The 71,557-nt window shown below is 47.7% G+C and overlaps 1 protein-coding gene across 1 annotated transcript; it reads right to left on the bottom strand.

Annotated features, from left to right (window-relative positions):
* Positions 1-32,398: 32,398 nt before the first annotated feature.
* Htr1d (5-hydroxytryptamine receptor 1D) lies at positions 32,399-35,099 on the bottom strand. The gene has a single exon (XM_090333867.1). It carries the CDS (start codon positions 34,302-34,304, stop codon positions 33,132-33,134), a length of 1,173 nt encoding a protein of 390 aa, XP_090189993.1. The 5' UTR covers positions 34,305-35,099; the 3' UTR covers positions 32,399-33,131.
* Positions 35,100-71,557: the final 36,458 nt, after the last annotated feature.

The following is a 71,557-nucleotide window of genomic DNA, read 5'->3' as shown; positions in this document are numbered from 1 at the left end:
AAACAAAATACAGAAGTACACAGTGTGGTGATACACTGATACACACCAGTAATCCTAGGATTTGTAACTTACAAGGCTGAAGCTGGAGGACCACAAGTTTTGAATCCAGCCTAACCTGCACAGTGAGATTAAGACTAGCATGGGATACATAGCAATCCCCTATCTATAAAGGAAAATAAAATGCACAGAGATATAAAATAATACCATGTTTTGTCCTTCCTTCTCTGACTTGTTACCTAATACAAGTTATTCTCAATTCTATCAAGCTCATAATCATAGTTACCTTTCCTTTCTACTTTCTCTGTCATCATCATATCCTATCTCTTCCTTTCTCAGATCTTCTCTAATATATCTTATCTCACTCCATGAATTAGCAATTCAGCAAGCACAAAGACCCAAGTTTGATTCCTCACTACCACATACATAGAAAAAAAGCCAGAAGTGGTGCTGTGCCTCAAATGGTAGAGCTCTAGCCTTGAGAAAACCTAAGAACAGTGCTCAAGCCGTGCTCAGTCTTCAAGCCCCAGGATTGGCAAAAACAAAATCTAAAATGAAAAAGTTTTTTGTGCCAGTCCTAGGGCTTGAAATCACCCTGGCACTGTCCCAATGCCCACCTAAAATGAAATTTTTAGCTTCCTTTCCAATAATGTACCAATTCTTGGCTGATGAATCAGTTTAAGCGTCCAAGCATATCAAGTCACTGTCAAATTTATAAACTTTCATGGCTTCCCTAAAATTGACAAGATCAAGTCTCAATTCTTGGGTGTGATTATTGACACTGTTCACAACCTGACTGAACATTACTCATTAGTCTTAACTCCTCCTAGTCCATAACCTAAGCTATATTTTGGATCAGACAAATATACTCATGTCCAATCAATCATAATAAAGTTTACTTCAATCAAAGCATCCTTGGCCTTGCTTTGCCCTAACCTGGAAACTCATCCTCTTACTTTCTATCTATTCAAATCCTACTGACGCATCACTGAAAACTCCAGTCCAGCCAAAAGCCAGTGGCTCATACCTATATCCGTGCTACTCAGGAAGCTGAGATTTGAGGACTGCAGTTCAAGTTAGCCTGGGCAGGAAACTTGCATCTCTAATTAATCACAGAAAAAAGCTGGAAGTGGTGTTATGGCTCAAATAATAGAGTGCCACCTTGAGCAAAAAGGAGCCCAGAGCCAGTGTCTACTTCAACCCAGACTAATCTCAGTAAACTACATAGACAGAGTTCTTAGTCACTCTACACTTGATGGTATTTTAACCAAAAAATAATAGCTTGTTTTTTCGGGGGGGAGGGGGGGGTAGTTGTGTGGCTTGAACTCAGGGCTTGGGTGCTATCCCTGCTATTTTAGTTAGAATACGTTAGTATTCTCTACTACTTGGAGCCACTTCTGGTTTTCTGGTACTTAACTGGAGATAAAAGTCTCATAGAGGCTGGGAGTTTGGCCTAGTGGTTAAAGTGCTTGCCTAGCATGCATGAAGACCTGGGTTCGATTCCTCGGTACCACATACATAGAAAAAAGCTGGAAGTGGTCTCATAGACTTTTCCTCCTGGACTGGCTTCAAACCAAAAATCCTCAAATCTCAGCTTTTTTTTTTTTTTTTTTTGCTGGTCCTGGGGCTAGAACTCAGGGCCTAAAGCACTGCCCTTGGGCTTTCTCAAGGATAGAGCTCTACCACTTGAGCCACAGCACCACTTCTGGCCTTTTCTGTGTATATGGTACCAAGGAATCGAACCCAGGACATCATGCACACTAGAAAAGCACTCTACCACTAGGCCAGACTCCCAGCCAAATCTCAGTCTTTTTCGTAGCTAGGATTACACGTATAAAGCCAATGGTACCCAGCATACATTTTTTTAATAAGGCTAAATTATTCAATATTTAAAACTTCTTTAAGACTGGATTCTAATGGCTCATACTTGTAATCCTAGCTACTTATGAAGCAGCAATTTGAGGAGCAAGTTTGAAGCCAGATCCAGGCAGGAAAATCCATGAGACTTTTACCTCCAATTAACCACCAAAAAGCCAAAAGTAGAGTAGTGGCTCAAGTGGCAAAGCATTAGCCTTGAGCAAAAAAAAAGCTCAAGAACAGTACATAGGATAAGTGCACTTTTACACACTCCATACACACCTTTTTTTTCCATATTATTTTTTATTGTGATTAATAGAAGAGTTAAATTATATTCACCAGATAGAAGGTACATTACTTCATACACACCTTTTTTTAAAGCCATAGTAATTTTTAAAGTTTTACTTAAGTTTCTAATAACGTACATTTTAAAAATGACTGTCCAGGGGCCGGGAATGTAGCCCAGAGTGCTTGCCTAGCATGCAAGAAGCCCTGGGTTCAATTCCTCAGTACTACATACACAGAAAATAGCCAGAAGTAGTGCTGCGGCTCAAGTGGTAGAGCACTAGCCTTGAGCAAAAAGTGTCCAAGGACAGTGCCCAGGCTCTGAATTCAAGCCCCAGGACTGGCAAAAAAAAAAAAAAAAAAAAAGAAAGGGACCTGGAGTTTGGCCTAGTGGTTAAAGTGCTTGCCTAACATGCATGAAGACCCGGGTTCGATTCCTTGGTACCACATACATAGAAAAAAGCCGGAAGTGGTGCTCAGGCTCAAGTGGTAGAGCTCTAGCCTTGAGAAAGTCCAAGGACAATCCTAAGCTCAAGCCCAGGACTGGCAAAAAAAAACAAAAACAAAAAACTGTCCAGAGGCCAGGAGTGTGGCTTAGGGGTAGAGTGCTTGCCTAGCACGCACAAAGCCCAGCTTTCCAATTCCTCAGTACCACATACACAGAAAATAGCCAGAAGTGGTGATGTGCCTCAAGTGGTAGAGCGCTAGCCTTGAGGTATGGTTCACATCTATAATCCTAGCTACTAAGGAGGAAGCTGAGATATGAGGATCAAGGTTCAAAGCCAGCCTGGGCATAAAAGGACCAGAGACATTCTTATCTCCAATTAACCTCTAGAAAATGAGAAGTGGGGCTTGGTTCAAGGGTAGGGTGGTAGCCTTGAGATGAAGAGCTAAGGTACAATGCCCAGGCCCAGGGGTAAGTTGGTAGTCTTGAGCTGAAGACCTCAGGGACAATGCCCAAACCGAGTTAAAGCCACATGACCCACAAAAAAAAAAAAGAGGACAGTGTCAGGCCCTGAGTTCAAGCCCCAGAATTTACCTCCCCCACCGCCCAAAAAAAAAAACTGTCCAGCCGAAATGGGAATATAGGGTCAGATGCAAATAAGAGAGCTGTGAGGAACAAACTAGCCAGAGGGAAGCTTTTAGATATAATATAGATCTGGAGGACTATGGTTCAAAGCCAGTCTGAGCAGAAAAAAGTCTGTAAGACTATCTTCATCAACCAGCAAAAAGCCAGACTGGGATTGATACAGTTCCAGCCATGGCATGAGACCCTGAGTTCAAATCAATCACACATGCACATGCACACACATACATACACACACACAAACACACACACGAAATAGATATAAACTGCAAACTTTATAAAGGTTAGCAATGCTTGTTACATTGTAGCTCAAACTTCATTATGTAAGATCCTGACCCCCACACCCCACCACAAGAAAGTAAAAAGTATAAGAAAATACAGTTTGTAATCATAACTACTCAGGAGGCTAAAATCCGAGGACCACAATTCAAAGCCAACCCCAGGAAAGAAAGGCCATGAGACTCCTATATCCAACTAACCACCAGAAAAATAGAAGTGGCACTGTGGCTCAAAGTGCCTTAAGTATAAGAGCTCAGGGACAGTGGACAATGTCCAGGCCCTGAATTCAAGCTCCACTACCAAACTCCCCACCCCACCCCCAACAAAAAAGAAAGGAAGGAAGACAATAGTTTTTTTGTTTTGTTTTTTTGGTCAGTCATGGGGCTTGAACACTGGGCCTGGGCTCTGTCCCTGAACTCTTCAGCTCAAGGCTAATACTCTACCACTTGAACCACAGGACCACTTCTGGTTTTCTGGTGGTTAACTGGAGATAGTCTCATGGACTTTGTGCCCAGGCCTGCTTTCAACTGGAATCTTCAGATCTCAGCCTCTGGAGTAGCTAAGACTACAGGCATGAGCCACCAGTGCCTGGCCAAGACCTTAAAATGTAAGCATCAACCTACATATGCTCAAATAATCTGCCCCCCTCACTAGCTCTGGCAATAACTGCTCTGAACCCAACTCCCTTGTGGATAAAGTGGGGATAACAACCACAGAATTTTTATTTTCTCCCCAGAGTATCTCAAAATGCTAAGAAGATAGTCTAGAGGATATTTAAATTTAATCTTTCCTAAATGGTATATGAAGCCAACCCTTGATAAAAACAAAACTGCCACTCTTAGATGGGAAAGGATATTGTAGAACAGTCAAGCTATACAAACAAAACAGATAGAGAAAGAAGAAAGATAAAATAAAAATGGGACTTTCTAAGAACTCAATAGCAGAAGTTTCAAGCATTTCCTGAGTCAGAACTTGAGACTTGAACTAAAGCAAATGGTTCAAGTTCGGTGACTAAAGAAACTAGGAAAAGGAAAAAAATAATCTCATGTTTTCCTAGCAAGCCATAAATTCTTCCTAATGCATTCTTCTCTCTACAGAATATTAGCTAACACACATAGAGATTAACATTAAGGATATTTCACCACAGGTGGTAGAGCAAGACTTTCAACGATTTTACAGCATCTCCACCTTTCAGTATTATTTGGACATGTTGTGTTAATCATAACACATTAAGACCTTTTTTAAGTACAGGAACTACCATTAGAAATGAAAAAAAAAAGTTTAGCTCTAATATGTTTTGTAGAATGTATGTTTCGTGAAATGTACTTCCTCACAAACTGTCCTTCCCCTGATGAGATTAAGTGTCTCTCTCCCTCTCCTATTCTTCTAATTCACCTTACCGTAAAACATCTAAGTTTTCCTTATTTGCACACTTGCTCTCCAGGATCCACTGACATTACAGAAGAGCACTGGAACCTCCTAACATTACTGGTATAACCTGCTATCCCAAAAAGTAAAGGAGAATTTAAAAGAATAAAGGTAGTGGGCCGGGAGTTTGGCCTAGCGGTAGAGTGCTTGCCTAGCAGACACGAAGACCGGGGTTCGATTCCTTGGTACCACATACATAGAAAAAAGCTGGAAGTGGTGCTATGGCTCAAGTGGTAGAGCACTGACCTGGAGGAAAAGCCAAAGGACAGTGCTTAGGCCCTGAGTTCAAGCCCCAGGACTGGCAAAAAAAAAAAATAGTGGTAGCAAGGGCAGAAAAACTCAAGATTCTATCTTCAGTCAACCAGCAAAAAAAAAAAAAAAAACAGACAAAGCATTGCTTAAGTTTTGGAAAGCAAACTGTGAACAAGAAAAAGCCAACAAGAATATAAGACTCTCAAGTTTAAGCTTCAGTACCCACAAATAAATAAATAAACAAGTGATAGGAATATATAATACATTTGTCAAAGCTCACCAAATGTTAATTATATTGAACATAAGTCCCCATAATGCATACATACTCATTCAGCATTTACTGATCATCTGATACATATATCTTAAATTTATAGCAAATCTTTCAGCCTGGACTATCTGGTGCTTCACTGTGAGTTGACACTGTCCCAAAATACAGTTACATGAAAAATGTTTCAGTTTCTGATCATGAATGATAATTTAATGATGGCCTTTACAGAAGGATCACTAGCTACCCTCTTGCTATGAAACACATGATCTTGATTCTCTCTATATATGTTTTTGTTTTTGTTTTGGGGGGGGGAGGTTGTAGGGCTTGAGCTCTGGGCCTAGTCATTGTCTCTTCTTTTTTCCTCAAAGCTAGCACTCTACCACTAGAGCCACAAGCACCACTTCTAGCTTTTTCTGTTTATGTGGTACTGAGGAACGAACCCAGGACTCATACATGCTAGGCAAGCACTCAACCACTAAGCCACATTCCTAGCCCCAGTACTCTGAATTATAAATCCTTTCAACTTAAGCAAAAAATTCAACATCTATTGGATGAGAGGATATACCTGGGCCAATCCTTGTATGTCTACTGAAAACTAAAATACCTCAAAGGCATAAAGACAACAATACTAGAAGAAGACAAAACTACCAAGAAATAACTTCAATAACTTAATCAAGGGTCCACAAAGACCAACAGAGGGACTGAATCAAAGGCCTTAGAAACTAGGTTTCCTGGTTCTCATAGCATCATACAGTGTAAATAATTGTAGACCTTCAAAACAGATTTGAATTCAGGGTCTAGGTACTATCTCTGAGTTCTTTTATGAAAGGCTAGTGCTCTGCCACTTTGAGCCACTTTCTGTTTTCTTAAAGGGTGCTTTGTTTGTTTAAAGGTTTTTTTGTTTGGGTGGGGTTTTTTTTGTCTTTTTTTTTTTAAATATATTGGGGATTGAACCCAGTACACTGCATTTGCTCAGTAAGCACTTTGCCATTAAGCTACATCTCAGCCCCTTTTTTTTTTTGAGGGAGGGGGTAGCCAGTCCTAGTGTTTGAACTCATGGCCTAAGCACTGTCCTTGGGCTTTCTCAAGATTAGAGCTCTACCACTTGAGCCACAGCACCACTTCTGGTTTTTTCTATGTATGTGGCACGGAGGAAATGAACGCAAGTCTTCGTGCATGCTAGGCAAGCACTCTACCACTAGGCCAAACTCCCAGATCCCTCTTTTTTTCTTCTAATGCCAGTTATGGGGCTTAAATTTGGGCCTAGGTGCTGTCCCTAAGCTTTTCAGCTCAAAGCTAGTCTTCTACCACTTTGAGCCACAGCTCCATTTCCAGCTTTTTGGTGGTTCACTGAAAATAGTCTCAGAGACTTTTCTGCTGGACACTGGCTTTGAACCTCAATCCTAAAATCTCAGCCTCCTTAGTAACTAGAATTACAGGTGTGTAACACTGACACCAGACAGTCCAACTCCATTTTCTATTGGTTGCATTTGTCTTTTAGCTTCTGACCTGCACTTTAAGATATCTACCAGATATCCATCATGTTTGTAACCCTAGCAATTCAGGAGGCTGAGAACTGAGGATCATGGTTCAATGTCAGCCCCAGTAAGAAAATCTATTGAGCCTCATCTCCAATTTAACCACCAAAAAGCCAGAAATGGAGTTGTGGCTAAAGTGCTAGATATTAGCCTTGAGCAAAAACAGCTCAGGGACAGTGTCCAGGCCCTGAGTTCAAGCCCTAAGGACCCCCACACAGATACACACACACACACACACACACACACACACACACACACACACACACACGACACACATAAAAAGAGAAATCTACCACCTAGCAATAGTATTGGGTAGATAGTAGGCAACTCAACAGTGGTTCTCTTGGTATCAACTAGCTAAAATAAAGAAAAGGAATACTAATGAGCAACCCAAAGTATTAACTGCTGGTCAACACTGAATCTACCTTGCTGCCTTGTTTATACTTCAATCCATTCCCTCCACATTCCACTATTTCTAGTTTCTCAATCTTTGGTTACTATGTTTAGAAAAGTGATTTAATTTTAGAAACCTGGAAAATTCTTCTGAGTAAACTGAGCAAAACCTTAATCTGTCCCACGGGGAATTCTGAGCAAAACAATTATTCCGAACAAGAGAAGAATTTTCTATGGAGTTATTCAATTTAACCACACGAATGCCACCACAGCTGCACACTAAGTGACAGAAGGCAATCTGGAACATACTGTACAGATCCTCTGACAGGAAATATCCTAAAAAATCCAAACCCCTCCCTCCCTCCCTCAATCTGGAGTGGTTAAATCTTCCTAGGTGATCTGAATTCTTCCCGGCTCTGTCACCAGTCCAGTTGCTTAGGCCAGAACCACAGCAGTAGGTAAAGGAAATATCCTGAACAAACTCCACCCCCACCCACAATAACCCCAAAAGGCAGGGCAGTCCAGAGAGTATTCTCTCCTCAATCCATAGATAAGCCACCACGAGGCGCTCCGAAACACAATCTTTTCCCCAAGGTCATTCTAGTCAGTGAAGGTGCAACTGAAAAGCTGCAAAAAAAAAAAGCACTGCAGAGGCTCGGGGGAGGGGGCGGGGAGGTCAGGAGTACCCACTCCCTCCCCTTCTCCCACCCTTCAGTGTGAGCACTGGCCTCGGCATTTCCGAAACAAGCCACGACAGGCTCCGCAGCGTTAGGAAAGGGGCTGACGTGATGCAGAAACAGATGCTCCAGAGCAACGCGGTCTTCCTCGGCTCGCAGAGCCTCCTCCGAGGTAATTAACACAAACCACAGGCCGCTCCGAGATCTGCACCGGGCTGCGAAGCCCAGCCCGACAACCCTCGGGACCCCGGCTTCCCGTACGCCGGGCCTCGGCAAGCCGAAGGCCAGCGGCCCCCGAAAGCCCGCACTTCATTCCTGCGCTTCGGGAAGCCATGGCTCCCTCACCCGCCCGGCGGCGGGGCTGCGGAAAGTTCGCGGCGGCGGCGGCGGGGGGCGGGGGGCTCGCCCGCGTGTCCCCCTCGGATTCCACCATTAATTAGTCCTAAGGACTGTCTGCGGGCAACTTAAACAAAGCGAATGCCTCGAATTCCTTCCCGGCCCGCCGGTCTGGCTGCGAAATCCGCAGCGCCCGAGACGCGGGCCGGCGATCCTCGACAGCTGCGGACCCCCAGCCGCCCTCAACCCGCCGCCGCCCCGCGCTCCGCGCCCCAACCCCGCACTGCGAGGCGGCTCCCGGCCGCCGCCAACGCCGCCGCCTCCACCTCCTCCTCCCGCTCCCGGTTCCCAGCTCCCGGCTCCGGCTCTTCCTGTATGATCACTTCCTTCCTCCCGGTGCCCGCGGGCCCCGCGCAGCCCCCTCCCCGGCCCGGCCGCCCGCGCGCCCCGCCCCCACCGGCCCGCGCCCCGAGGACCCCCGCCCCCCGGAAGCGCCGCCCGGCGCCGCGGCCCCGACCCTCCCCGCCGGACCGCGCTCCCGCCGGGGCGCCTCCACAGCGCCTTCCCTCCCCCTCCGCAGCGAGGAGTCTCCTCAGAGTGTCCCCCCAACTTTAAAACACTCCCAAGGTCTCGACCCCCCAAACACAAGGCGCCCCTTCTGAGTTCATTCCCCAAAAATCAGCCAAACTCTTCTCCGCCTCACACCACATCCCTCCCGGCTGTGCCCGCCGGTTCTGCCCGGCCGCCCCCGGCTGCCCCGACCCCTCCACGGGCTGGCCGCCCCTCTCCGGCCGCCCTCCTCGCCCCCGCCCCAGACCTCGCGCCGCGGCCCTGCCGTCCCCTCGCGGACCCTCCCTCACCTCGGCGGCTCCGGCCCGCGTTCCAGCCGCCTCAGGCTCCGGCGCTCGGCTCCCAGCGGCCGGCGCCTCCTCCGGCTCCCCCGGACTGACAATGAGGGGCGGGGCTAATGTTGCGTCAGCGTTCCGAAAGGAGGGGCTTGGGCCTGTGGGCGTGGTTGGTTGTTCGGCTCCGCCCCTCCTGTCTTTGCTCCGCCCAGCCCAGGCCCAAGGTTTGAACTCAAGTTTTTGTTGCCACCCCAGCAAGACGCCCAAGGCCTAGGCCGGACGCTACGGGAAAGCAAAGGAGAAGACAAACCTTCCTGAATTCAGCAGGAGCACTCTCAGAAGGGTTGTGAAGATTAATTGCCATCATCCATAGAAAGCACTTAGCCCAGAATGTGGTACAAGTAATCACAAATGCTCAGCAAATGTATAGAAGGGACTCTTGACTTGATTCATATAATTTATCATATAATTGTCTTAGAAAAGACCCTTCCCAACTATGTCCCCACTTTCACTTTCTTTAAAATGAAAAGTGCAATGACCAGATGATCTCAAAAAGTCCCCCCATCATTAGAGATTTTATGACATGCTTGCTATGGGCCTATTAAGGCCCAATAAGGAGGAAGAGGAAAGCTTTGAAGGGAGCCAGAGTGAAAGACCCACACCCAGCGGTACAGACCACAATCAGAGACACACTTTCCCTGCGGATGCCCTCCCACGTGCTGGCATCCAGCAGTATCCACAAGCCGGGACACAGATGGGCTAAGGGCTGCTTCCTCTCAGACTGCAGCAGCATGGTTGGTCTCTTAAGACATATCTTGTGCAAGCTCTTTATTGCCTATGGAACAGAGGCCAAAGCCCTGGCCTGGTATGATCACTTCCTACCTTCGTATACACACACTCTAGAGTTTATCCAAACTTTTCCTCAGCACACCCACTGCTTTCCCACATCTGCCCCTTTGGCTGATGCTCTTCCCTTGTTCTCTCATCTCCGTGCACAAGGCCTCCTATCTATGCATAAGCCAACCTCCCTGCTCTCAGTGCCCAGGGGCACTGAGTCAAACTCCCAAATGGGTATAGTAGACACATTATAACTTGCATCAAGATGACCAGCATGACATGGTGATGCATGTCTATAATCCCAGCACCCAGGAGGGTGGAGATAGGAGGATCTGGAATTCCAGGCTATCTAGCTGGTTACATAGTGAGTTCTAAGCCAGTCTGGCCTACATAGTAAGACCATGTGTGCTTTTTTTTTTTTTACTAAAAAACACTTAAGCAACTGTAAAACCTCTGTATATCACCTTTATAATAACAATTAAAAAATTTTTTAAGTTGGGCACCAGTGGCTTGCTCCTATAATCCTAACTTCTCAGGAAGCTGAGCCAGTCCAGTCCATGAGATTCTTAAGCACCAAGAAAGCCAGAGGTGGAACTATGGCTCAAGTGATAGAACATTGGCCTAGAGCAAAAAAAAAAAAAAAAAAGCTTCAGAGACAATGCCCAGATCCTGAGTTCAAGCCTCAGGATTGCTTCCCTTGACTCCCTGCCCCGCCTCTGCTACCCCCAAAATGAATCAGCTAGGAGATGGCTCAAGTGATAAGAGCACTAGCCTTAAGGGAAAAGCTAAACTAGAGCATAAGGGTCTGAATTCAAGTCCCAGGATTCACACACACACACACACACACACACACACACACACACACACACAAATCCTTTTAGCACTTTCTGGTGGTCAGAACACACCCATTTGTAGAGTTCAAGTTCTGATTCCAAAAGATCCATGTTCTACCTCCTACAAATCCTCCTTTAGCCTCAGTCTCCTCATCTATAAAACTTGGATAATAATATATACTACTGTATGGAAAGCACCAGGCCCAGTGTTTCACAAGCAATGTGGTTATCATTCTTATCTTCAACGTTGTACTGTCATACATATTTCCTGCTCCTAACACCACACAATAATCTTGTGATAATCCTCCCAGTTATTTCACAGTGACAAACCTTAAGGACCTTAGCAAGAGGCCCTGAAAATGGCCCTGCAAAGCATTGCCATTGAAACAGAACCAGCACTACAGTCTCCATACCCCAGGTGAATTCTGCCATCAGAATCAAGGCTAGAGGGCATCTCTGTCACTCGGCCTCTCTCCAAGCTGCGAATTCTGCCTGCAAGTTCTTTGCAGTAAAGCTGACCCCATTTCTGCCACGTGCCTTCCTCCTCTCCTTCCTTACAGAGAGATGGATCTGTGTTAAGCTGCCCTTAGCATCTCTGCTGGTCTCCGAGAGAACTGCAGCAAAGTAGCCAGCTTGTGGGAAGAAGAGAAAGGCTTTGGGGTTCTGATTAATTTCCTGTGCTGTGGACAGGCAAATCACTATCCTGAAATGCCTGGGCTAGTCCACAAGGGCCTCTAACAAATTGTGTGGTTTATTTTTAGAATAAGCCAATCAAAAATGCACATGGCCACAAGATAGCTGCAAGCACAGAAAGGCCATCTCAGCCAGGCACCAGTGGCTCACCCTGTAATCTGAGCTACTCAGGAGGCTGAGATCTGAGGATCACAGTTCAAAAACCACCACTGCTAGGAAAGTTCATGAGACTCTTACCTACAATTAACCACCAGAAACTGAAGTGGCACTGTAGCTGAAAGTGGTACAGTGCTAGCCTTGAGCAAAAGAGATCAGGGACAGTGACCAAGCCCTGAGTTCAAGCCTCACGACTGACAGAAAAAGAAAAAGAAAAAGGAAGGCCTTCTCCTGAGCCCCTTTCCTCTGCTCATCTGAACTCTTAAGTACTGTAAACCCTGGCAAGAGAGAACTTAGTGCAGGAAGAATCTGAAGGTAGAACTATCTCCCTGAGACACTTAACCCAATACCACTTGTTCAACATTGACAACAAAAGATTTGACAGGACAAATCAAGAATCGTCACTTACCAGTTATTGTACCCTTGGGCTTTTTAAGCCTCTACACCTCATTTCCCGTCTGCAAAATGGGATTCATGATAGAGCCTGTCTCACACCTGGCTGTTAAGGATTGAATGAAGTAACACGTGGAAAGGCTTAGTTCAGAGCCCAGCATTCGGCTCATGCCAGGAAACAGTGGTAGCTATCAGGTTTAACATACCTTCCCCTTCTGTTTCTCTTGCACTGGCCTCTGGTTGGGAAAAAACGCTAAATTATAGTCCCATCTTCAAGAAACTTTATCAAAATCAGTCACCAGTGGCTCACATCTGTGATCCTAGCTACTCAGGAAGCTCAGACCTGGAGGATCTCAGTTCAAAGCTAGTTCAGACAGAAAAGTTCATGGGACTCTATCTGCAATTAACTAGTAAAGGGAGAGAGGAAAAAAAAAACTTGGCTAGAGTGGTGGCTCAAATGGTAGAGTGCTAGGTATGAGCTAAAATGCCAAGCAAGGCCAGGTACCAGTGGCTCACACCACTAATTCTAGCTGTTTAGGAGGATCTAGCCCAAACAGGAAAATCTGTGAGACTCCTATCTCCAGTTAACTATCAGAAAACTTCTAGCTCAAAGTGGTAGAGCACTAACCTTAATCAAAAGAACAGTGCTCAGGGCCAAACAAAAAAACAGCTAGAAGTAGAGGTGTGGCTCAAGTGGTAGAGTGCTAGCTGTGAGAAAAAATAGCCAAGTGAGAGTGCAAGGTCCTGAATTCAAGCCCTTATACAGTGTATATGTATGTGCGTGGATGCATACACACACACACACACAGACACACACACACACACACAAAAAGAAGTTATATTTGTTTAAAAAAAAAAAGCAGATAAGCCTGGCACTGGTAACTCACACTTGTAATCGTAACTATTTAGGAGGTTGAGATCTGAGGATCACAGGTTGAGACTCTTACCTCCAATTAACCAGGAAAAGGCTGGAGCTCAAGTGATAAAGAACTAGTCTTGGGCAAAAAAGTTCAGAGACAGTGCCGAGACCCTGAATTCAAGCACCAGAATCGGCATAAATGAATGAATGAAGATATATCGAGTGGTAGATTTGCAACTGACAGGTAAGAAAAAGGATCTAGAAGGGCTGGGAGTTTGGCCTACTGGTGTGCATTGAAGACCCAGGTTCGATTTCTTGGTACCACATACATAGAAAAGAAGCCGGAAGTGGTCCTGTGACTCAAGTGGTAGAGCTCTAGCTTTGAGAAAGCCCAAGGACAGTGCTCAGACCCTGAATTCTAGTATATATTGTTAAGTAAAAGAAGTAAGCAGAAGTGACAGAATTAAGATTACAGCCCAAAACATGATCATAGAGTATATGCTTTATCTGTACATGGAAAAAAATATGAAGAAGATAAAGAATTAAATGAAAGGCTTTCACCTGTTTTCTTTCTTTTTGCCTCGCTTTCTTCATGTATATTAAGAGATTGTTCCCCCTCCGCCATTTTTTTTTTTTTGCCAGTCCTGGGCTTGAACTCAGTGTCTGAGCACTGTCCTTGGACTTTCCCAAGGCTAGAGCTCTACCACTTGAGCCTCAGCACCACTTCTGGATTTTTCTATGTATGTGGTACCAAGGAATTCAACTCAGATCTTTGTGCATGCTAGGCAAGCACTCTACCACTAGGCCAAACTCCCAGCCCCTTAAGAGACCCTTTAAAACAGCCTTCACTCAAGGATAAGAGGGAGAAGGAATAAGAACAAATCTTTAAGCTACACTGGATGAGCATACTGGTGTAGTGACATAGACAGCTCTACAGGCCCCATCTCCTCCTCGTGTGATCTAGAAAAGACAGACTTTTCTCCTCGGGACTATGACCCCATCAAATCCTTATTCACTTATCTAACACAGCAAAAACTTGAGACAAGATTAAACTCCCAGGAACTGAAGATGGAGCTCATGGTGGTTTGTTTTAGTGTTTATAGGCTAGCAAACATGAGGGGAAGAAAGGGGAGAGGAGTAGGGAAGGAAGACAAGAGAAGGGAAGGGAAAGGGAAAAGGAAAGAAAAGGAGAGAGAGAGAAAGAGAGGGGGGAGAGGGAGAGGGGAAGAGAGAGGGAGAGGGAGGAGGGAAGGGAAGGAAGGAAGGAAGGGAGGAAGAGAAAGAAAAGAGAAAGGAGTGGGGAGACTGTTTTTGTGTGTAAAAGTCTCAGTCTTTTCTGCCCAGGCTGACTTGGAACGGTGATTCTCAGATCTCAGTCTCCTGAGTAGTTAGGATTACAGGAGTGAGCCACCAACATGGGTGGAAAGAAATTTTAACCAAATCCCAGGTATATGACTTACTACTTGACAATCTTCTTCTACTCAGTCTATTTTGGTTCAAATACTATCTCTTTTGGAAACAGTCTCACAGGCACACCCAGAAAGGATCTGTGCACCCCACAGCCTTTCCAATTGACACATAAAATGAGCAAATGCACTGTGCCATGTCTACCTTCCTCTCCCAAAGACGAGCAGCACGTCAGCCTCTCGTGACTACTGTGTCTGAATACCTGGTGTGTATTGTACCTCAGCTTGCACTTTCATTTCTCCGGTGGTGTGTCTCTGCAAGTTATTTTATTTTATTTTTTACAAGCAGCAGGTATCACTTTGTCATCAGAAAAAGAGGCAATAAAGGCAGATACAAAAACAATGCTAATTAAGCTAGGGTTGGTTCACGTTTGTGGGTTGGCAAACAATAAATTAGAATGCAATATGGTTATGGCAGGTAGCAAAGTCTCCTAAGAATCACAGGAAGTGACAGTGGGAGGGATAAGCCACTCTCTCTTCTCCTACTATCCCCACATGGCATGATTTCAACTCCTGTCACATTTTAGGGCTCTCATTGCTGAGGGGTACTTTACATCTGCAATCTCAGATAGGTAATGAGAATTATTATTGCTACTGGTTAGGAAAAGAAGGCTCCGAGAGGTTGAGCAACTCACCCAAAGTCCCACATAGTTCACGAGGATCTAAACCAAGACCTGTGTAACATCAAAGGTCAAGTCCTGAACCCAGGCACCATTCATTGGCCTACCACCCTAACTACCTAGAAGGCTGACATCTGAGGATGACAGTTCAAGGCCAGTTCAGATAGGAAAGTCAGTGAAACTCTTTATCTCCAACTTATCACAAAAAAGAAAGAAAGAAAAAAAACAAAAAAGCCAAAAGTGGACTTACAGTTCAAAGTGATAGGCCTTTGAGCTCTGAGTGTTCAAACCTGAGTACTGGTGTGCATGGGCCTCACATACAGGTCAAGTCCTGGAGTAGGAAGATGGATAGCTCAGTGGTAGAACAGTGTGGGGGGCAGGGGAGGGAGGGGTTTCCAGGCTCTATAACTTAGCAGCATTTCCCCCACTGCTTTAGCATGAGGTATGCTCAAATATTTTATGCAGATGAAGTGCTCTGTGGGTGGGAACACGGGATAGAAAGGAAAGCCATTATCCCAGCTCCTCTTCTGAGTTGTTTAACTCCCCTGGCACTCAGGCCTTCCACCAACTGTATCATCCCACCGCTAGCCTGGGATTCCTTTCTGATGCCTTTCTGCCCCTCATGAAAGGTCTGGCATGCATTCTCCCATTCCTTCAGTCTTTTCATTTAGGTCCTAACAAAGGCTGAGCGCCAACGTGTGCCAGGCACTGCACAGACTCTGATGGGGCAAAGGTCCTTGTCTTCTGGACCTTGGGGCTGAAGTAGAAACCGGACATTAAACAGGATTGCTTAATAACCTTTGCAAGGATCGGGAGGCCAACGCGATGAGGCTTCCCAAAGGGCCTGGCCCGGGAGGAGCTCGCGCCCACAGGACGACGACTCTGCTTATGATCACACGGCTGCTAAGCGGAAGAGCCGAAGCTGCGGACCAGGAGTGCCGCGGTCCGGAGGTTATGCTGCCCCGGAGAGCACTGCCCCGGGGAGCACTGTCCCAGGGAGCACTGTCCCGGGAAGCTCTACTCCAGGGAGCACTGTCCCGGGGAGCAGTACCCCGGGGAGCACTGCCCCGGGGAGCACTGTCCCGGAGAGCACTGCCCCGGGGAACACTGTCCCGGGGAGCACTACTCCAGGGAGCATTGTCCCGGGGAGCAGTACCCCGGGGAGCACTGCCCCGGGGAGCACTGCCCTGGGCTTCCTCGCTGCCTGTGGTCTGGTCCCGGGGCCTGGGCACGGCCGGCGCTCCGGGCCTTCAGAGGTTAGCTGGGTGAGAGTCTCACGGACCTCCCCGCCCCGCTGGCCGGGCCCCTCCACGCTCGGGCTCGGCCCCCGGACGCGGCCAGGCGGGAGCCGCCGGCTCTCTCGGGCCTCTTCTGGCCGAGGGAGGGCCCGCGCCATCGCGGCCAGCCTCCAGCGGACCCGGCCGCCGGGGTCTGCGCGCCTCCGCCCGCGCTCCCCCCCGCCGCCTGCCCCCCGCCGCCTCTCCGCGCCCCTCCTCCGGCCGTCCGCGGCCCCGGGACCCCGGGACGCCGGCGCGGGCGCCGCGCGCGGGGCGGCCGCGGTGACAGCCTGGGAAGCCGCCGGCCCCACCCACGGGCAGGGCGTTCCCGCCGCCGGCTTCCTGCGGCCCAGGCCGGGCGGAGGGGCCCCGGCTCCGCAGGCCGGGTTCCTGGCTTTCAATCCGCGCTTCCTGAGCCGAGGGAAGCGACCCAGCGGACCTCCAGCCCCGGGAAGGGAGGGCGGAGGGGGGGAGAAGGGAAGGGAGGGGCGGGAGGCCTCGCTGCAGCCCGGGAAGTCCATCCCGGGGAGCTCCAGACTCCCCCCTCCCCCTCCCCCTCCTCCCTCTCCTCCCCCTCCCTCTCCTTCCCCTCCCTCTCCCCTCCCCCATCCTTCCTCTCCTCCTCCTCCCTTCCGCTCCCTCTCCCTCTCCCTGTCTCTTCTCCCCATCCTCCCTCTCCTCCCCTCCCTCTCCTTCCCCTCCCTCTCCCTCTCCCCCATCCTTCCTCTCCTCCTCCTCCTCCCCTTCCCCTCCCTCTCCCTCTCCCTGTCTCTTCTCCTCCCCATCCTTCCTCTCCTCCTCCTCCCCTTCCCCTCCCTCTCCCTCTCCCTGTCTCTTCTCCTCCCCATCCTTCCTCTCCTCCTCTTCCCCCTCCTCCTCCCTCTCCCTCTCCCTCTCCTCCTCCTCCCCCTCCCTCTCCCTCTCTTTCCCTGTCTCTGCTCCCCCCATCCTTCCTCTCCTCCCCCTCCCCCTCCCTCTCCCCCTCTCTCTCCTCCTCCCTCTCCCCTCCCCCTCCCTCTCCCTCTCTTTCCTTGTCTCTTCTTCTCCCCATCCTTCCTCTCCTCCTCCTTCCCCTCCCCTCCTCCTCCCCCTCCTCCTCCTCCTCCCCCTCCCCCTCCTCCTCTTCCTTCCCCCCTTCCCCTCCTCCTAACAACTTCAATCCTGACAGCTGGCCTGAGGCAACCCACTTACCCCACACCACAGATTCCATCCCCATGAGGTAAGGTGATGAACCGGGCCCTACAGATGAGACAACCGAGGTCCCACCAGACCAGGAGACAAGCGCCAAGTCATCCACACTGCCACCTCCCAGGTACCTTGCGCAAAGTGTTCTGTTCTTTTCTTTTGGGTACTGGAGATTGAACCCGGGACGTTTCATTTGCTAGGCAAGCACTTTGCCACTGAGCTACATCCCATCCCTTAAAGTGGGGTGTGAGGGGTATGGAGAGGTGCACCTGTGTGCCTGCACGCACCCCCACACCCCAATATTGGTGCTTGAACTCAGGGCCTCACACTTTAATTTGGCTGATGCTCTGTCACTTGAGCCACACCTCCACTTCCAGTAGAAATGTACCCTGTCACTGTGTCCTCATGATGTGGAGGCAACTATCCTCCCTATCGATCGATCAATAGATCTATTTTGCCAGTCCTGGAGCTTGAACTCAGGGCCTGGGCACTGTCCTTGAGCTTCATTTGCTCAAAGCTAGCACTCTGCCACTTGAGCCACCGCTGGCTTTTTCTGTGTATGTGGTGCTGAGGGACTGAACCCAGGACTCATGCCATGCTAGGCAGGCACTCTACCACTACACCACATTCCCAGCCCCAGAGGTTTGGTTTAAAATGGAAACATTCGGGGCTCGGAGTGTGGTCTAGAGGTAGCCTGCTGGTCTAGCATGCTCAAAGCCCTGTGTTAGATTCCCCTGAACTATATATACAGAAAAAGCCAGAAGTGGCCCTGTGGCTCAAGTGGCAGAGTGCTAGCCTTGAGCAAAAAGTGTCCAAGGACAGTGTCTAGGCCCTGAGTTCAAGCCCTAGGACTGGCAAATAAGTAAATAAATAAATAAATAAATAAAATGTAGATGTTCCTCTGCGCGCGCATGTGTGTGTGTGTCTGTGTGTCTGTGTGTGTGTGTGTGTGTGTGTGTGTGTGTCCTCTAGGGCTTGAATTCAGAGACTGGGCCCTGTCTTGTAGCTTTTTCACTTAAGGCTAGTACTCTAACAACTTGAGCCACTGCCACAGATCAGAGTAAATGGTTCAATAATTGTAAGTTCTGATGAGTTGGACCAATGTCAGAATAGATAGATAGATAGATAGATAGATAGATAGATAGATAGATAGGTAGATAGACAGACAGACAGACAGACAGACAGACAGACAGAAAGTTGTTTCAGAGAAAGCAGCCCAAACTACATTTTTCCAGCTCTCCTTGCAATTAGGTAAGTGAGTAGTTTCCACCATTGGGAGGAGACAGATGACGTGTGCCACAGCCCAGCTAAGTGGCTCAGTGGCTCAGAGGTATGCTTGCTGTCACATCTGCCAACACTGGAATGACCTTGGAAGCCACAAACTGAACATGGCAAAGGGTTTAGTCAACTTTGGTTTCTCTCAGTCCCTTGGCTGAGTGGGGCACACACTGATTTGGGCATTGAGATTAGTTACCATAGTAACTGAAAGGCGAGTGACTTGAGTTCCTTGTATAGACCATGTGATGGAGCATGCGTGATCAACATGGAAGACTCACTAAGACACCCATTTAGCCCTGGCTGGCTCAAGCTGGTCACAAAGTCTCTTTTACTCTTCTTTTTTTTTTTTTTTTGTGCCAGTAGTGGGGCTTGAATTCAGTGCCGGAGCACTATCCTTATGCCTTCCTCAAGGAAAGCCACAGCACCACTCCCATCTTTTCTATGTATATGTTACCGAGGAATTGAACCCTGGTCTTTGTACATGCTTGACAAGCACTCTACTACTCAGCCAAACTCCTGGCCTCACTTTCCCTAAATTTTTTCCGCTCAAGGCTAACACTGTACCACTTGAACCACTGCTCTACTAATGGCTTTTTGGTAGCTATTTGGAGATAAGGGTTTCATGGTTTTCCTCTCCAGTCTGGTTTTGAACCAACACCCTCAGATCTCAGCTTCCATACTTGCTAGGATTACACCCACGAACCATCAGTACCCAGATTGGAAAGTCCTATCTGTTCATCTTATTAATAACTTATGTCTTGTCAATTCCAAAAAAAGATTTTAAGGTGGTTTCCACTGCAGCCTAAAAATCATCTGATCAATAATTAAAGAGCAAGGAGCAAGGAGTAATGAAAGCCATGGCAGAAAGCCAGCAGGGAAGGGAGAAAGCTGAAAAACTGACTACAGTAGAAATGCAAGGGTAAGTTTTCTAAGGATGGCAACTGTGACAGAACAAAAACCATGTCTCTGAGTTTCCTGGCAGTCAAAGCAAAGAAGGAAACAGCATGTGTTTCAAATTGTATAGGAAGTAGTAAACATGTGATTAAGAGTACAGACTTTGGAGCCAGAATGTGATGTTTTATTTTATTTTTTTGCAGTGCTAGGGATGGAACCCAGGGCCTTGGGCCTGGTAGTCACCTGCTTTTCCACTGAGTTACACCCCAGCCCCCATCATGCTCTTTTGAACCCCCGCTCTGCCACTTACCAGTCACATGATCTAAAGCAGTTAGGGAACTTCTCTATAGGCAGAGACCTGGAGGATCATAACCATGTTTCGGGACCAGCCTAAGGAAAAAAGTAGTGAGATCCCATCATAAGCAGGGTAGTACGCATGTGATCCCAGGTACAGGAGAGGTGTGGTAGGAAGATTGTTGTCTAAGGCCAAGTTAAACCTCAAGACCTTATTAAAAAAATAACACGTAAAGCAAATGCAGGCTCTGAGGGATGGGGACTAGCCACTCTCCTTTGTCTGCTCAAATGTGAAGGGCCTGCCTAAGCCAGCTGTAGGCCCTGAGTTCAAAACCACCCGGAAGAGAGAGAAGGACGCAAATAGATGAAGAGCATATATATTGAGGTCACATAGTGGCCTGTGCTGTGCTGAATCACACATTAGAATGTTCAGTGGTAGAGAATGTACTTAGTATATGCATGCTTGAGACCCTGGGTTCACTCCTAGCACCAAAAATTAGAGAAAAGAGAAACTGTTGCTCCGTTATGATTGGAAGAATCGGGGCCATGATTTGGGAGAGACCAAACTTCCCCTGCCCAGACTTCTCAAAGGAAACTTGTATAATTAACCACAGTGAATGCAAGAGCTACTACCCCAATCACTTTCACCACAGCTGCTGGACTGTGAGTTGGTTGTTTCTCGTACTGGATTTTGGCCCAGACAAGCCTTGGTGTACTTATTTACCAGTGACTATGTGGGCAGGGAGCTGAGGAAACTGAGGGTCTTAAATATTCTTCTCCTGACAGGCGCAGTAAATGTGGTGATGAGGGACAAAGTAATTGGTATCAGACATACCCAGGTATAGTTGTTAACCAATTCAAAACCTCAGTTTTCTCCCCCCCCCCTCTCTCTCTTTCTCTTTTGCTGGTTATGGGACTTGAACTCAGGGCCTGGGCACTGTCCCTGAGCCTGTTTTTGTGCTCAAGGCTAGCCACAGTGCCAGTACTTATGCTTTTTTTTTTTTTTTGCCAGTCCTGGGGCTTGAATTCAGGGTCTGAGTACTGTCCTTGGGCTTTTTCAAGGCTAGCACTCTACCACTTGAGCCACAGTACCACTTCTGGCCTTTTCTGTGTATATAGTACCAAGAAATCAAACCCAGGGCTTTATGCATGCTAGGCAAGCACTCTACCTAGCCCACCCAACTGGCCCCCAAGTACAGCTTTTGAATAGTTAATTGGAGATTAGAGTCTCATAGAAGCTTTTCTGCCTGGGCTGGCTTCGAACTGGGATCCTCAGATCTCAGCCTTCTGAGTAGCTAGAATTACAGTTGTGAGTCACCTGTCCCCAGCTAAGTCTCGGTTTCTTTATCCTTTCAGTGGAGATAATAACAAATACAACCTACTTAGGCGAGGTGCCTTAACAACTTCTTGGAAGAATATATACAAAACATTCATCACAATAGCTAGAACTACATTGTGCCGTTGGTGCACAATCACAAGATGAGAAAGTAGGGAGTCTTACCCACCTGGAAGCCTTGGCAGATGGAGAATAATTTGCAGTATTTTTTTTAAAAAGTAGGACAGACATGGTCAGTTCTCCCGAATGCTGGTTCTGAGCTGACTAAAATATGGTTTCTTTGCTTCTGCCTGGAATTCCTTTGACCTGATTCAGTGTGGTGCCAGCTCAGACTGGCCTGGTTTTGGAAACACTGAACTGAAGAGGTATCATGAAGCAGTGTGATCTGCAGGACCACAGCCTCAGGGATGGAGACAGGCAGTTCCCCTTTGTCAGATGTTTTGTCTCAACACCCAGACCTGTACTAAACCTTCTTTATGCATATCACCTTGTCCAGGTACCAGTAGTGTACACAGGTAGTCCTAGTTACTCAGGAGGCTAAGATCTGAGGACTAAGGTTCAAAGCCAGCCTAGGCAGAAAAGTCCTAGCTCTAACCACCAGAAAGCCAGAACTGGAGGTATGACTCAAATGGTACCACACTAACCCTGACAATCAAAGCTCAAGGGCTTTGGCTTAGCGGTAGAATGCTTGCCCAGCATGCATGAAGCCCTGGGTTCAATTACTCAGTACCATATTAACAGAAAAAGCCAAAAGTAGTGCTGTAGTTTAAGTAGTAGAGTGCTAGCCTCGGAGGAAAAAAAGCAGCTCAAGGACATTGCTCAGACCCTGAGGTCAAGCCTCAGGTCTGGCAAAAAATTTTTAAAAAAATTTAAAAAGCTCATGTCAGCACCCGGGCCCTCAGTTCAGGCCCCAGGACTGGCACACACACACACACGCACGCACGCACGCACGCACGCACGCACACACACACACACACACACGATCCCTATTCATAATTATGATTTACAAGTGAGAAAACTAATTGCTCACACGGCAAAGTGGCCTGATTCAGTTCACACAAAACATAGTAAAGCTGGGAACTGAAAAATATCGGGTACCCTTATAAGTCTCGAATCCTTAGACTACACAGCCTGTGCCCTCCATCCTGTACAAGGCTCTTATTTCCCTCCTTTGCCATTCTCTCTCTTCCTAGGCTTTCTGTTCACATCATCTAAAACACCTGCTCTGGAGTCCCATCCTTCTCCTGCCTCCAGGAGAGCCCCTTACCCTGTGGTAACTGTCTCGTGGCCAAAACAGTTTCAGTGGGGTGCTCCAGGGCCCATAAGAAACTCTTGGTGGATGAAAAATCAGCCTGCAGCTCTTATTTTCTCAGCTTCCTGGTTGATCTCTGCCTCCAAGCCTCTCCACCTTCCTTCATTCCTCCCTTTTTGTTTTTGTTTTTGTTTTGTTTGTTTGTTTTGTTTTTGTTTTTTTTGCCAGTCATGGGCCTTGAACTCAGGGCATGAGCACTGTCCTTGGGCTTTCTCAAGGCTAGAGCTCTACCATACCACCACTTCTGGCTTTTTTCCATGTGTGAGGTACTGAGGAATCGAACCCGGGTCTTTGTGCATGCTAGGCAAACACTCTACCAGTAGGCCAAACTCCCATCCCATGAGTATGTTTAACAGTGATGGAAATGCGCCATTCTCTTTGCTGAATGATCTTTGATACCTCTTGGATGCTCCCTGGATAAAGTTCAAACCAGACAGCTTGGTGGAGTCTCAAGGCCCAGCCTACTTCTCCTCTAATCCTCAAATTATTCACAGTTTCCAGCTTCAGAGCCTCTGAACTTGCAGTTGTCTGGTTGGTGTGAGATGAACATGTGTAAGGAAGCTGAGTGTGAGGCTTCTCAATGTGGTGGCAGGGACTTCTGCCATCTGTTTGACAGAAACTTTTCTGCCAGACCTGTGGTGCACCCCATTCTATGAGCCAGCGCTACCTCACAAGCCAGGAGTCAAGAATGGCCTGGGTGAGGAAGGGAAGACAGGCTTCCTGCCAGGTCTGTTGATGCCTGATTGCCTGTGTCTCAGCCCATGCCACCTGAGCAAGACACCCACCTACTTCTGATTTCTGCCCCTTTTTCCAATGCCTCTGCGCCACCTGGTGGATATGACTGGAATGATCCAATATGTCTTCCAACATCTCTGAGGTCAGTTCTTAACATTTCTCAAGGACAGAATGATCTGCTCTGTCCTCATCCCTCAGGGAGGTTCCAAAGTCTTCCTGTGACTATGGTTCTGAGAAAGGCAGAAGTAGATTCCGTTGCACAGTGGAACCTCAGGTCTGTCATGCATTCCAGGTCTAAGCACTGTCCCTGATCTTTTGAGTTCAAGGCTAGTGCTCTACCACTTGAGCTAAAGCTCCACTTCTGGCTTTTTTGGTGGTTAATTGGAAGTAAGACTTTCTTGTCCAGGCTGGTTTCAAACTGTTAATCCTCACATCTCAGCCTCCTGAGTAGCTAGGATTACAGGTATGAACCAGCTGGAATCAGGTTTCTTATATGAAAAGAAGGGGGATTGACCCTTCCATGTCTAAAATGACTCTGTTTACTCCAGGAGGGCAGAGAAACTGCCGGCTTCTTTGTCTTCTGACCTCAAGAGCAGTGGGATTTGCACTGGTGGTGCACAGGCATGCATCACCACCCCAGGCCTCATAAAGCATTCTTAGAGTGCCTAGTTAAAAAAACAAAAACTTAATGCCAGACTAGTACCACATTACTGTAGTTATGGTTAAACAACAGAAAGGCAGTGAGCATGCTCAGATGTGTATAGAGAGGGTTAAGGTCATTTGGTGGGGAGACAGAGAGTCAAGCAACTGGTCTACCAGTGATCCAGAAAGGTGCTGCAAGCTACAGTAATTCGGCACTAGTCTGGCATTAGTTTTGGGTTTTTTTTCTAGGCACTTTAAGAATGCTTTATGAGGCCTGGTGTGGTGGTGCATGCCTGTGCACCATCATTGCAAGTCCCACTGCTCTTGGGTCATATGATAGAACTATGAATCCTAACTTTGCTATTTCAGTGTGAGCACATTGTGTGACCATTCTGAGCCTTCATTTACCCAGCTACTGAATGAGGACAACGCAGTTCACACATAGTCAAGTCCTTTAGGGTTGAGGCACTAAAGCCATATCAAAACACAATGCTCATTCCAGGCACTGGTGGCTCATGCCTATAATCCTAGCTACTAAAGAAGCTGAGATTTGCAGATTGCCACTTAAAGCCAGCTGAGCATCAAAGTCCATGAGACTCTTATCTCTAATAAACCACCAGAAAATAAGAAGTAGAGTTGTGAGTCAAAGTGGTAGAATGCTAGTCTTGAGCAAAAATCATTCAGGGATAGCACCCAGACCCCAAGTTCAAGACCCCAAATCTCCTTCCAGCTGATATCCTCTATGCCTAGAGTCCTTGCTCCTACCCTTAGAAGCAAAATGCCCAGGGTGGGGGGGCAGCCTCTGGTGAAAGAAATGAATGTCCCACCCTAAGCTCTCTCAGAGAGAGGACACTTGTCCTTGCAAGTGACAGGGCTTCCCCTCCTCTCCCTCACCACTCCACCCTCCTGTGACATGAACCGAGGGGTGGAGCACAAGACAGCCATGGTGAACGACAAGCCATCGCCTTTCTAGTTTATTCCATGCACTTTGGTCTCCAGATGGACTGTGAGCTCTGCAAGAGTCCAGCATCTGTATGGGGACAAAAATGAGCCCAGAGCAGAGGTGGCCAACTGCTGACCCAGGGACCAAACCAAGCCAATCCTGCACTCTGGGAGATTATACTGTGTCTGATTCTTAATTAATGAGTTCCTTGGTGGCAGTCCTAGTCCCCCAAGCACCTGGTGAGACTGGCATTGTTACCCATGTGGAAAGGCTCTGTCTCCCTAATTCCCAGGCTGCCTTAAGAGGCACACATAGCTGTGGCATCTGGGGTCTGGCTACATCCTCTAGGGAGTTCAGAGCGTAGATTCTAGGCACAGCTGTCTGGCTGGTTTTCCGGCCTGATCATGTACAAGCTGTATGTACAAATGATTTAATTTCTTCAGGCTTCCAGCTCCTTATCTAAAGAATGAAAATAGGAACAATTTCATGTGGGCGGTGTAAACCCTCATAAAATGCTTAGGGCGTTCTTAGGTACATAGTCAGAGCTCAATAAATGCTGCTATTATCATTAATGGAACACGGGCTCAGCACCAGGTATCAGGAGCACAAAGATGGGTAATACCATGAGAGTGGCAGTGTACTTAGCTGGGAGCAGGTCACAGGGCAGAGGGACGTATGCCAAGGAGATGGGCTGTGAAACCGATAGGGCTAATGGGTACCATGTTCACAGTGCCCAGTTCTTCAGCTATTTGCTTGAGCACCAGGATTCATATCCTGGAGGCCCAGAGCTGCTGCTTTTCAACTGCCCTGCTGGACTTTGGTGCAGCGTAGTGGTGCTTGCCTAGCATGTACAAGGGAAGCCTAGCAAAGTCGTGCACATGTGTCATTCCAGTTGCTTACAAGGCTGAGGCAGGAGGATTGCTTAAGGCCAGGAACTTGAGGCCACACTGCAAGACTGGGTCTTCCCATTCCCCCGCCCAAGTCCTGGGGCTTGAACTCAGAGCTTGGGCAGGGTCCCTGAGCTTCTTTTGCTCAAGGCTAGCACTCTACCACTAAACCACATTCCCAACTTCCTGTCCCCCCTTTTTTAAAGGCAGGTCCAGTGGGTTAAGCTTGTAACCCTAGATACTTAGGAGGCAGAATTTGGGGGGACTGCAGCTTAAGGTCAGCACAAGCATAAATTCATCGCAACCAAAGAGTGGGCTCAGTGGTACACACATGCCATCCCAAGCTAGAGAAGCACAATGGCTGAGTGTGGTGGCACACACCTGTCCTTCTGGTGACAAAGGGAGAAACAAATAGGACTGCTGTCATCCAGGCCAGCTGAGCATAAAGCAACACCCTATCTCCACAAATAACCCAAACAGGGACTGGGTAAGTGGTTCAACTGGTAGAATTCCTGCTTACCAAGTGTGAGGCCCTGAATTAAATCCCAGTACCGCCAGAAATAAAAATAAAAAAATTAACAGACCCAAGAGTGGGTGAGCAAGGAATGGGCTGCCTGTGAGCTGAGCCCCCCCTGCATTGCTTTGGTCCTTGCAGGTTCCTGATAGCATCTCTGTCTCATGGTGTATGTCTGTGACTAAATGGGAAAGAATTAGGAGTGGAGCTGGAATGAAATGGGGGATGGGGAGAAGAAGACCCAGATACAGGCTTGCTGCATCCCCATGGATTATTTTTTCCCTTGGGATTTTGAAGACGGAACCCAGAGTATCACTCAGTCATACCCACTGGGCAAGTGCTCTACCACAGAGAAACAGCTTGCTTATTTATTTATTATTTATTTGTGCATCATGGAACTTGAACTCGGCCTGGGCACTGTCCCTGAGCTCTTCAGCTCAAGGCTACCTCCCTACCCTTGAGCCAAGCCCCACTTCCCATTTTCTAGAGGTGAATTGGAGATAAGAATCTCAGGTCGTTTTGTGCTTGAGCTGGCTTTGAACCTTGATCCTCAGATCTCAGCCTCCTGAGTAGCTAGGATTACAGGCATGAGCCACTGTGCCCAGCATCTTATTTTATTTTTGTATATGTGTACCAGTTATGGGGCTTGAAGTCAGGGCCTGGATAATATCCTTGAGCTGTTTTGGGCTCAAGGCTAGTGCTCTACCACTTGAGCCATGGTCAGAGCTCTATTTTTTACTTTTTTTTGTGGTTAATTGGATTTTGCTGCTCAGGCTGGCTTTGAACTTCTTCTTTTTTTTCTTTTTTTTTTTTTTTTGCCAGTCCTGGGCTTGAGCTCAGGGCCTGAGCCCTGTCCTTGGACTTTCTCAAGGCTAGGGCTCCACCACTTGAGCCTCAGCACCATTTCCAGCTTTTGTCTATGTATGTGGTACCAAGGGATCGAACCTGGGTCTTCGTGCATGCTAGGCAAGCACTTTAACCACTAGGCCAAACTCCCGGCCCCTGGCTTTGAACTTCTATCCTCAGATATCAGATTCTTGAGTAGCTAGGATTACAGGTATGAACCACCAGCACTCAGCTTCATGAGATTCTTATCTCCAGTTTAACCACCAAAAATCTGGAAATGGAGCTGTGGCTCAAGTAGCAGTAGGACAGTTGAACAAAAAGGCTCAGGGACAGCACCTAAGCCCTGATTTCTATCATTTCAGCACTTAGGAAATAGAAGTAGGAGGATTGCAATTGCAAAATTAAGGCCAGTTTGGAAACTCAGTCTCAAAAACTCAAAATAGGAGTTGGGTGCATGGCTCAGTTGGCCCCTCAACCAACTACATTTCACTAAGTAAAACTTCCTCGGAACCCAGCCATGCCTCATCTGTTTACATGCTGTCTGGGGTTTGCTTTCATGCTTCTTGGCAGAGTTGAGCAATTGCAGAGATGGTATGACTCGTGAAGCTGAAAATATTTACTGTCTGGCCCTTTAAAAGGAAAAGTTCACCATTCAAGGAAATATCACATTCCACTTACTAGAATGGCTATAAGAAATAATAAATAAATAAGACAAGAAGGATATGCACAAATTGGGATTCTTACATGCTGCCAACGGAAATGGAAGTTAGTGTAGCCACTTCGTAAAATAGCCTGGCATTTCTTCGGGCCAAATAGAGAGAGAAAATGATCCAACAGACCCACCCACAGAGACATTTCCTGGGAGAAATGAAAATGTCTCCTTCCATGCAAACACAAATCAGAACGTTCATCATAGTATTAGTTTCTGCAAGTAGTGGAGTTTGAACTCAGAGCCTCATACTTGCTTGCTGATGAATGGCACTTTACCATTTGAGCCATGCCCCCAGCTCAGTTTTTTTATGGTTATGGGGCTTGAAATCTGGGCCTAGGTGCTGTCCCTGAGCTCTTCAGCTCAAGGCTAGCACTCTACCACTTGAGCCATAGTGCCACCTCTGGTTTTCTGGTGGTTAATTGAAAATAAGAATCTCATGGACTTCTGTGCCCACACTGGCTTTGAACCTCGATCCTCAGATCTCAGCCTCGAGTAGCTAGGATTACAGGTATGAGCCACCAGTGTTTGGCTCACACAATTATTTACAATAGCATATAATGGAAATAATCCAATCTGTCAATTGATCAATGGATAAATATAATGTACTATAGCTAGACAGTGGACAAGGAGCATGTTAGACCGTGCCGAGAGGTAGGCATATACTGGGCTTAGGGAGCAGCCTCACAGGGAGAGCTAATTTAGTAGGTCTCAAATTCTAGATACACAGATAAAAACCTAGTACAGAAAGTAGAAGGGAGGCTAGGAGTTTGGCCTACTGGTAGAGTGCTTGCCTAGCATACACCAAGACCCAGGTTCAATTCCTCGGTACCACACACATAGAAAAAAGCCAGAAGTGGTGCTGAGGCCCAAGTGGTAGAGCTCTAACCTTGAGAAAGCCCAAGGACAGTGCTCAGGCCCTGAGCCCAAGCCCAGGACTGGAAAAGAAAAAAAGAAAAGAAAGTAGAGGGATTTATTTAAAAATCAGACTGTTAGCTGGGTGCTAGTGGCTCACTCCTGTGCGACTGTGTGTGTGTGTGTATGTGTGTGTGCGCACACACACACACATACACACACACACACACACACACACACAGCACCATAGCCCATCCCTATAGTCCAGTTACTCAAGAAACTGAAGCTCGAGGATCACTGGAACCCAGGAATTCAAAACCAGCCTGATCAACATGGTGAGATAATACTCAGTGGCCTTGTTGCCAGAGGTTCTGATTCAGTAGATCTGAGGCAAATCCAGGAGTCAAGTGTCAGCCAACTCCCAGGGGCATCATGACGCAGACATCCAGAGACAGCCCTGGGACATGGCCAGTTCGTATTCCTCTGGCAATGCCTTCCTTCGGGGGTTTTCCCCTCTCTCTCTGGAACCCCATCTCCTGTTTTGTATTCTGAACTCTGTGACCAGAGGGCCCTCCCCACACACACACCAAGAATCACAGACACCCTAAGCATTTAGTCCTGCTTCTCTCAGCCCAATACGGGTGCCCCAACGTCTGTGGCTCTCCCTTTTATTCTTCCCCAAGATGCCTTACACAGTGCCCCTCCCTCGAATATTTTGAGGGAGGAAGGGGGTCTGCTGAAGGATCATCCCTGGGAAACCTTCTACGAACTAGAGATCTAGAAGCTGAGGATGGAGAGGGAATGAGATGACTGGATACAAGAAACATCACAGATACATCAAATAGCTGTTAATATCATTATCACCATCCTCTCTATTGCAGCTTGACCTTAAGTGGATTAATACTTGTGTCTAGTATGACTGGTGCTTTGATGCTATGTTCTTTACTATCAATTTTGTATGTGTATGTGAGAGTCGTGAGGCTTGAACTCTGGAACTCTGGGCCTAGACGCTGTCCCTGAGTTCTTCAGCTCAAGGCTACTGCCCTACTCCTTGAGTCACAATACCACTTCTGCTTTTCTGGTAGCTGGAGATAGAATCTCATGGACTTTTGTGCTGGCTTTGAACTGCAATCCTCAGATCTCAGCCTTCTGAGTAGCCAGGATTGCAGGCGGCCTGAGCCACCGTGCCCAGCTTTTACCATCAGTTTATACTACTGCATACCTATTACCATTTTTTTTTATAACTGAAGGAAATATGGTTTAAGAAAGATACCCTGTTTGGTGCCTGTGGCTCATGACTGTGATCCTAGCTACTCAAGAGTCTGTGATCTAGTCTGGGAATGTGGCTTAGAGGTAGAGTGCTTGTCTACCATGCTTAAAGCCCTGAGTTCCATTCCTCAGTGTCACATCAAGAGAAAAAGCCACAAGTGGCACTTTGGCTCAAGTGGTAGAGTGCTAGCTTCGAGCAAAAGCTCAAGGACAGTGCTCAGACCCTGGGTTCAAGGAGAGAAAGAGAGTCTGACATCTTAGGATCACAAATCAAAGCCAGCCCAACTTTTTTTTTTTTTTTTTCCTTGCCAGTCCTGGGCTTGAGCTCAGGGCCTGAGCACTGTCCTTGGGCTTTCTCAAGGCTAGTGCTCTACCAGTTGAGCCTCAGCACCACTTCCGGCTTTTTCTATGTATGTTGTAGCAAGGAATCGAACCCCGGTCTTTGTGCATGCTAGGCAAGCACTCTACCACTAGGCCAAACTCCCGGCCCAAGTCTGTGAAACTCTTATCTCCAATTAACTACAAAAAGAAGAAGAGTTGTGGCTCAAGTGGTAGAGTGGCTAAGCACAAAAGCTCCAGTGACAGTGCCTCCTAGGTCCAGAGTTCAAGCTCCAGGGCCAGTAGGAGAAAAAAAGGAGGAGAAGGAGAAGGTGGTGGTGGTGGCAGCGTCGGTGGCACCTAGGCCTTGGTCACTCATGCCCGTAATCCGAGCTACTCAGGATGCTGAGATACGAGATCATCCCAGGCAGGAAAGTTCCCGAGACTCTTATCTCCAATAACTTCTCAGAAAAAGCTGGAGGTGGTGCTGTGGCTCAAGTGGTAGAGTGCTAGCCTCAACTAAAAAGAAGCTCAAGGCTGGGAGATTGGCCGAGTGGTAAAAGTGCTTGCCTAGCATGCATGAAGACCTGGGTTTGATTCCTTGGTACCACATACATAGAAAAAGCCAGAAGTGGTCCTGTGGCTTAAGTGATAGAGCTCTAGCCTTGAGAAAGCCCAAAGATAGTGGGCAGGCCCTGAGTTCAAGCCCCAGGACTGGCAAAAGAAGAAGGAGAAGAAGAAGAAGGAGGAGGAGGAGGAGGAGGAAGAAAGAAGAACCTTGAGTTTAAGCCAGAGGACCAGTAGAAAGAGAGAGGGGGCGGGGGTGGAGGGAGCCCCAGTTCAATGAGCTACAAGCTAGCAGCGTTTGACTTTGAATCGAAACATTGGGCTCTGAGGGTTCCCATCCCTCTCTTCCCTCCCCTAATGCTGGAGATAAGAGGTTCAGGGCCTCATCCAAGCCAGGTAAGTCCTCTCCCACTGAACTTCATACCCAGCCCCAGGTCCTAAGTTTTTGTTTGTTTGTGCCGGTACTGAGGCTTGAATTCAGGGCCTCACATTGGAATTTGTTCTTTTCAGTCCAGGCCAGTGCTCTACCACTTGAGCTAGACCTCATTTCAGACTTGTGCTGAGGCTGGCTTCAAACTGTGATCCTCAGAGGTCAGCCTCCTAAGTAGCTAGGATTAAAAGTGTGAGCCACCAGCACCTGGCCAGCTCGAGGTATCATGGGTTGTTTTTGTTGTTTTGATTTTGCTTTTGTTTTGCCAGTCCTGGGGCTTGAACTCAGGGCCTGGGAACTGTCTTTGAGTTTTCTCAAGGTTAGTAGTCTACCACTTGAGCCATACCACCATTTCTGGATTTTTTCTGTGTATGTGGTACCAAGGAATCGAACCCAGAGCTTCATACATGATAGGAAACCACTCTACCCCTAGGCCATGTTCCCAGCATCCCTGAGTAGTCTAAGATTATGTGAAAGCCACCAGCTCTTGGCCAGCCTGTGTTTGTTTGTTTTTGGTCGGTCTTCAGGCTTGAACTCAGCGTCTGGTTGCTTTCCCTGAACTCTTCAGCTCAAGGCCAGCACTCTACCACTCTGAGTCACAGAACAATTTCCAGTTTTCTGGTGGTTAATTAGAGATAAAGAGTCTCAAGAGTCTCACAGACTTTCGTGCTCGGGCTGGCTTTGAACTGCAATCCTCAGATCTCAGCTTCCTGAGTAGGTAGGATTACAAGCGTGAGCCACCGGGCCCAGCCAGCCTGAGTTTTTGATTGTCATGCTACACTGACAGCCATGGTTGAGGTTCATTGTAATAGCTGCAAGGCTCAGGCACAAGGTGTTGGCACATGGTATGTGCCGAGAAAATGCCAGAACTGAGCTGAAAGCATCTACATTTAGGTAGAGAAGGGGAAAAAAAAAACACCCAAACACTTTGGCAGGTTGCAATGTCTCATGCATTTTATTTGATAAGACTCAGCATCTTATGAACCCTAATGAGAACAGGATGTAAAAAAACAGTTCAGAAAAAAAAAAGTTCCCCATGGTGGCCCACTCAAAGCTTGGCGAGTTCAATTTATAAGAGTGGGTAATCATGGGTTTTAACCCTATAAAAATGGTGTTGGGATGCTGGGAAGGGTAGATGGTGACCGACCTGGCTCTGATTATCACTTTGCTCCTTCCTCACCTTCTCTATTTCTCTCCAAGTCACTGTTCTAGGTAAGGAGGACCCAGTGAGAGAAATCTTTTGTTGTTATTTTCCAACCAAACTTAAATTCTCTTTCAGTTCACATCATGCCCTGTATCCACGCCCAACTATATTAACTGTGTATGTACGAATCTCCGGTAAACCTAGAAGGCCCTCCTTCTGGGTCAGAATCCATTGCACAGGGTGGAACTTTTTCTCTCCTGAATCCCATCGGTCGTGTTTCTTCTACTGAAAGGAACCATGAAAATGTCATGCTAAGGGCAGCCATCAGGCCTGCCTCTTCCACACAGCAAGTTGGTCAGTGGGCAAGAGTACCAGGGCCATCAAATACACAATTCCGTTGATTGACCCAAGACTTAAGATATAAATTTACCCAGGTCTCAAGAAATAGAGAGGGAGAGAGAGGGGGAGAAAAAAAGAGGGAGAGGGAGGGAAGGAGAGGAGAGACGGAGAGACAGACAGACAGACAGACACAGAGAGGAGACAATCCAAGTTTGGTTATAGGACCCAAGAGATAAAGTGGTCCGAATCAGAATAAGACTAAGAGGCTTTCTGGAAATGAACAACCTTCTGAAATGCTTGCCGGAAGTCTTCATTGAACACAGTATAGATGATGGGATTGATGAGGGAGTTTAAATAGCCTAGCCAAGTGAAGAAGTCAAAGAGAGCCGGGTGGATCCAGCATGAGTCCCGGCAGATGGGCAGGACCAAGGATGCCACAAAGAAGGGCAGCCAGCAGATGATAAACGCTCCCAGGATGATGCCCAGAGTCTTGGTGGCCTTCCTTTCCCGAGCAGCAGAAATCCTCTTACGTTCCAGGAGGCTATCAGCCAGCTGGATTTTCACGTGGTTGAAAAAAAGAGGAGAGCCAGCTGTGTGCGAGTGGCCTTCGTGGAGACTGGGATTGAGGGAGCAGAGGGAGGACCCGGCAGAGCCGGTGATGAGGTGGGCCGTGGTGAAGCGCTTCCCGTAGAGAGAGGGCGGATTCAGGATGCGGCTGCGGGCCACCATGTAGATGCGGCCGTAGAGGATGATGAGCAAGAGGGACGGGATGTAGAAGGCCCCACACGTGGAGTAGATGGTGTAGGAGATCTGGGAAGTGTTCACCAGGCAGTCCGAGATCTCCTCCTGAGCCTTAGCCTGCCGCCAGAAGAGTGGAGGGATGGAGATACAGATGGAGATGATCCAGACCACAGCGATCATCAGGGCTGCGTGGCCTGCTGTCCTGCGTTTGCTGTACTCCAGAGCGTCTGTGATGGCCCAGTATCTATCCAGAGCGATGACGCAGAGATGCAGGATGGAGGCCGTGCAGCAGGTCATGTCAGAAGACACCCAGATGTCACAGAGGAGTTGGCCAAAGTTCCAAGTGCGAGTGGTGGTGTAGGCAATACTGATGGGCATGACCAAGATGGAAACCAGGAGGTCGGTGGTGGCCAAGGAGCCAATGAGATAATTGGCTGGGGTGTGGAGCTTCCTGGTGAGCAAGATGGTGGTCAGAACGAAGGCATTGGAGACGACAGTGGCCAGAGTGATGATGGACAGGACGACGGCCAGGGAGATCTTGAGTGCCTGGAGGGTCCCTGGATCCCAAGCCTCTGGGGTCCCTGTTGTGTTCAGGGATGGGCTGGAGCTATCCTGGGGAAGGCTTTCTATGGACTGGTTGGGTAGGGACATGCTAGGAGGCTCTCTCGCTCTTCCTACAGACTGCTGCATTCAGGGTTTCTGCTTGCTTGGTCCCCAGAGCAAAGTCATCTTCAGCTGCTTCTTCAGCTGCCTTTTCTCCTTCTCCTTCTTCTTCTTTTCTCAGTCCTGGGGCTTGAACTCAGGGCCTGGCACTGTCCCTTGAGTTCCTTTTGCTCAAGGCTGAGTACTCTACCACTTGAGCCACAGCCTCACTTCCAGCTTTCTCTGTTTATGTGGTAGGAAGGAATCGAACCCAGGACTTCAAGCATTGCCAGGCAAGCACTCTACCACTAAGCCACATTCCCAGCCTTGATGGTGAGAGTCAAACATCAGGGCAGGCCACAGAGAAAAGACAGCAGGAACTGGCTAAAGAAAATGGAGGCAGTAAGAGCCACCTCAGCTCACTGCTCTGGAACTTTTGCCCAGCAGATGGTCCAGGCCTCAGGAACACAAGCTGAATTTTGTTAGACAATCCCTAGGATATCACAAAGGGAGATAACATGGGATTCATGCTTTTGGCATTTTGGGCTCCTGATTGAATGAACACTTCAAAAACTTTCCCCATCTCTGATCAGAGGGGATTCTGGACTATCAGGTTGCTTGCAGGGAACTTTGAAAATGAGAGATGAAAAGAAGTACCAGGGGGTTCACAGAAGCAGCTCAGGCCACAGCTCAGCTTTCCCAGGCTCATTTTGACGCATCATGAAACACTGAACTCTGGTTCCTGTCCCACTGATCGTTTTTGAGGCTGAACAGACAAAACATTCTGGTTACCAAGACTGGAAGAATGCATGACTGGAAAGAAGGCCAAACAAACGAGATCACTATCAGTTCACTGACAGGGATGCCTCTGGGACTTAAAAAGAGAAGAGAAAAGATAGTTAGGTTACAGCAAGATGAATCGGAAGGTTGAAATTATAAAAGTAAAAAGCTGTCGCTTAATGCTGACTGTGATGCTGTAAACTTGCCCTTCTCAAAAGGGAGGAAATAGGGAGAAAAGGGGATCCCCACCCCCAACAATTCCCAGAGAACAGACTCATAGCTGTTGGAACTACCATGGGCTTGAGACAACTCCATGAAATCAGCATTGTAAACTGTGCACCAGAAAGCTTCCTTCTATTTATTCAGTCAGGGAAACTCAACCAAGCCAGCTGGGTGTGGGGGTATGGGGCTAAGGCATGTGAAAAAAACACCAGATCCTTACTCGATACATTTTTCTAAGGAGTGTCAAGTCAACTTTTCTTTCCTTCTCTTTTTGTCTAGTTCATGTTTTACATTTTATTTAAAAATTTTTGCCAGTTGTGGGGCTTGAACTTGGGGCCTGAGTATTGTCGTTGGGCTTAGGGCTCTACCACTTGAGCCACACCACTACTTTTGCCTTTTTTTTAACCAAGGAATCGAACCCGGGTCTTCTAATTTTTCTAAGGAGTGCCAAGTCAACTTTTCTTTCTTTTTCTTTTTGCTTGTTCATGTTATTTATTTATTTATTTATTTATTTTTGCCAGTTGTGGGGCTTGAACTCAGGGCCTAGGCACTGTCCTTGAGCTTTTTTGCTCAAGGCTAGTGCTCTACCACTTTGAGCCACAGTTCCAGTTTTCTGGTGGGTAGCTGGAGAAAAAGTCTCATAGACTTTCCTGCCTGGGCTGGCTTTGAACTGTGATCTCAGCCTTCTGAATACCTAGGATTACGTGTATGAGCCATTGGACCTGGCTACTTTTCTTACATCTATTTATATTTTCCATGTTCCTTAGAGTGAGCATAAATGACAATATATGAATATATAAACAAATAAACAATACCCCTCTCCCCCTTGAGTTGGACACAGCAGCTACTTCTAGCCACTGACTTGACCTGGCTCCCCTGTAATCCCAGCACTGAGGAGGCTGAGACAGGAGAAGTATGAGTTGGAGGATAGCTTGGGGTACACTGGAAGACCCCATGTCAAAGCAAAATAAAACAAATCATGACTACTTCATTTAAAAAAATGTATCTGCCTGGAAGAAGAGAGAAAGCTTTAACTGAGAATGCAAAGCAAAAGCTCTCAATTCAGGAATGTATCCCCCAGTTTAAATAATTGATTGTTTACTTATTGGTGGCACTCTTGCTGTGCCAATCCTGGGACTAAAGCACCTAAGGTGTTCAGGGAACAGTATGGCCCTCAACTTACGAATGGGTCAATGGATGCTCAGAGAGGTGATGTCATCTGCCCAAAGCCACCCTGGCGGAAGTGGAAGAACCGGGCCCACGGCGCTGGAAATGTCTACCTTTCTCCACATTGCCGCAGTTCAGGAAGAAAAGCCTCAGGGTGCAAGTTTGGGCCTCAAGGTAACAGGTGACTTCAGTTCCCATCCCATTCCCCGCGCCCTCCCCCCAGCCCCCCACCACTCCCAACTTGTTCCAGGCTCCATTCTACAAGTCTCCCACTGGCTTTCCTCCCACTCTGGTTCCCAAGGAAAATGGCTGGACTATTTTGAAGTTTTTCTTCCCTGTAGACAAGCTGGGTGAGCAAGGTAAGGAGTGGTCAGGCCCTGTGCAGGCCACAGCGCTTCTCCCCAGAGATTCCTGAGCTCCCAGCATTCCAGTGACCTCAGCACAGGCAGGGGTGTGGGCTAGGGGTAGCTGAAAGCCTGGCTGGTGACTTAGCCCTGGGTGATGTCTCAGGAAGAAGGACAGACCAGGCCTTGACCAGGAAGCCTGGCAGGACTCCAGACTGTCTCCCTCCTTTTCTGCTGTTGGCAGTCCTTTCCCCACCCTGAGTGAAGTTGGGGGAGATGACATTTTGTGTGTGTGTGTGTGTGTGTGTGTGTGTGTGTGTGTGTGTGTGTGTGTGTGTGATTATTGGAGCTTGAACTAGGCCTGAGTGCTCTTCCTTGGCTTTTATTCCCCCCTGGATGTGCATGACAGGGAAATGTCTATGGGTTCATCAGAAAGCACAGGAACAAGAATGATGCTATATAATGATTCTATACCTACACATTTTACATATTTTACCTCATGCATGAGCTAAAAGCAGGAGCAAAGCTTGGCATCTCAGCCTTCATTTTGTACATATCTACTCTAAGCCAGTCTCTGCAGTCACTGTGCAATCACCTTAGAACCAGGAAGGGCACGACTCACCACTGATCAATGGCATCTTTATGAAAACCAAAACTACCCAGAAGGAATGACAGTGCTTCCTCAGGACAGACCACCTGCCAGGCAACTTTCTGCCCTCAAATGCTAAAGTGGTAACAACTTCATAAACCCTCTAGAATGTGTGGGGGTGGGTTGGGGGCTGGTGGGACAGCTCATACCTGTAATCCTAGCTAATCAGGAAGCTGGAATATGAGGATCTCAGTTAGAAGCCGGCTCAGACAGAAATGTCTGTGAAGCTCTTTTCTCCAAGTACTCAGCCAAAGTCTGGATGTAGAAGTGGGGCTCAACGGGCAGGCTTGAGGGAAAAACACCAGTGAGCGGCTCCAGAAAGTAAAATGATGGGTGAAGCTATGATTTTTTTTTCTTTTTTGATTATTGTTATTTTTTGATTGGTTGTAAGACTTCAACTCTGGGCCTGGGCATTGTCCCTGAGCTCTTCAGCTCAAGGCTACCTACCACCCTACCCCTTGAGACATAGTGCCACTTCTGGTTTTCTGGTGGTTAATTGGAGATAAGAGTCTCATGGACTTTAGTGCCTAGGCTGGCTTTGAACCATGATCCTCAGATCTCAGCCTCCTGAGTAGCTAGGATTACCGGTGTGAGCCACCACACCCAGCTTTGCTCAGTTTTTTTTTTTTTAACACAAGGGTGGTACTCTACCACTTGAGCCACATCCCCACTTCTGGCTTTTTGCTGGTTAACCAGAGATTTAAGAGTCTCATAGATTCTTTTCCTTGGTCTAGTCTTGAACTGCCAGTCATTGGATCTCGGCCTCCTGAGTAGCTAGGATTACATGTGTGAGCCAGCAACACCTGGGCCAGATGTTCTACTCTATAAAATGGTTGGGAGTTTGGCCTTGTGGTAGAGTGCTTGTCTAGCATGCAGGAAGACCCAGGTTCAATTCCTCAGTACTATACACATAGAAAAGCTGGAAGTGGTGCTGTGGCTCAAGTGATAGAGCACTAGCCTTGAGGAAAGCCCAAGGACAATGCTCAGGCCCTGAGTTCAGTCCCTAGAACTGGCAAAAAAAAAAAAAAGTTCTATTGATAGTCTTTAATCTATGCATCTACACACCCATGTACACACCATATTTTGTGGAGTATTACATATTTATAAACAAAGAAAATAAGTCTGCTGAGATCTGCAGGAGATGGGAGGTGGGGAGATTCTACTTGATGGGGAGGAAAGGAAGGAGTCTTCCTGTCCATACTTGGTTATCCGTAAAAATAAATAAAGAAAAGAAAAAGGAAATAGCCAGGCACCGTGGCTCATGCCTGTAATCCTAGCTACTCAGGAGGCTGAGATCTGAGGATCAAGGTTCATAGCCAGCCAGGCCACTACAAAGCCGTGAGATTCTTATCTCCAATTAACCTCTAGAAAATGGGAAATGCGGCTTGGCTCAAGGGTAGGGCTGTAGCCTTGAGCTGAAGAGCTCAGGGGCAGCGCCCAGGCCAAGTTCAAGTCCCATGACCCACAAAGAAAAACAAAACAAAACAAAAAATGGGGCCAGGAGTTTGGCCTAGTGGTAGAGTGCTTGCCTAGCATGCACAACGCTCTGGTTCAATTCCTCGGTACCACATACACTGAAAAAACCTGGAAGTGGTGCTGTGGCTCGAGTGGTAGAGCACTGGTGGTGAGGGAAAGCCCAAGGACAGTGCTCAAGCCCTGAGCTCAAGCCCCAAGACTGGCAAAAAAACAAAAAAACAAAAAAAACCCCACCTCATTGGTAGCAACTCTATCTCCCAGGAAACAAGTTCAAAAAGACCCAGCAGCTCCTGTGCTGACATTCTCCACCCAACAGCCCCTCCTGGTGGGTCTAGGCAAACCCTTTCCCCTACTGGGCCCTTCTGTTCCATCTGTAAATTGGGTGACACCACCTTTCTCCCAGAATCCTTGTATGGTTTTAGTGGAGTGGGGGGAGGGGCATGTTGGCACAGTGGCAGGCACACAGCAAGAGTCTTTTCTTTTTTTTTTGTGGATGTTGGGGCTTGAACTCAGCCTGGGCACTGTCCCTGACCTGAATCTTCAGCTCAAAGCTACCGCCCTACCCTTGAGCCACAACTCCACTTACACTTTTGGTAGTTAATTGGAGAAAAGTCTCATGGACTTACATGCCTGGAATTGGCTTTGAACCTCAGATCTCAGCCTTCTGAGTAGCTAAAACTACAAGCATGAGCCACCATCATTTGATAAGTGCGTGTTTTAAACTCTAATCAATATGTGGAGGTGCAAGCAAGTCAGTCTTACAGTTCAGTTCTATAATTATAAAATCAGAAAAGTGGAGGGGGCAGGCAGGGCGAAGTAGTCAAAGTTCTGATCTAGCCTTTCCATCCAAGCAGTCCACTCAACTAAACTCGGAATGAGGTTTGTGGTGAGGCTCTGTGGGAGTGCCAGCACTGCAAAAATGAACCGAAATGAAATTAAAAAGCATGCATGTCCAGCAAAAAGATGTCTACAAGAACTTGTCACCAGCAGCACTCGTAACAAACTGGAAACTACCTAAGCAAAACATCAGCAGTAGACTGGAGGCATAGTTGTGGTACGTTGATGAGGTAGGATGCTAGAGTCAAGGCGAACCAGGTCCAGATGCATGAAACCGCAGAGAGCTGAGCAGAAGCCAGACGCCATGTGCCAGCAGACTTTGCAAAGTTCACCAACAGGCAACGCTGCCGCCCACTGATGAACCTTTACAGGGAAGGTTAAAGTAGAGAAAGCAGGATGGGTTCTGGGGCAGATACTGTTTTATTTCTTGGGTTACATGTATTCATCTATATAAATAATCAGGCTATAATCATATCTTTCAGGGACCTTTACTTTTGTAAAAATAAAAAACAAACAAACAACTTTTTGTAAAAAGTTTTGATCCCTTGAAACACTACAAAGCAAGCTGTATGTCATGGCTCACACTTGTAATCCTAGCTACTCAGGAGACTGAGGCTCCCAGGATCTGAGGATCCCGGTTAGAAGTCAGCCAAGGCAGGAAAGTCCATCAGAGTTCCATTAAACCACCAAAAACAGTCAGAAGTTGAGCTGTGGCTCAAGTGAGAACACTAGCCTTGAGTGAAAAAGCTCAGAGATCTGAGGATCGTGGTTCAAAGCCAGCCCAGGCACAAAGTCCAAGAGACTTCTACCTCCAATTAACCACTAGAAAACTGGAAGTGGCACTGTGGCTCAAGGGGTAGAGGGGTACCCTTGACCTGAAGAGCTCAGGGACAACACCAGGCCCAGAGTTCAAGTTCCACAACAGACAAAAAAAAAAAAAAGCTCAGGGACAATGCTAGACCCTGAGTTCAAGCCCTCGGACCAGCACTAAATGAAACAAACAACAACAACAACAACAAAAACCCCTAAAGAGTGGTGATTAAGAACAGTTCAAAGCCAGGTCTCATGCCTGTGATCCTAGCTACTCAGGAGGCTGAGATCTGAGGTTCCAAGCCAAGCCCAGGCACAAAAAGTCCCTGAGATTCTTTTTTTTTTTTTGGCCAGTCCTGGCCTTGAGCTCAGGGCCTGAGCACTGTCCTTGGACTTTCTCAAGGCTAGAGCTCTACCACTTGAGCCTCAGCACCACTTCCGGCTTTTTTCTATATGTGGTACCAAGGAATCGAACCTGGGTCTTCGTGCATGCTAGGCAAGCACTTTAACCACTAGGCCAAACTCCCGGCCCTCCCTGAGATTCTTATCTCCGATTAACCACCAGAAAACTAGAAGTGGCACTGTGGCTCAAGTTGTAGAGCCCTGGCCTTGAGCTCTTCAGCACCTAGGCCCAAAGTTCAAGACTCATGACTGACAAAAAAAAAAAAAAGAAAGAAAGAAAAAAAGAAAGGAAAAAAGAACAGCAGTGCCTCAACAGCATCTCTGTTGGTCACAGGCAGCCCTGGGCTCATCTCGGAACCTCTGCTTGGATTTTTCATGTGGAAAATGGAAACAACAGATGCTGCGTGATAGAATAGACCATAACTGTTCCACAAATTATAGCTCAGTGGGCCCTGCTTATCTGCAGGTTTTGCTTGCCATGGTTTCAGTGACCCCAGAGTCCACTGTGATCCAAAAATATACCATGGAAAGTACCAGAAACTGAACAGCCCCTAAGTTTTAAATTAGGCATAGGGTCTGAGCAGTGTGATCAAGTCTGGCATGGTTCTGCTCCGTCCCGCCCTGGATATGATTCATCCCTTTCTTGATCCAGGGTTTCCATACTATATATCCCACATGGCCTGCTCATTAGTCACAGAGGAGCCGCCTCAGTTATCTGATCCACTGTCCTAGCATCGGAGCTCCTCTTCACAGCATTCCCAGGCTGTAGCCACTTAATGCTGTATCTAGGCCCAAGGCACTCCCCTGACTTCCTCTCATCACTAGGGCATTACGTCATCACTCATCACAAGAAGGATGAGTGTGTGCAAAAAGATAGAGAAGGGAAGACATTGTGTGTGTGTGTGTGTGTGCACGCATGTGCACATGCATGTGCTATGGATAGAAGCCAGGGTCTTGAGCTTTACCCACTAAACCAAATCCTTACCTTTTATTACAGTATATTCTGATAATGATCCTATTGTTTTGTTTTTTATTTTTTATTTATTTTATTTTTTTTTACCAGTTTTGGGATTTGAATTCTGGGACTGGGTACTGTCCTTCAACTTTTGTGCTTTAAGGCTAGCATTTCACCATTTGAACTATAGCTTTACTTCCAGCTTTTTGTGCTGAATTGGAGATAAGAGTCCCTTGAATCTTCCTGCCAAAGCTGGCTTCAAACCATGATTTTTTTTTGGTGGGGGGGGAGGAGGAGGGTGTCATGAAGCTTGAATTCTGGGCCTGGGTGCTGTCCCTGAGCTCTTCAGCTCAAGGCTACAGAAGGTTGAGATCCAGAGGATCTCAGTTTGAGGCCAGCCTGGGAAGAAGAGTTCATAAGACTCTATTTCCAAAATAATCATCAAAAAGCCCAACTAGAGGTGTGACTCAAGTGTTGGAGTACCAGCTGAGCCAAGTGTGAGACCTTGAGTTCAAATCTTGGACAATAGACTGACAGACAAACAGATAGACATACTAACAAACTGCATTTGTCAGCTGGGTGTGGTGGCCATATCAGCCATCCAAAACTGAGGAGGCAGAGACAGGAAGACCTCAAATTAGAGGCCAACTTAGACTATGTAGGGAGAACCTGTCTCAAACAAATCTAAAACATTTTTTCAGTCCCTCTCCCCACTCTCCCCACACATACACACACACACAATGTATATCTTTAAAAAAATTAACTGTATGTGTATGCATACATAGATGTATGTATATATACATACACATATGTATGTGTTTTTTGGGTGCTAGAGATGGAACCCAAAGCTTCACTTATGCTAGGCAAGTACTCTACCTGAACCACACACCCTGAATTATCCTTCTAGTGGAAGCAGGGGTTTTCAGTGGGATGCTATCACCCCCTAGGGGTCACTTTGGGACTGCAGTTCCCTGCTGAACCGAGTCTTCCTCTGCCAGGCCTGGTAACAGGCAGATGTACCAACATCTTTACTCAGCACTGGGCACAGCCCAAAGGAAAGGTTGGAAGTGGCAACTGCAGGAGATCTCACCCTTGCCTGTGTTCATGCTTGCCTGGGGATTTTCTTTTTTTTCAAATGATGCATCTATCCAGTCGATGGAGGCTCACACATGTAATCCTAGCTACTCAGCTCCAGGCTGAGATCCAAAGATCCTGGTTGAAAGCCTGCTTGGGCAAAAAAGTCCCCGGGAGACTCTTATCTCCAAATAACCACCGAGAAACTGGAAGTGGAGTTGTGATTGAAAGTGGTACAGCACTAGGCAGGTACAGCACCCAGGCCCTGAGTTTAAACCCCATAACTGCCCACAACAAAACTTCAGCATCTGTGGGCCTGGATCAGGGCTTGAAGTTCTGCCTGTGTGTAGGGCAATAGTAACGTCAGTCCTGGGATTCACTTAAGCTTAGAGTGGAAGGATTGCTAGGAATCGCCCAGTCTACCTTCTTTATGGTGCTGATGTGAAGAGAGGCTCAGAGAGCCTTACTCAAAGTCACATAGCGAGCTCCAGGCAGAGTCCGCACACTCCCACCAGTGCCCAGTGCGCTATGCACTGCCTCCTGTTTGGACAGGAACCTGAGATGAAGGGAAGTCTTGGTTCAAGACATATGCTTTGGACAGTTTCAAATCTCCCCTAACCGCCCTGATTTCTCACAGTGGGGACAATCCTGAAAGCAGCTGACAGGCTGACTGTGCTCTGCAAGAACGCTGGAGAAAGAATTGTATCCCTTGGCCCTGGAGTGCAACCTGCCTCCTCTTCCCCACTCCAGATGCTGCACATCTGGATCACCAGAGAGCCCCTGAGCTGATGGGATGAACCATTTTCAGAGAAGAAGAGAGGCTGACTTCTCCAGACTGGGTAAAAAGGGACTAACCAAAAAGAATTCATTTCCTAGAAATCAAACACTGGGTTTTAGTGTTTACAGGATTCAGACATTCTGGTCACCAGCTGCTTTCCCTGCTCGAAGGCACAACGAGGCAGTGAGCAGGCGCACAAGCTCTGGACTTCAGTGGAAGCACCAGTCAGGAAGATAACTTGCTTGACAGTTGCATCATTAGCTGTGTGATCTCAGGTAAGTCGCTCAACTTTACTGGGCCTGTTTTCTCACCTACTCAGATCGAAGTACTTAATGCCTACCATGTATTGGTATGATCTTAGAAAGACTCACCAGAGGCACTAGGGAAATACCTCATGCATTGGGGTTCTCAGGGACATGTGCAGGCAGGCCAGTATTTGTGGGATTTTTCTCCCCAGAACATGGGGCATCTCTGGAGCTGGGATTTGACTTGGTTCATCCCTGAATGTGTTGGGGTTAATCCTTACAGGTACCCAATAAGGACTTGCTCAAAGAAGCTGGGTAACAGTGGCATATACCTGCAATTCTACCTACTTGGGAAGCTAAGATCTGGATATTTCTTTCTTTCTTTTTTTGGTCAGTTATGGGGCTTGAACTCTGGGCCTGTGCGCTATTCCTGAGCTCTTCAACTCAAGGCTACCACCCTACCCCTTGAGCCACAGCACCACTTCTGGTTTTCTGGTAGTTAACTGGAGATGAGTCTCAGAGCCACTAGTACCAGATGACATTTCATTTTTTTCCTTTCTTTCTTTCTTTCTTTCTTTCTTTCTTTCTTTCTTTCTTCTTCTTCTTCTTCTTCTTCTTTTTTTTTTTTTTTGCCAGTACTGTCCTTGGGCTTTCTCAAGGCTGGCGCTCTACCACTTGAGCCACAGTACCACTTCCGGCTTTTTCTATGTATGTGGTATCAAGTAATCAAACCCGGGACTTCACGCATTTTAGGCCAGCACTCTACCACTAGGCCAGCCTGGGTAGAAGCATCTGTGAGGCTCTTATCTCTGATTAATCACAAAAAAAGCCAGAAGAATGCCAAAGCACAAAACCCTGGCTCCAGTTCTTACCACCATATGTACAAAAATCAGCAGCCGCCACCAACCACTTCTCCTAGTCACTCAGAAGGCTGGAGGGGGACAGTTTGAAGCCAGGCCAGACACCCAAGTAGGATAAATCCATAAAGGTCATCCCTAATTAACTACCAAAAAGCTGGAAGTGGAGAGCCAGAGCAAGAGGCCCCAAACCAGCACCTACACACAAAGTAACAACCATAGGTAATAGTATTTGCCCTCCCTCCTTCACTTATTTAATTTTGATTTTACCAGTCCTGGGGCTTGAACCCAGGGCCTGAGCACTGTTCCTGATCGTCACTGTCACTCCCTCCTCCTCCTCCTCCTTCTTCTCTCAAGGCTAACACTACCACTTCAGTCACAGCACCACTTCCAGCTTTTTCTGTTTATATGGTACTAAGGAATTGAACCCAGGGCTTCATGCATGCTAGACAAACACTCTACCACTAAGCCACATTCCCAGCCCTCTTTATTTATTTTTGACAGAGTCTCACTGCATATCCAAAGTTGGCCTTGAACTCTCTAACCTCCTCCTCCGTCCTCCTTAGTGCTGGAATTACAGGTGTTACTACCACACTCAGTCTCTGTCCCCTATTTAGAACCCTCCAATGGCTCCCTGGTCTCTCAGAATAAAATGCAAAACCCTCACCGTGGTCTACAAGGCCCTTTGTGGTCTACGCCTTCCCAGCTCCCTTGACCTTACCTCTTTCCTATCAGCTGCCACTTAAATGTCACCATTTGACCAACAGACAGGCAGACTGTGTTCATTTTAGCACTTACTGCAGGCCTATCTGATATTTTCCACTTGTTTGGTGGTTTTCTCCACATGCTCCCATATGCCTCCCCCATTAACACATACCTTCTGTCTATCTCACCGCTATATCCTCAGGGCTTGAGCAATGACTGACTGACAGTAAATAGATGGGTCACCAGCCTAAGAAGTGCTCTGGGCTGGCAATACCATGAGTCATGTGCACAGAGGTGGTAGTAACTAAAGCCTGTGGGGTGGATGTGATTACCAGGGTCTATGAGGGCAGAAGAGGCCCTGGAGAGCAGAGTAATTCCTGGCTGTGCAGAGGACGCATCTGCATGATCAACAGAGAAGACAGAGCAAAGAGATGGCAATATTGTCTCAGGCACCAAGAGAAGAGTGTTGCTGGATGGAGAGAGTGTGGCGGAAGTGTTAACTGCTGCCCAGAGGGAAAGTTAAAGCTCAGTGCAGTTTTCTTGGGGCCTAAGGCCAGGCATCTATAACGAGAAAGACATCTGGGGTCTGAGAACTCCAAGCTCAGTGCATCTGCATTTCTGCTCATATTCACAGCACTGCCAAGAAAAGAACGGTCCAGTCATCCATCCATGGCCTGGGAGAGAAGGGATTTCTGGGGGACCCATTCCAGGGCTTTCCCATTAGACTACTGGCAAACTTTGAGGAAACACCTCTATATTTTTGGCTCAGTACCAAGTGGACAGACCTTTCCAGTTATGTCCAGCTGGCCTGCACCTCAACTTCCTACATCCCCATCCAGGCCCAGCACACTAACTTCCTATATACCCCTTTCCAAGACCTGCACCCCAAGTTCATACATCCCTTCCAGGTCCTGTACCCCAGCTTCCTACATCCCCTTCCAAGACCTTTCTTTCTGGATGGGTCCATGACAAGCTCATCCACTTCTGCCCACCAGCTGGGCAGGATCAAAGGTCGAAGAAGGCCGAGCTGCTCAAGTGGCCACTGTGCCATCAAAACAGCAAACACATGCTCACCCTGCAAACACCAGCAAGAGAACCCGAGGAGGAGATGGGAGCTTGTGCTGACCACAGCAGCCCAACTCTTTCAGGGTCTGGTGTTATGCTGAGCAACGGTGCCATTGGATTAACCACAAGCCTGTAGGGCTGGCCTTTGTTATCCTCACTTCTCAGAGAGGTTAAGAGCTCTCCTCCTCCATCCTCCTGAGATTTCACAGCTAGGAAGCGGCCAAGGGCCAGTTTGTGAATGCAGCCAACCTGACTTAATCCTCCAACTTCCACAGAGCTAGCCCCACAGGGGTTTTAGTCTTACATCCTACCACAGGGATTTATGCTCCTGTTCTCTCCATCTGCAATTAAAGCAGCCTCCTTAGGACCCTTCCAGATTAACTAAGATTTGTCACCAATGTAACAGGATATAAAATGGCATCTCAGCTGGAGGATGACAGTTTGAAGCCAGCCTGGCAGAAAAGTCCATGAGACTTTCATCTCCAATTAACCAGCAAAGAGTGTGTGGTTCAAATGGTGGGGGTGCTACCTTTGGGTGAAGAAGTTCATGGACAGCGCCCAGGACCAGAGTTCAAGCCCCACGACTGGCACAAAAATGAATGAAAATGGCATTCCCTTTATTCCCACGTGTCTGCAGGGCTGGAGAAGCAGCCTGTCCACGATGGCTATGTACACCCTGGCCCAGGGCGAGGCAAGGGACCCGGCCAAGGTCACAAGCCAGCCGGCGTCCTCCCCAAGCCAAGCTCCGCACTGGACTCGGAGGCCCCTCCAGAAAGGGGGCGCGGGCCGGGCCGGAGCCCTGCCCCGGAACTGCGCCCGACCTGGCCGGCAGGGGGCAGCGTCTGCTTCCCCGGCCGCCCGGGGCCACGTAGGGGCGGCTCAGCCCCAGCCTCGGGGAGCCCCCCGCACCCCTCCGGAACTCGCCGGGGCGCCTGGGTCGCGCGTCCAGGAGTCCGGGCCGCCTCTGCCGGCCGCGGGCAGCAGGCTCCGACGGCGACCTGGGACGCCGCCCTCCGGCCCGGCTGGCTCCCCGCCCTGCCCCCTGCGCGCGCCCCGCCCGTCCCGAGGTGGGTGCGAGTCAGGGGCGCCCCCCGCGAGCGCGCGCCCCCGAGGCCCCGGGACCCCGGGGCTGGACGTGGCTGCGACGCCCCCCTCCCGGGTCGCACGGGGCTCGGGCGCTCACCACTCCCCAGGCTGGCAGGTGCGGACGGGCTTCGGGTGCGCGCTCACCGTCCCGGCTCCCAGGAGCTCCAGCTTCACCTCCGGCCGAGCCCCGCCGCCCCGCGATCCCGACCGCCCTCCGCGCTCCCAGCGCCCTGCGGCTCCCGCTCCGCGCTCTGCCCCGCCCGCCGTTCCCCACGCTCCCCTCTCCCCAGCTCCTCCCCTGCCCGGCTCGCTCCCCACGCGGCCCCCGCCCGCCAGGAGAAGGTCCCCCCCATCCCCCGCCGCCCCAATCCCGGCCCCTGCGGCCCTCGAGCCCCCACCTGCCCGGGTCTGGGAGGCAGGCGAAGGCCCCCGGGCATGCTCCGGTTCTCCACCTGTAGGAGGGACGGTGAGCTGGGGTCGGAGGGTGCCAAGAGATGGGACATACCAGGCCCCGTGCGGGCATCCCTGTTCCTTGTCTTCATCCCAAACTGGATTTTTCCCCATTAGTTGCCAACTATTTATTGACCTGCTCTGTGCCGGTACGTTCTAGGTAGAGCACGTGGACGGAACCGAGGTGTGTGTGGTGGTGGGGGGGGGGGGGCATGGAGCTTCGAGTCTAAGGGGAAGGCGGCCAGAACACACCGAAGTCAAACCTAAAAATTATGGAGTCATGTGAAGGGTGGAAGGAGGTGGAGAGCACTCACTGCGTTGGAGCCAGACAGGAGAGGAAGTGGTGCCTGTCCCAGCACCATGCAGAGTGGACAGCACCCAGCCAGGTCCAGGGTGGACAGGTCAAAGAGGTCAGAGGGGTAATGCAGCAGATTCTAAGGGCCAGGCTGGTTGTGTAGGGTTCCAGCAGGTGTCCGGGGTGCTGAGAAGCAGGAAAGACAGAAGAGCTTAAAGATAGGAACAAGGGCCTTCCAGCCAAGAGAAACAAAGCCAGGGCAGGTTTGGTGTCCAGCAGCTTGGGCAGCGCTGGCCTTCTGTGTCCTTGCCAGTGTTTCTGTGTATTTTGAAGTCTTGTTATCAGGAGCTTCCACCATTAAGATTGATTTGGCATCTTGATGAGTTGACCCTTTTATCATTAAAAAAGTGACCTTCTGTCCCTGTCACATTGTCTCGAAGTCTTCTTAGCTGAGGATAAGGGGGAGGCTGCATGCATCTACAGGCACCCCATGGAGCTGTTTAGAATCTGGCACACCCCAAACTCCGCAGCTCTTTCTCCCATTCTTTTCCGTGTCCTTCTGTGTCCTTCTGTCTGCACAAAATTCTCTGCCCACCTGGCCCTCCCCTCCTGTGCCTACACCTCATTCTTCTGGTTTATCATCTGATGATTGGCTCAAAGCCTTTCAGTCTCTTCTCTTTTTTGGAAGGCTGTGATCAATGATCATTAATAATGCACAAGTTCTTTTTGTCTTAGCGCAAATCCCAGGCAAATAAATCTCTGGCAAATAGTCAGGAGTTATCGGCAGGCAACCACACCTCCACCATCTCCACTCTATTCAGGTCCTGGGCTCTTTGCCCACATAGGAAATAAGAAGACTGAACTGTGCCAAGTGCAAGCATGGCTTCAAATAGACCCTGACCCAGAGTCCCAAAGGATTAAAGGGTCTCTTCACCGCAGAGCTCAGCAGTGGAGCTCCTGCAGTTGAAAATTTACATGTGTAAATTTCCCTTGGCACATTCTAGGTGTGCGTCCTTTTATGAAAAGACCCTGACAGCTCCAACTGCTGCCCTAGGTAAAGATGAGCATTCGAGGGGCAAAGCTCTCCTGAGATGACTTCTAATGCAGCCTCTGATCACAATGGGTAAAGATAAAAGCAGCTCACAATGGTAAGTGACATTGCAAAGCTGCCTACCAGAAAAGGCTGGGTCTGTAAGGGTTCATGCCCGTTTCCCAGCCCCCTTCCTGGGGCCAACAGGCCTGTGAAATGCCATCCCTGGACTCAAGAGGCTTGTGGTGCAAGGAAAGAAGCCATGCATAGCTGAATCACGCCCTGTGTGGGAAAGAGGAGAGGAGTACCCTCTCACCCTGGGGGTGGGCCCTGGGCACAGCTGCCCTGTGCTGAGCCTTGAAGGATGGGAAGAGACATCTAGCAGACATGGCAAAGGAAGCAGGGGTGGTCTCCTGGGAGGAGTAGCTTGTGCAGCGATGCTGAAGCTAAGGAGAGGATTCCAGTGGCTGAAAGCTGCTGGGGTTTTGATATGGTGATTTGGCAAAGGGAGTGGCTGAGGTGGGCTGCAGAGGCAGGGAGACCCCCTTAGATTTTAATGAGTCTGGAGGTCAGGATGGGGCATGGTCACATCATCCTTGGTGCCAAGGGACCCAGGGCAGAGCTTAGGCGAGGCCATGACACACTGGACAGGGCAAGCTAGAAGACCTAGTACCCATGTGGACATGTACCTATCCCAGTCTCTATCATTCTTACCATGATGTCCCCCTCCCCCACCTCACATACCTGGAGCTATTCTTACTTGACCCCTGCCACCTACTGTCCATGTTTTCCTGAAGCAGATTTTCCAAACCCAGATCTGATTCCCAGACTGAAGGTCTCCATTTCTTCCCACATCTCCTGAGCAGGTCCTGCTAATCCATCCTGACATTCCTGGCTCTCCTCAATCCATACCACACCTTTCCTCCTTCCTTCTGTCCATCCACACACACCCTTCCAGGCCCAGCCGGGAAACGCCCATTCCTCCTATGTAGAAGAGTGTGATTCCTTTCTCTGGGGTTGACTGCTGAGCTGGGGTGAAATGCACAGGCTCTGTGGTGCCAGTGGGGTTTGACTCTTCATTGCACTGCTCCAACGCTGGACAATCGGACATGTTGTCTGAATTCTGTGAGTTTCAGTTTGCTCATCTGTACAATGGTCAAGCCAACCTCGTGGAGTCATGATAAAGGCCAATATGAAATCATTCAGTAAGGTTCCTGATACCTAGGCCTGGCAGATATACAGTACAGAACCTGGCATGCAGTGAGCCCTGTGAGGGTCCTTGGTCACTGCCATAGTGGGTGGACACTGCACCTTCCTGTGTCCATCTCCCCAAATACAATGAGCTCTCCAGGAGGAAGGGTTGTGTCTTATTCACTTATGTAGCCACATGCCTAGCTCTGAGTCTGGCACACGCTAAAGCTGGGTAGAGTAATGGATAAGTGAATGGAAGAAACCACCCAGCCACTCCTGCTTCCCAGAGTCCAGCCTCTAAAAGCAGGACTCTTCTCTGGGCCTTCCTTCTTCTGAAGTGTTGGCTAGATCTGGTGCCTGACCTGTATCTGGGGAAGGCTTTGTCACCAAACTGAGCTGTGCAGTTTCTTCAGAGACACTCTGTCTAGACAGAGGGGACATGTGTGCCCTGAGAAGAAATCACAGCCCAGAGGAGGATTCTCGGGAATCAGGAATCAGGGCCAGCCTCTGACTCTTTCCTCCTCCGACAGCTGCAGCGGCGGCTGGGCAGGTTCACTGTCTGTCCCAGGAGCAGGATGTAGTTCCCAGCATTTACCTGGGATAGCAGAGGGACACTGTGTAGCCCACCAGCTAAGGACAAGGGTGATACATTCAGATATGCGTGTTTACTGGCTCATGGTTTTGTACCAGACACTATTCTTATCATCTCCAATACCCTTGGGCAAAAGAACTATTGCTTATTTCCACTCTGTGGATGAAGAGACAGACTTACAAATTAAGTCAATTTCTCTCTACAAGGCTAGTAACAAGACCTCAGTTATGTCTGATGCCCTGGGAATCAGGCATCTCAAGTATTCAGAGCCAAAGCTCCTTCCACGCCACTGGGATAGTGGTGCAGGACCAGCAAGGATAATTAAGATGTGATTTCTCTTCTCAAGGAATTTACAACCTGCAGACAGAGGTGAAGCCTTGCTTGTCTCTGTATTCCCAGCCCAGGGCCCCGTCAATACAGTGTATGTTGCATAAAGCACAAAATGTCAAAGTTGGAACACTCTGGTTTTGGGAGTTCAAGTGTAGCAATTCGCTTAATTTACAGATGCAGGAGTGCTGCTTAGTAAGAACTAACTGGGGAATACGGTTGCAAGCTTGAGTTCTGGAGCCAGCTCACTTGGTTTGTGTCTCAGTTTTATTGCTTTCTGGCTGTGTGACTCCAGGTTGGTCACCTAACCTCACTGAGCCTCAGTTTCCTTGTCTGGAAAAAGGAGTGAGATCATCCACATATGAGGTTTAGCATAACATTTTACATCTGATGTGTGCATGTGCACATGCCTGCACCAATACTGCCATGTGAATTCAGGGCCTCACACTTTTTCTTAGCTTTTTCACTCAAGGCTAATGCTTTATCACTTGAGCCATGGCCTCACTACTAGAATTTTTTTGTGGTTAAATGGAGATAAGGGTCTTACAGATTTTCCTGCCCCAGTTGACTTTAAACCTCTACCTTCAATCTCAGCCTCCTGATTGGCTAGGATTACAGATGTGGATCACAGTTCCTGGCTTGGTTATCAACTTTAAACTAGGCACAGTGACCCAGTAGAAGACTAGACTTGGGGCTTCCTGTCTCGCAGTCAGGTGCTCTAGGGTGTGGCTAGGGGGAGAAAGGAGTTCCCAGGGAAGGGCTGTGGCACATGATCAGGTTCCTGCTCTCTTTGGGGACATACATGCAGTTGATTCCTGCACCCACAGCCTGAGCCTCCAAGCCCTTCCCCATTTTTAAAGCCTCCTTTCCTTTTTTCTTCCTGTGGACTGGAGACCAAATGCTCATTTCTTACGGGAACACTCTGAGACTCCTGATAACATGTCTGGACTTCGCAATTTCCTCTGGGCCAGACATGGTGGGCAGAGCTGCCCAACTTGCCTGAGCCAACAGGAAGTTTCCAGGAGCTGGGAGGGCTGGATGCCTATAGCCGTCAGAGATGCTATCTCAGCTGGATCTAGCAGGAGACTCAACCATCAACCATGGGGAAGAGAGAGTTTTCTGTTTGTTTTCCTTTGGCTCTACTTCTAACAAGAGAATTTAATTAAGAGCTCTATTGCCTGGCCTGGGAAATAGAAATCCCAGGGGAAGGCAAGGCTGGGGAGGCAGGGCCAAGGCTGGTGACTAAGAGGAAGGGAGGAGGGAGAGACAGAAGGAGGAAGAGAAGAGTCTCTCGTATCATGAAGAGAGCCCTGGCAGATACGTTCATCGCCTAGGGCGATATTTTCAGTTGGACCCCAGGTCAAGAATCATTCCCTATAGAATCCATCTTAAGGAAAATTTGATTCTGTGGTGCAAATTTAAAGAAGTTTAAAGCAGCTATGGAGACAGGGAAAGTCTTGCTGCTATCCCCAAATGTTTCTATTGATAGTGTTATTTTTTTTTAAGTTCTTTAATGTTGCTCATTTAAGCATGTATGACAGACTTTACTTAAGGTGACAGAGTATTGGGGCCTGACCTCCATCTCTGAGGCCTGATTCTAGCTCAGCTGCAATTAAAGGGCTTTGACCAGGCATTCGGTCCTTTGCATACCTCTCTTAAGGCATCTCTGTGTACGTGACTCGATTGAACCCCCCACAGCTTGGAGGGTCTCGCAGCAGCTCAGGTCTCTCGTGCTTTCCTGCACCTGTCCCGCCCAGTACCTGAAAGCCCCACCCAGACCCTTAGAGGTAGCACAGAGGCCCTCTTCCTATTGGCTAGCTTCCCAGTTCCCACCTTCTCCTACCCCAACAGTATATAACTAATTGTCTGATGCAATAAAAAGAGAACATGAGAGAACAGCAGATCAGATCTGCAGAGATCAGCAGAGAGATCTGATGCGCTTTCATGGTTAACACTGTTTCTAACTCAGCGTGGTTTTTTCTTCCCCGGTAATTGGGGGAGGGCTGGGTCATCGACACTTACCATCTCGTTCGGCTCCCAGGGGACTACAGGCTGGCCGTGTGTGTCCCTCCCCGTTCCCGTGTTGCTGCCCCAGAGAGAAGCAACAACAGAGATAGATGTGGGACCACAGCTTGGAGCAGCAGTGAGGGAGACTGTGACACTAATACAGGAAGCACCCGGGGTTACAGGCAAGGGGTAAGTGAGGATCAGTAGGGAGAAATCACCAAGAGGAAGCATCAAGGATGAGGGACATTCCAGGGAAGGAGATACACAGGTAGGCCTGGGAGAAGGTTCAAAGGCTTGACCTTCAGTCAAGCAGAGAATCTTTTGCCAGGTCAACAAATGACAAAAATGATTTTTTTTTAAACCAGTCCCGGGGCTTGAGCTCAGGGCTTAAGCATTATCCTTGGACTTTCTCAAGGCTAGCGCTCTACCACTTGAATCTCAGCACCACTTCTGGCTTTTTCTGTGTATGTGGTACTAAGGAATCAAACCTGGGTCTTCATGCATGCTAAGCTAGCACTCGACCACTAGGCCAAACTCCCGGCCTGACAAAAATGATCTTTAACACCACTACACCTTGTATGGTGGTAGATATACCACTGTGATCCCAGCACTTTGGAGGCAAAAGTAGAGGAATCTGGAGTTCAAAACCAGCCTGGGATGTATAATGAAATATTGTGTCAAATAACAACAATAATAGTAAGATAGATAAGGAAAAAAGGAAAAAAACACAAATATTTAAGGGGCTAGAATATGGTTCACAAATAGAGCATACACTCAGTACAGACAAGGGCCTGCGTTTATCCACAGCACCAGAAAACAACAACGAAGGCCCCCAGCTCAGGTATTTGATAGTCAGTAATTGAGGCAGCTGGTGGGGAAAACTCCAGGAGGTTATAGGGCAAGTGGAGATGAGGCCCTGCCCTGCAGGAGACCAGGCAAGAAGGTGTTGCCAGAAGGGCAGGGCCTCACCATAGCAAGGAGAAAGATGAGGAGTAGAGACGAGGGCTAGGCAGAGATGTCCCTAGGTTCTCCCAGGACCAATGCAGACCTGAGGGAGAGACAGACAGAGAGAGCGTGCTCAGTTGCAGAGCAGCCAACATTTCAATGCATTAGGGAAAAAACTGAGTTCATTCAGTGAAACACATTGAGCTGGGAAGGTGACTGGGCCCCTCCCCTCACTCTAACTCTCTCAGACCCCAGAGACAACTCTTACATATTTCTTTTTCTTCTTTTCTTTTCTTTTTTTTTTTTTTTTTTTGCCAGTCCTGGGCTTGAGCTCAGGGCCTGAGCACTGTCCTTGGACTTTCTCAAGGCTAGAGCTCTACCACTTGAGCCTCAGCACCACTTCTGGCTTTTTTCTACGTATGTGGTACGGAGGAATCAAACCCAGGTCTTTGTGCATGCTAGGCAAGCACTCTACCACTAGGCCAAACTCCTGGCCCAACACTTGCATATTTCTTAATGAACCTTCACAACAGCTTTTGAGAAGGGGAATTACCGTGTCCACTTTATAGAAGGACAACCTAAGGATCACTGTCCTGGGGCAGGGGAGGGGAGGGTAACAAGAGCTAAAGGGTGGCACCGGTGGCTCATGCTTGTAACCCTGGCTACTCAGGAGGTTGAGATCCAAGGACTGAGCTTTGGAGCTAGCCTGGGCAGACAAACCTGGATACCCTTATCTCCAGCTAGCCTGCAAATAAGGCAGAATTGGAGGCCTTGATCCAAGTGGTAGAGCTCCAGTGGTGAGTGGAGAAAAGGAAGGAAGAAAGGGAGGGAAAGGGAAGAGAGGAGAGGGGAGGGGAGGGAAAGGACAGCATAGACAGTGCAATGATGAGGTTGGAGGCGTGGCCCGGTTGGTAGAGCACTAGCCAATGAGCCAAAGGATGGGGTGCATAGTTCCAAGTCCCAGCCTCCCTCCCACCTAAAAAAAACAATGAAAGGAAAAGAAGAGAAAGCAATCACTTACCCAAGATTTCCTAGCTAAGAACTGACAGATCCAGGACCCCTAACAGGAGCCCGTGGTTCTGGGGCCCTCATCAACTTGACCTGAGATGACTTTTCTAACTAATAGGCATAGCAACAACTCCCCTGAACAGAGTGACAACAAGACTGAAATTCTCTGGGATGCGGTTCTGAAAGGATCAAGTAGGAGGGAAAGGCTGGGCTAAGTCAGAAGCGAGCTGAAAGGAAGCTCATGGGAGTAGCGGACTGTGTGCTCCCCTCCCCACTGCGCGCTCTGACGGGGGACCTCCCTGTCTGTCCCTCCACTGAGCTCCCAAGACCCATAGGCCTGGCGGAATTTCAGCAGTGCGCATGTGCAGTGCATCAGCGCAGAGAGAAGTCGGCGGAGGTTCTGGCTCACGCTGAAATGAGCAGCAGAGCTGCTGCGGGAAACCCACCCAGCCAGCAGTCTCATCACTGCGTAATCCCACCACTCACACAGGGACCCGACTAAGCTGAAAGGCAGGATTGAATTCTACAGAATGGCAAGGAAAGAAAATAATAATAATAATAATAATAATAATAATAATAATAATAATACACACGGGTGTGACTTCCAAATCTAACCTTCGGATAGTGAGATAAAGAGCAGCTCTCATCTCCCCAAAGAGAAGACCTTTTGACAGGCTCTGAAATCCGATGGAAACTTCTGGAATGGGTAATTAACCACGGGACACATTTGAGATGGCTAAACTTCCTTTTGAAATTTAAGATCTTCCCTTCAAAGCACAAAGAATCTCCAAATTTCCTGTAAAAAGCAATGATCATTGGCCGGGAGTTTGGCCTAGTGGTTAAAGTGCTTGCCTAGCATGCATGAAGACCCGGGTTTGATTCCTCAGTACCACATACATAGAAAGAGCTGGAAGTGGTGCTGAGGCTCAAGTGGTAGAGCTCTAGCCTTGGAAAAGTCCAAGGACAGTGCTCAGGCCCTGTGCTCAAGCCCAGGACTGGCAAAAAAAAAGAAATGATCATTGAAAAGGAGACTTCATAATGTGAAGGGGGGGTTGATTTTCACTTACCTGTCTGAAGAAATTTAAAATGACTGATACAACATATCATGGATGGGGAAAGGGGGAATGCCCCAGGTCACTTACCAGGACAAGGGCAGATTGGGCCAGTATTTGGGATATATATATATATTTTTGGGGGGGGGCGGCAGTCTTGGGCTCAGGGTATGAGCACTGACCATTGGGTTTTTTCTCAAGGCTACCACAGCACCACTTCTGGCTTCTGGCTTTTTTCTATGTATGTGGTACGGAGGAATTGAACCCAGGTCTTCTTGCATGCTAGGCAAGCATTCTACCACTAGGCCAACTCCCAGCCCCTGGTTTTTGTTTTGTGTTTTGTTTTTTAGAACAATTTGGCAGTGTCTGTCAATACGTTGCATAAGGAAGGCTTTTTAAACATTTCTGCTGTCAAGTATCATCTTACAAAAATACTCTCACATGCACAGATTGCTTATCATTGTGGAAAAGAACAATTAAGCTGACCTAAATACCTTTCAATTCCTTCTGGTTAAATAAATAATATTAATTCTACATTATGAGCTATCATCAAGCAATTAAGAATTTAAAAAAAGTAGGGCCAGCAATATGGCTCAGTGATAAAGCACATGAGTAGCAGGGGCAAGGTCCTGAATTCCAGTCTCCATTCCTACTTCCTCCCAAGCCCCCAGGTTCAATACATTTCAGTGTATTAATGTGATAAGTTCTCAGTTGGAAATAAGCTTAATGAAAAAGTTACTGGGCTGAGAGGGTAAGAATGTAGCTCAGTGATAAAGTGCTTGCCTAGAATTCTCAAGACCCTGGGTTCCAGCTCTAACACTGCAAAACAAAAAAGAAGAGGAAAAAGTGGATCACAGAATAGATTATAGGATATAATCCTATTCGGGTGCCTCCAAATGCAGTTGTGTATATGCACAGCTGGCTATATAGCTATAAAAGGCACGTAAAGTACAAGGCCCTAAGTTTAAACCCCAGTGTTGTCAAAGAAGGAAGGAAGGGAGGGAGGGAGGGAGGGAGGGAGGGAGGGCAGGAAGGAAAGAAGTCAACCAAAGCATAGACATGTTAGGAAGGCAACCTGAAAGAAATCTCTGACAAAAACCAAATGTCAGCCAAGTAGGGTAAGTGCAAGGCCCTGTCACTTTTTTTTTCTTTTTATATTGTAATTAATAGAAGGATTACATTATATTCACCAGATAGAAGGTGCATTACTTCACAAGCATTAATACCCTTTCTCATGTTTCTGTCTCCATGTCCCTCCCCCCCACTCCCTCCCCTCATCTTGTTTTTCTCCCTTCCTTATCCTACTTCAAATAAATAAGGGGCAACAAAAAAGAGATGGGAAATAACATAGTACATTAAGAACAATAATCACACATTATATGGCAAGGTACTGTCACTTTTTATTTTCCTCTGGATGCCATATTGTTGGCTTTTTGGGAGAGGGGTGGAGCGGGGTGTTGAACTCTGGGCTTGGGCACTGTCCCTGGGCTCCTTTTGTTCAAGTCTAGCACTTTACCACTTTGAGTCACAGTACCACTTCTAGCTTTTTCTGTGATTAGTTGGAGATTAGAATCTCACAGATTTTCCTGCCTGGGCTGGCTTCAAACCACAATCCTCAGATCTAAAGATCTCAGCCTGCTGAGTAGTTACGATTACAGGCTTGAGCCATTGGCAACCAGTGGACTTTTTTTTTTTTTTTTTTTAAGCCTGGGACTCATGTGACTTAAATTAAATATAAAAGGAAAAGAGTGATTTGAAGCTTGTGACAAACTGTTTTATATCAGTAATCTTTATGCTTACATTATATTAAGAGAGGTTACTTTCTGGCGCCAATGGCTCTCACCTGTAATCTTAGCTACTCAGAAAACTGAGATTTGAGGTCGGGAGTTTGGCCTAGTGGTTAAAGTGCTTGCCTAGTATGCATGAAGACCCGGGTTCGATTCCTCGGTACCACATACATAGAAAAAAGCCGGAAGTGGTGCTGAGGCTCAAGTGGTAGAGCTCTAGCCTTGAGAAAGTCCAAGGACAGTGCTCAGGCCCTGAGCCCAAGCCCAGGACTGGCAAAAAAAAAAGAAAATTGAGATTTGAGGATTGAGGTTCCAGCCAGTCCAGGCAGAAAAGTCTGTGAGACTCTTATCTCCAATTAAGCACCAAAAAGCTAGAACTAGATCTGTAGCTCAAGTGGTAGAGGGCCAGCCTTGAGCAAAAAAGCTAAAGAACAGAACCCAGGCTGAATTCAAGCCCCAGTACCAGAATGGGCATATATGTACACACATGTACACACACACACACACACATGCACGCACAAAGTCACTGAAGTTACTTCTGCCTCTAAAATTCTATATTTGTTTTTTAAATAGCTCAAAATAGTTTTTTTAATTTTAATTTAATTTAATTTGTTTTATTTTTTGTGGGTCGTGGGGCTTGAACTAGGCTTAAACTGTCCCTGAGCTCTTCAGCTCAAGGCTCCCACCCTACCCTTGAGCCAAGCCCCACTTCCCCTTTTCTAGACATTAACTAGAAATAAAAGTCTCAGGTCCTTTTGTGCCCAGGCTGGTTTTGAACCTTGATCCTCAGATCTCAGCCTCCTGAATAGCTAGGATGACAGGCATGAGCGCCTGGCTGGTTTTGTTTGTTTGTTTTTGTTTTTTGTTCTGTTTTGTTTTGCATTTCAACTCAAGGGTTCCCAGTCTGACGTGGGTCAGGATGACAGGAATGATTTGTTCATTATCTCTCAGGATCCTGACTCTCATAGGACTTTTGCCAAAAATATCAGCGTGTTTCATTATGTAAATAGCAAATGTGTCAGGACTGGAGGTGGAGCTCAGTGGAAGAGCTCTTCGGGCACTTCAGGTGCTGGCTTGACCCTGTAGCACTGCAAGATGTGGTGCCAGGGCTCAGAAAAGAAGAGAGATGCTTAAAAAAAAATTCACAAAGCAGGTGGCCACCAGCCCTGAGCTGAGTTGCTGGCTTCTCCCTTCCTGACCCAGGCCAGGCCCTAGGCATTAAATAAATAAATAAATAGAAGCTTCCTTCTTCTTCCTCCTGTTCAGCTTCCTCCAGAGGAGGCCAGCTGTGAGAACCACAGAATCAAACCTCAAACATCCTAAAGCAGTTTCAAATATGCTTCCACCAAGTGGAGGAAGAGCTTCCTCTAAGAAGATGCTAAATTGCCTTAATTATATTTCTTTCAAAGGCACAACGTGCCCATCTGCTTTCCCGGGAGGGGGTGCAGATGCATGCTGAGCACAAAGATAAATCAGCCCCACTACAAACGTAATTAGCAGGCCCAGGCCACAAAGAAAGACAAGGTTGTCTATGGCATGGGCAGCAGGCACCCAGCCCTGTTCCTGCCCATCTTCAACATGGGTGACTTGACAACAAGTGGGGAGGGCCCCCCAAACCATAGCAATCGCAGAAAGTCACTGAAGGAGCTTTGGGTGTCCCCAGGCTCCTTCCTAGTTCTGTGACCTGGGCAAATGCAGCCCCCTTTCCTGTGAGTCACAGAGTGAAGGGAGAAGATGAGAGGCCATGTGTGACCCGTGCTTACTTAGCATAAGGCCAGGCACACCTGAATGCTTAGTACTTGGCTCTCCTGTTAGGTTCATTTCTTACGTATTACTATTACTACGACAATGAAGACTATTATTGGTAATAGTAATAGTCATCGTAGTAGCAAGTTTTTGGTGGTATGGTGGATTTGGACTCCTGCCTTGCAGTTGCTAGGCAAGTGCGCTCCCCCGTCTCTCTTGTTCTCTCTCCCCCTCTCTTTGCTAGTTTTGGGGTTTGAACTCTGGGCCTACGCACTGTCCCTAAGCTCTCTTGCTCAAGGATAACACTACCACTTGAGCCACAGTTCTACTACTGTGGTTTTCTGGTGGTTAATTAGAGATACATGTCTCACAGAGGCCAGGACTGAGGCCTGATTGAGTGCATCTCTCGTGTGCATGAGACCTTGGTTTTTATTCTGTAGTACCACATACACAGAAAAAGCCAGAAATGGTGCTGTGGCTCAAGTGGTTCAGAACTAACCTTGATCAAAAAAAGCTCAGGGACAGTGCCCAGGCCCTGGACTGGCAAAATACAAAAAAAAAAAAAGAGTCTCATGGACTTTTCTGCTTAGGCTGGCTTCGATCTGTGATCTTCAGATCTCAGTCTTCTGAGCAGTTCAGATCACAGGTATGAGTCGCCAACGCCTAGCTCACCTTGGTATTTTTCACAGCACCAGGTTTTTCCTGCTGGGCTTATTCTGAAGGGGTGAAGATAAGATGGAGAAAAGCAGGTAGGAAGGAGAAATGTTCAAAGGCTGATTTATCACTTAGAAGAAAGCAGCCTTGGGCCTGGAGCATGGCCTAGTGATAGAGTGCTTGCCTAGCATGCAAGCCCCAGGATGGCAAAAGAAGAGAGCAGCACTGTCACAGAAGGAAGCCTTGGAGGAAGCTGAGCAGAGTCCAGCTTTTCCTTGGAAAGGCCCCAGGCAGGCTTTCCGTGAGGAGGGTAGTTTCTATTTTTTTTTTAAGCCAGTCTATGCCAGGCACTCTGTGAAGTATTTATTTGACAGTCCTAGGGACTGAACTCAGGGCCTGAGCACTGTCTTTGGGCTTTCCTCAAGGCTAGTGCTCTACCACTTGAGCCACAGCACCATTTCCAACTTTTCTATGTATGTGGTACCGAGGAATCAAACCCATGTCTTTGTGCATGCTAGGCAAGCACTCTACCATTAGGCCACACTCCCCCCTCCCCCGTGAAGTAAAACTTTCTTCCTCATCACACTGCTGAAAGAAGTGACTTTATTATAAAGTTGAAGAAATACATCTGGGTGCTGGTGGTTCACTCCTGTAATCTAGCTTATTCAGGAAGCTGAGATCTAAGGATTGCAATTGAAAGCGAGCCCAGGCTTTAGGCTGTGAGAGTCGTATCTCCAGTTAACTACCAAAAAACCCTGCAGCGAGCTGTGGCTCGAGTAGTAAAGTGCTAAACTTGAACAAAAAAGCTCAGGAACAGTGCCAGGCCCTGAGTTGAAGCTCCAGGACAAGGAGAGAGAGAGAGAGAGAGAGAGAGAGAGAGAGAGAGAGAGAGAGAGAGAGAGAGAGAGAGAGAGAGAGAGGGAGGGAGGGAGGGAGGGAGGGAGGGAGGGAGGGAGGGAGGGAGGGAGGGAGGGAGGGAGAGGGAGGGAGGGAGGGAGGGAGGGAGGGAGGGAGGGAGGGAGAAAGAAATGAAGAAAGAGAGAAATAGAATCGAGGTATGGCTCAAGTTGAATTCCCATTCAATCCTAGTACTGAAAAATTAATTATGTTGAAGAAAATGTGTTGGGAATATTGCTTAGCGGTGAAGTCCATGCACTGGGAAACAGAAACTAGTAAACATTATGTAGTAGGTCAAATACTCTCTTTCATTTAAATATTACAACCATCTTGTGAGATGATTGCTAATGATGAGGATACTAGGTGTGCAGGCTGAGATCCCCCATGGCTGAGAACCATACTCAACGCATAACAACACACTATAGCTGGATCAAGGACCCCGACCTGTTCCAGCGTTAAGAGGTTCGGTGACAATTAAATAAAAACCATGGACCATTCTTCAGCACATGTTTCTGAATTTGTAGTACAGTATGCATAGAATCACAAATGGTAACACAATACAGTTGTCAAAATGTACTTTTAAAACCATGATATAGTAATGTAAGCGTTTCTTTATTAACACATTTAATAACACAACCAGGCAGCTAGGGAAATAACTGTTCTAATTCCAAAGTGGAGATGAGCATGAAAAATATTCAAGCTATCTGCAGTAACCATAACGTAGACCAAACTGCCTGCTAGGCAGGGCACTAAAGCCACAGGAATTGCTAACAATATGTGGGTTATGGCTTGCATACAGAACTGAAGGGACGCTAAGTTTAGACAGATGGAATGAAGCACAGCAGGAATCTCTCCCTATCTAAGCTGGAGCCCCATTTGAATTCTCGTGGGGAACACTTGAAGACAGCATCCAGGCGACACTCCTGCCAAGACTCGAGCGGCAGTCAGTAGACTGAACTATATTAGAAATTAGACGTTATGGTTCCAGTACTGGGGCACTCTACCACTTGAGCCATACCTCCACTTCTGCTTTTTTGGTGGGGAACTGGTTTTGAGCTGAGATCCTCAGATCTCAGCCTCCTGAGTAGCTAGGATTACAGGAGAACCACTGGCACCCGGCTTCAAGTTATTTTTTGCGTGTGTTTGTGTATATGTGTGGCTTTTATTATTTTTTTTTACATTTTATTAGCTGTACAAGAGGATTTTATTTTAACATGTCTACACATATATACAACATACTATACTCTTCATTACCCCTCAGGTCAAGTTTGTTTTGTTGTTGTGTTTTGTTTTTTTGTTTTTCCTTTTGCGAGTCCTAGAGCTTGAATTCAGGGCCTAAGCTCTGTCCCTAAGCTTCTCTGTGCTCAAGGCTCTGTACGCTACCCTTGAGCCACAGCTCCATGTCCAGCTTTTTCCGTTTATGTAGTACTAAGGAATGGAACCCAGGGCTTCATGCACGCTAGGCAAACACTCTACCACCAAGCCACATTCCTAACCATCAGCTCAAGTTTTGAAACTGTCTCCGACTTGCTTTTTCAGTATTGGGGTATCTGAACCAGGATGTCACCCAAATCAGGCAAAACCTCCATCACTCAGCTACTTAACCTTTTTCATCTCAGTCCTTACTGTCTTTCTCAGGGATAAGGTTTTTTTCTCTCTTTAAGTGGGGACCTTCCCTGAATAAAGACTGCATGCCACCATGTGTAGCAAGCAGTAGGAATGCTTTGCTCATAGACTGAGTATGCAATTAGTCAAGATTCTAAACAAACAAAGGGTGGAGAAAAGAAGTGGGAAGGAAGACGTTGGCTCACATAACTGAAACGACCTAGAAACAGTACCATTTCAGGTGTGGCTGGATCCACACTCCATCTTCCCTATCTGAGCCACAGACCTGAGTGGGAGGAGCCCACTAACATGAACTTTACAACTTAGGTGGGGGAGGGTGTTCGAAGGGAAAAAGTGGGAGAAAATGAGGGAGGGGGTAACTCTGTTTAAAAAGAAATGGACTCATGGGGTATCACTGCGTGCCAAGTAATGCACCTGACGAATATAACTGTAACTTCTCTGTACATTATCCCCACAATAAAAAAAAGAACGACCCATTAAATCAAAAGAAATGTACTCATTACCTGATTTATGTAACTGTAATCCCTCTGTACATCACCTTTTCAATAAAATTTAAATAATAATAATAAAAAAGAAAACCATCACTCCCCAGGCCAGCAGAGGTCCTCTGGCTCCTATTCCTCCTCCTATTCCCTGGGTGAGAGAGGGACAAAGGGATCGCGGGAGAAGCCACACTAAAGCATACAAGATGGGGCTACTGATGCACATGGACAGATGAACTTCGTCACGCAGCAGGGGAGACCTAGGCTGCTCACAGGGCCACACGTGGGGTCATAGTTAGGGACAGATCACACAAGCAGAACTTTAAAGTGACTTGGAGGGTGTGGTGACTCTGGCGAAGCTCCCAAGGGAGAGGAAGTGAGTGGCTTGTGTGAGACTCTCTGCAGCCCCGCTGCTGGTAGCATTTATAGGCTGGGAGCCAGGTGGTATAGCTGTCCTGGTTTGGAGGGGCCTAGTAAAGCAAGAACCTTTCTTACGGGGTAAAGGGATGAGCTACAGCAGAGAAAGTGGCCTCTGGGGCTCTGTGAGACTCAAAGATGCTGAGCAACACATGAATATACATACATATCTATATTACTAATTTTTTTTGGTGGTGCTTGGGTTTGAACTTAGGGCTTGGCACTGACCAGGCCAACTCTATACTACTTAAGCCATACTCATAGACCTTCTTGCTTCAGTTATTTCTTAAATAGGGTCTTACTTTTTGCCTAGGTTAGTCTGAACGGCCATCCTCCCTTCCTAGATAAGATGGCAAGCTATAGCTAGTGGCGTTTTCTTTTTCTTTTTTTTGAATTAAAGTAAGGCCTGGGCTAGCCTCAAATCACGAGCCTCCCAGTCTGTACCTCTCAAGTAGCCAGGATGACAGGTGTAAGTCAGCAGCCCATGGAATTTCAGAGGTCATAGTATGCTCTCTAATGGACCTACTATGGGCCAGGTCACCCTTAGACACCCTTGTTGAGATGGAGATACCTCACACACTTGGTGCTCGTGACCGTGGATTGGAGTGGCTGGCTCCATTAGGTCAGTCCTCAGAATTATTTCTATGTCCCCGTTCTCTACTTGATGACTTCCTATGGAATTCTGGCCACGTCTGGACATGTAGAAATTATTTCCTCTCGGGGTCAAGAGTGTGGCCTAGTGCTTGCCTAGCATGAAGCCCTGGGTTCAATTCCTTGGTACTACCTACACAGAAAAAAAGCTGGAAGTGGTGCTGTGGCTCAAGTGGTAGAGTACTGGCTTGAGCACAGAGCAGCTCAGAGACAGAGCCCAGGCCCTGAATTCAAGCCCGAGGACTGGCAAAAAAAAAAAAAAAAATTGAACAATCACGTTCATTGAGACGAGTGATAAGGCTTTTGTCAAAAATAGCTAGTGCCAAGCCAGGTGCCAGTGGCCCATGCCTATAATCCTAGCTACTCAGGAAGCTGAGATTTGAAGATTGTGGCTCAAACATAGGTCCAAATAGGCAAGTTTATGAGACTCTTATTTCCAGTTAACTCCCAAAAAGCAGAAAGTAGAGCTGTGGCTCAAATAGTAGAGCATTAGTTATGAGCAGAAAAGGGACACTGCCCAGATCCTGAGTTCAAGCAAAAGGGCTCAGTGGGAAAGCAGTTGCCTAACAAGCAGGAGGCCTCGACTTCTGCCTTCAAAACAAGCAGACAAACAAAAACAGAGCTAAATTGTTTATCTGTAAAGTATCTTTTCCTTTTTTGAAAAAGGTACCTGCATCCGGAAGCTGTTATATAGATGAAGGGGTAATGTGTGTGGAGTTTGGCAGTACCTGGCACACAGTAGGGGCTTTCATCCTGCCCACCATCATCGTTGTCATCATCATCGTCATCATCTTAAGGTAGAGGAGTCATTGTAAACAAAGCCGTCAAAAAAAAGCTTGCTATATGAACTGACCTGTTATTTTCTATTTTTCACATTACCTAGAATAGTCAAGCATATGGTAGGCAAGCAAAATCAACCTTCGCACCAAAATTACACTATCTAAATTAAAATTTGTACCTTAAAATACATTTCTCTTCCTTAAAATATTATCATGGTGACAGATTTGACTCATGTAAGATCAAGCTTTCTCTATAGCAAATGACACTATAAACAAATTCAAAATAACAGATTAAAGGGAAATATTTCCACAGTAAACAAAAAGAGTTTAGGATCGAGGACGTAGCTAAGAGATAGAGTGCTTGTCTAGCATGTGTTAGACTCTGGGTTCAATGCAAAAAATAAAATAAACAAGAAAAATATACATAAATGTACAACGTAAAGGGCTAATACAAAAAATTTGCCCTGGTCACAAGCTGAAGCAGGAAGGAGGTTTGAAAGATTGAGGACAGCCTGGCTCTACAGTATTGGAGTCCCTGTCTCAAATATTAAGGGCCAGGGAGATGGCTCAGTGGTAGAGTGCTCACCTAGCAGGTGCAATGTATCACATTCCGGGGCCGGGAGTGTGGCCTAGTGGTAGAGGGCTTGCCTAGCATGCACAAAGACCCGGGTTCAATTCCTTAGTACCACATACATAGAAAAAAGGCAGAAGTAGTGCTGAGGCTCAAGTGGTAGAGCTCTAGCCTTGAGAAAACCCAAGGACAGTGCTCAGGCCCTGAGCTCAAGACCAGGACTGGCAAAAAAAAAAAAAAAGAAGATACCGCATTCCATTCTTAGCACTTGAAAACAAAACAATAAAGTCCTAAGAAGTAGCTAGAGTCAGGTATTGTTGGTTCATGCCTGTAATTCTAGCTACTAGGGAGGCTGAGATCTGAGGATCAAAGTTCAAAGCCAGCCCTGCAAGACAAATTCCCAAGAGACTCTTTATCTTCAATTAACCACCAAAAAACCAGAACTAGATGGCTCAAGAGGTAGAGCACTAGCCATGAGCAAAAATGCCAAGCATTCGAGAGAGGCCCTGCATTCAGGCCTCAGTACCAGCACAAAATGTAAGTATAAATAAAATAAATGGTTGATGATTTGTTTTTGGTCACAGTGCTGAATGGAGCTAAGGGCTCTGGGCTGGAGCTTTCCATGCCCCTCCGTGTCTCCAGTGTAACAGGAAGAACTCTTGGCTGCCTGGGACCTGCTGGGGTGAAGAAATGTTGTTTCTTTTTTTCCTCAAGGTCTGCATTTTTGCCCGACAGGCTTATTTCTCCTTACACCTCCTCCCAGCAGAGGTAAGAAACACGTCGTGACTCCTCGATATACAGAAGGGATCGGGGATCCCAAGGCATGGCTCAAGACCCAGAAGAGGACAGACACAGGCAGGTGAAGAGCAGGAATTCCTCGGACCCTGGGTTGGCCTCTGCCCCCAGGAGGCTCCCTTCCCTTCCCTTCCCCTTCCTTTCCCTCCCTCTCTTCCTCCTCCCTTTCCCTCTCTCTCTCTCTCTCTCTCTCTCTCTCTCTCTCTCTCTCTCTCTCTCTCTCTCTCTCTCTCTCTCTCTCTCTCTCTCTCTCTCTCTCTCTGATCTGAAACTAGGATTTGAACTTGGTGCCTGACCTGGCTAGCGCTCTACCAACTAAACCATACCTCCAATCCCCCTAGAATATTCTCCTGCTCCCCTAATGAGTCGCTGGTTCATGGAGAGCTGGGGTTTTATTCCTAGCACCCACACCCGCAATCACAAATACATACCCAGCATCAGGTTTCTAGAGACCTAGTCTCCAATTCTTCTGCCCCTGACAGGATACTAGGCAAGGGACTTCGCTTCTAAAGCTTTAGGCTCTCCATTAGGAAATGGAGGTGCTACTGGGTACTGGTGGCTCACATCTATAACCCTAGCTACTCAGGAGGCTGAGATCTGAGGATCAAGGTTCAAAGCCAGCCCAGACACTAAAGACTATGAGACATTTATCTCCAATTAACCACTAGAAAACCAGAAGTGGTCCTGTGGCTCAAGGGTAGGGCAGTAGCCTTGGGCTGAAGAGCTCAGGGACAGCGCCTAGGCTGAGTCCAAGCCCCATGACCCACCAAAAAAAAAAAAAAAACAAAAAAGAGGGTGGAGGAAGGGAGGGAAGGAGAGAAGGAGGGAGGGAGGGAGAGAAGAAAAAAGAAAAGAAAAGAAAGTGGGGGTAAAGATAAAGCTCTGCTGCTGAGGTGCAGGAGTGGAAATAATGTTGGAGGTGGCCACGTGCCACAGCAATGCCCCTGACTGCACTGTGGCCATGAGTGGAACCAGGCCGTGGACCTCCTGCAGTGTAGCTACAGAACCGGAAACAGGGGCCCAGCTCAGCAAAGGCTCCAAGGCTCAGTTTACAAAAATAACAGGCTAAGTGCCTCCTGGAGCAGAGGCAGCAGCCTCCTCCCCTTCTCCTGCTCCTCACACCTCAAGTGAGATTCGACAGGCTCAGTCATTAATTATTTCAGAAATAACAGAGGTGGCAACAGCTGAGACTGTAAACGCCCAGTTGGCTGGTTTAATTATTTTTCATAAAATAGTTGCATCCATCCAATCAAAGGCCCATTCCACAGAGGAGAGTTTGCACTTCTGGCCCTTAGGAAGCCCCTGGTAGCCTGGAAGGAAGATCACTCTCCCTCCGTGAGGGACAGTGACTTAGTCCAAGAGCAAAGTCTAGTCTGCTGTGGGAAGCACAGGCTCTGTACTTCCTAACCCTGTGACCTTGAGCAAGGTCACGTGCCTCGCCAGCATCTCTTCATCCAGAATTGCCAATAATACCACAAAACAGGATAGCCAAAAGGAACTGAAGCTACTCAGTGGGTGGGTCCCTGCCTCGAGGGTGCCAGCCATTGGATGTCACCTCCATGCTATCTTTCCCAAGGCTTCTATAGTTCTTTTCTTCCCAGGGGCTACAGGTGTCTGAGGGCTGTGTTGCTGATTGTGAAGCAGGCCTGGCACATGCCAGCTAACCTGGGACCTTGTGAGCCTCCTGACCTTTCCCTCTAACACTTGGATCTGTTGGATGTAGTCTGCTTTCTACAGGTGATAGCTTAAATAAAAAAAATTGCTGGCTCGGGGGCCGGGAGTTTGGCCTAGTGGTAGAATGCTTGGCTAGCATGCACGAAGACCCGGGTTCGATTCCTCAGTACCACATACATAGCAAAAAGCCAGAAGTGGTGCTGAGGCTCAAGTGGTAGAGTGCTGGCCTTGAGAAAGTCCAAGGACAGTGCTCAGGCCCTGAGCCCAAGTCCAGTACTGGCAAAAAAAAAAAAAAAAAAAAAACTGCTGGCTGGGCACAGTGGCTCATGCCTGTAATTCTAGCTACTCAGGAGGCTGAGATCTGAGGATCAAGGTTCAAAGCCAGCCTAGGCACAAAAGGATCTGAGACTCTTATCTCCATTTAAACTCTAGAAAATGGGAAGTGGGGCTTGGTTCCAGGGTAGGGCGGTAGCCTTGAGATGAAGAGCTCAGGGACAGCGCCCAGACCTAGTTCAAGCCCCATGACAATTAGTTTCCATGACAACACACAGCTCACAGCTCAGACTTTCAAGCAATCATATATTTTTTTTTAGTTCCAAATGCAAACTTGTCAACAAGTAACTTTATTTATTTATTTATTTATTTATTTATTTATTTTGCCATTCCTGGGGCTTGAAGTGGGCCTAGTACTGTCCTTGGGCTTTCTCAAAGCTAGTGCTCTACCACTTGAGCCACAGCACCACTTCCACCTTTTTCTGAACCTAGGGCTTTGTGCATGATAAACAAGCACTCTACCACTAGGCCACAATCCTGGCCCCCAAATAACTTTTATTTAAAATCCACAAATAGAACCTAACTCAGGACCAAAATGATGTCTCTGAGCCTTTTTGTGCTCAAGGCTAACATTCTACCACTTGAGTCACAGTGTCACGTTAGCTTTTTTGAGAAGTTTATTAGAGATAAGAGTCTCATAGGGACTTTCCTGCCCTAGTTGGCTTTGAAGCATGATCTTCAGATTTCAGTCACCTGAGTAGCCAGGAATACAGGCCTAAGCCACAAGTGCCCAATAAGATTCAGATCTCTTGACACCACCATGAGATGAATTCCTGAAAAACATTCCCTGCAGATCATAACCATTCACCTGGTGCTGAAGCCATTTGAAGTCTGCATAAGAAAGCCTGTGGAATTTTAAATATTGGTGGGAGCCTCCGCCTTGAAGTACCACATCCCAAAATGCCAGACACCCTGCATCTGTGAATCACCTCGCTTCATTTAATTCTGGCGCCTCCTGCAGAGATGTTTTGCCCACAGATGTCATCAGAGCCACTAGGCATCTGCTCCCAGGAAAAGTGCTGCCATTGCCAAATGAACTACTTAGAATTGCAGTGCTCAAACACGTGTTTCCAAATAACAATAACAGCTGCCGTTTACTGTGTCCCTGCTGCAACTGGAGGCTGTATGCTCCCAGTCAATCTTCAGTCCAGTTAAGGAAGCAGTACCATCTCCCTATGCACTGGAGACATTGAGGCTCAGAGAAGGAATGCAAATTTGCTCTCACAGCTAAGAAATGGCAAGACTTGGTTGGGTGCTGGTGGCTCATTCCTGTAATCCTAGCTACTCAGGAGTTGCAAATCTGAAGATTTTGGGTTCAAAGCCAGCCTAGGCAGAGAAGTCCCTGAGACGCTTATCTCCAATTCACCACCAGAAAACCAGAAGTGGAGCTATGGCTCAAAGTGGTAGAGTGCTAGCCTTGAGCTGAAGAGCTCAGGGGCAGGGCCCAGACCATTACTGGAAACTCCATTACTGGAAAAAAAAATAATAATAAATGAAAATAAAAATAAAATGAAGCCCATCCTTTTGCTTTTTGCCAAGCTTTCATCTCCTTACCCCATGTCATTCTACAGGACCTGTCACAATCAAGGAGATCCTACACTCTCTCATTTATTAAGGGGAGATAGGGGGCTCCAGAAAGGGGCTGTGACTGGCCTAAGGTTTTTTGGTAAATGGCTAGGTCTAGGACAAACACAGGTGTGTCCTGCCACCAGGACTTGTACGAACTGTGCTTTGAGTCCCCTCTGTGGCTCCTCAGAGCGGGAACACAGTATAGGCTTTGAGAACACACAGACCTGCCACTGGATGTGCGCTCTCCATGTATTCCATGCAGCCATTTTCAGCCACTTGACCTACTGCAAATGGAAGTAATAATTTGTGCTTCAGAATTATCCTGCAAGACAATAGGCAAGTTGAGGGTGTGGACTCTGGAGCTGCTTAGGTGTCTACTACACTTCTGTGTGTGTGTGTGTGTGTGTGTGTGTGTGTGTGTGTGTGTGTGTGTGTCTCGCGCGCGCGCTGCGCGCGCGCCCTGGGACTTCAACTCAGAGCCTCCCAATTTCACTTGGTTTTTTTGCTCAAGGCTGGCTGGTGCGCTTCCACTTGAGCCACATTCTCACTTTTTGACAGTTCTTTGGAGATAAGAGTCTCACAACCTTTACTGCCTGGGCTGGGTTTGAATCCCAGTTCTTAGATCTCAGCCTCTGGAGTAGTTAGGATTATAAGTGGGAGTCACCAATGTCAGGCAAACTATTTTCCTTGAGCAAGTTTGCCTTTGTTCTCTAGCTATGATTTGGGAATACTAGTGCTTGCCACATAGACGTGTGAGAACGAATGAGATATTTGTCATCAAATGCTTAGGCTAGGTCTGGCACATACTAAGCAATCAATCAACAGTAATCACCAGTAGATACCACATGGGGCTTTCAGCCTCACTACAAGACCACAGTGCTGGGGGGGCGGGGCATAGCATACCAGAGATGGCATCTGTTGGCTCTGCTGCCACTTCTTGCTGAATGGTTGCAGAGGGAGGTCCTTATGCC

Source organism: Megascapheus bottae, chromosome 6, assembly GCF_031878675.1.
Source record: "Megascapheus bottae isolate mThoBot1 chromosome 6, mThoBot2.hap1, whole genome shotgun sequence".
Taxonomy (NCBI): Eukaryota; Metazoa; Chordata; class Mammalia; order Rodentia; family Geomyidae; genus Megascapheus; species Megascapheus bottae.
This window is presented reverse-complemented; position numbering and strand designations above follow the sequence as displayed.

Coding starts and splice junctions, on each gene's coding strand:
- Htr1d (XM_090333867.1), bottom strand. CDS start 34,304: ATGCAGCAGTCTGTAGGAAGAGCGAGAGAGCCTCCTAGCATGTCCCTA.